At 51.3% G+C, this 69,649-nt stretch overlaps 2 protein-coding genes and 3 long non-coding RNA genes across 7 annotated transcripts; 3 read left to right on the top strand and 2 right to left on the bottom strand.

The window, feature by feature from the left end:
* The first annotated feature begins 9,258 nt into the window (after window positions 1-9,258).
* Window positions 9,259-10,684, top strand: LOC137456188 (uncharacterized). The gene is made up of 2 exons (XR_010990979.1): window positions 9,259-9,316; window positions 9,652-10,684. It is a non-coding gene; the product is annotated as an uncharacterized lncRNA (long non-coding RNA).
* Window positions 10,685-15,425: 4,741 nt separating this feature from the next.
* On the bottom strand, window positions 15,426-35,787 carry LOC137456197 (feather keratin 2-like). Of its 3 annotated transcripts, none has more exons than XM_068167503.1 (2): window positions 35,771-35,787; window positions 15,426-16,160 (listed from the first exon to the last, which is right to left on the bottom strand). In XM_068167503.1, the coding sequence occupies exon 2, from the start codon at window positions 16,138-16,140 to the stop codon at window positions 15,850-15,852; it is 291 nt and encodes a 96-aa protein (XP_068023604.1). In that variant the 5' UTR covers window positions 16,141-16,160; window positions 35,771-35,787; the 3' UTR covers window positions 15,426-15,849. The 3 variants fall into 3 exon arrangements, with proteins under 3 accessions (XP_068023604.1, XP_068023603.1, XP_068023602.1); XM_068167502.1 differs by lacking the exon at window positions 35,771-35,787 and adding an exon at window positions 16,508-16,525; XM_068167501.1 differs by lacking the exon at window positions 15,426-16,160 and adding an exon at window positions 34,426-35,451 and having other exon boundaries at window positions 35,771-35,786.
* Window positions 24,509-28,857, top strand: LOC137456255 (feather beta keratin-like). Its single transcript, XM_068167554.1, has 3 exons — window positions 24,509-24,512; window positions 24,677-24,769; window positions 28,538-28,857. Exons 1-3 carry the CDS (start codon window positions 24,509-24,511, stop codon window positions 28,855-28,857), a joined length of 417 nt encoding a protein of 138 aa, XP_068023655.1.
* A 1,558-nt stretch (window positions 35,788-37,345) lies between the features above and the next one.
* Window positions 37,346-53,991, top strand: LOC137456218 (uncharacterized). Its single transcript, XR_010990992.1, has 3 exons — window positions 37,346-37,370; window positions 53,075-53,208; window positions 53,533-53,991. It is a non-coding gene; the product is annotated as an uncharacterized lncRNA (long non-coding RNA).
* On the bottom strand, window positions 50,316-51,494 carry LOC137456216 (uncharacterized). The gene is made up of 2 exons (XR_010990990.1): window positions 51,364-51,494; window positions 50,316-51,051 (listed from the first exon to the last, which is right to left on the bottom strand). It is a non-coding gene; the product is annotated as an uncharacterized lncRNA (long non-coding RNA).
* Window positions 53,992-69,649: the final 15,658 nt, after the last annotated feature.

Here is a 69,649-nt window from a genome sequence, read left to right as displayed (position 1 = left end):
TGTTCTTTGCTCAGGCATGTGTCCTTTTGCTGGACACTGGTGGGATGGTGCCTCTCCTACAAAAGAGCCACTATTCCCAACCATTTCATGTCATCTGTGGTTCCAGCAGTTCTGAGCAGAGGAGAGGAATCACCTCCTGCCCCCTGAGAGCAGCTTTCTTCCTAATGCAGCCCAGGATGCTATCAGATGCTGTTGCTACAAGGGCGTGGGATGGTGTCCACCAGGACTTACATCCTAGGCTCCAAAGCTCTATTGCCACTCACTGACCACCACCTGTAATGGTGCAGGAGGTTCATCCTCCCCTCTGCAGAACTTTGCATAAAGAGCTTTGTGCATTTCCCTTGCCTGAAACCACTGAAATGATTGTCTCCACACTCTCCACATGTCCCTGAGCAGCAGGACAGCTCTGCTCCCTCAGCATCGTCCTCCCCTCTGTGGTTTGTCATTGGCAAACTTGCTGAGGGTTCTATCCTTCCAACCCTACAGGTGGTTAAAAAAGGCTTAAACAACACTGACCCTACTCTGGATCCCTGCAGTGCACCAAGAGTGACTGACCTGGACTTCATGGCACACATCAGCACCTTTGGAGAGCAATATTTGCTGAGCTTCCCTCACACACCAGGCTCAGGCAGGCAGCACAAAGACCTCACGGTCTTTCTCCTCCATAGATCCATGCTGACCTCTCACAGTCACCTTCTTGTCCCTTCACATTGGGAAATGGCTTCCAGGTTATTTGTTCCACCACCATTGCAGGGATCAAGGTGAGGCTGATGTGGCTCTTTCCTCAGCTCCCCATCTGTACCTGCTTGAAAGCAGGACGTCCACTGGCTTTCTTTGAAGCCTCAGATGTGTTCCCTGATGGCAGTGACATTCAAAGGGGGTTGGGAGTGGCCATGGCAGTCAGTGCATAGCCATGGAGACACCACGGCAGTCCAGTCGGTTTAATGTGTTCCCACACCTGATCCTCCTTCACTGTAGGCCTTCCTTACTCCAGATGTTCCAAGGGATGTGAAGAGCTCAATTTCTTGGCAGAAAATGCTGCCAATAAAGAGAAAGACCAACATCTCTCAGAGTATCTCCACCTTTCCTGTATCCCCTGAGCTCAGGCAAGCTGCCACATTCAACACGGGGATTGCACACTACAGTAAGCTGAGAGACAGGGAGGAGAGAATCATGTGGCAGGTCCTTCAAAAGAGAAGTTAGGGTGCTCTGCTTCTGTGTGTGGTGTGGGGCAGAGATGGGATCTGCCTGCAAAGGGAGTTACAAAACCCTCACTCTTGTCTTCCCCATGCCTGCACTGGGCCCCTCTGTTACAGTTTTAGGGATATGCTTAACTGTAAATAAGATTTTCCAGAGGATTTGACTCTAGGAGCTGGACAGGATAATGGCAGATAAGTTTCTCTCATCCAATTGGTCTGCAGAATTTCTTATCTTTTGCAGCACAAGCTGCTTTGCTCTCTGAGCTCTGCCCTGCATGGCTTCCTGCTTCTCTGTCTCTGACTTTGACCTGGCTTGATTGGCTGGCTGCTTTCTGTTTGGGTTTGGTAAGATACAGTGAAGGTTAGAGATAACTTAGCTACATACAGCCCTCTGGACTTTCATGTACAGAGGGCTATGGCTCTGTACAGGGGGGAAGAGAGAGAGATGGATTGTTTGGATTATTTGGGTGTTGCTCAACTGTAAATATATCTTGTATCTGTTTATTGCCTTTTCACTTTCCTATTTAGCATGTTTTTGTAAATATAAATTAATTTTAGTCCCAAATTCTGAGGAAGTATGGTAAATATACTCCTTGGGGTAAATATACTCCTGGGGGTAAATATAATCCTTGGGGTGAATTTCCAAATTGTTGTGTGGTGCAATACGAACTACACCTCCTGCACATGGGGCTCCTTTGCTGGACTCATGCCTCAGATGACCTTTGGTCTCTTGCACTGGCAAATGAAAGGAGCTGGCCTGGCCAAGCAGGCTTCTGGGACATGAGGGAGTGAAGTGGCAGCATGGAGGAAGCCAAAGGCCAGGCTGTGCCATGGACTGGGAGGTTTGCCTTTGGAGCTGAGTCTGCTGGAAAATTACTGCCCAGGTGCAGTGTCTGTGGGCCTGGGGTGGTGCAGGAGCAGTATAAAAGGGACTCCTCCTGCTCACTCTCTCATCCACTCCTCTGGTCTCCATCTCCTTGGAACAAGGTGAGTTTGGAACCCTTTGTTCTCTTTCTTGTCCTCTTCCAGAATTTTGAAGTGCATAGCCTGTTTTAGACTGGGTTGTTGGCACACCCGGAATGGGAGAGGGAAAAAGACAAGAGGTGTGGAGACTCAGAAGTTTGGCTGAGCAGAGTTCAGGGCCAGGTAGAAAACTCCCTGGGATTGCAGGGAGCTCTTTAGGGCTCTTTAGGATTGACAGAGCTCCTTAGGGCTGAAGCAAAGGAGAAAATCTTGAATCTCTTTACAACGACTCTAAATCTTTTCTCTGTTTTGTGGCTTGGTTGCATCAAAATGGGACAAGAAATTGCTCCTCATCTACCCCTTGTGTTCTCTTTCCCCCTGTTCTCTCTCCTAGGTTCCTCTCCAGCCCCAGCCATGTCCTGCTACAGACCCTGCCAGCCCTGCCAGCCCTGCGGCCCAACCCCACTGGCCAACAGCTGCAATGAGCCCTGCTGTGTGAGGTACCAGGACTCCACCGTTGCCATCCAGCCCTCCCTGTGGTGGTGACCCTGCCCGGCCCCATCCTCAGCTCCATTCTACAGGGCACCGCCGTGGGCTCCTGACCTCCGCTGCCGTTGGCAGCATCCTCAGCTCTCAGGGGGTGCCCATCAGCTCCGGGGGCTTTGGCCTCTCTGGCCTCTCTGCCTTGGGCAGGAGCTGCCTGCCCTCCTAGAGCCGCTTCCCAGGGCGCTGGGCAAGGCCCCCAGGGCCCCACCTGATGCTTCTGCCCTGTGATCATAAGGAAGAACCAGAGAAGGCCATGTAGGATGCTCCTGCCTCTTCCTTCCACAGCAGAATGGAACTGGCTGCATGGGGTGTTCCTCGCAGCTAAGGAGCTGGGATGTGGGGACAAGGGCAGAGAGAGATTTTCTTCCAAATGTCAGGAAGAGGAGGATGTTGAGTTACCATCTGAGCTGAGTTAACAACCCCCCCACTCCCCATCTCCTCTCTCTCCCCATCACAGGATAACAGAATGGTAGAAGTTGGAAGGGACCTCTGGAGATTGTTGAGTCCAACCCCACTACTAATGCAGCTACACCTAGATCAGGCTGCAGCAGAACTCATCCAGGTGGGTTTTGGAAGTCTCCAGAGGACAGTCCACAGCATTTCTGTGCAGCCTGGTCCACTGCTCTGGCACCCTCAAAGTTCTCCTTAAGTTCAAGTGGTATCACATGTTCTTGTTTGTACCCATTGCCCCTTTTCCTATCCCTGTCCACCACTGAAAGGAGTCTCATGACCTCATGACCTTCCCCTTTCAGATATTTACATACATTTCTAGATTGCCATCTCAGCCTTCTCTTTTTGAGTCTAAATGCCCCAGGAGTCTCAGTCTTTTCGCATGAGATGGATGTCCAGTCCCCTTTTTTTTACAAAAAGGCCTTCTTATTTTGTTAAACTTTTTACTTCCAAATCGATTCAAGTCTGTTTCTTTTGTAGTTTTGCCTCTCTTTTCTCTTGATTAATTTGCTTTTTGCTCCTGTGAAAAAAGGGAGGGGGGAGGCGATCTAAATCTGTTCCATTTGAGTTTTTGGACTCTGCTAAAGCTTAAACCACAACACACAGCCCTGTGCCTCTCTGACCCCACTGCTGTGTGTGTGCCTAGAGGGCTCGTGGTAGGCAGCCTGTAGTGCTGGCCCCACACTACTCCGTTCCCACTCTGCCTGCATCCTGGAGCACAGCCACATGGCGCAGCCTCGCTTCATGCTGCCTGCAGCCTGGAGAAGACCAAGTGGCACAGCCCTGCGCTGCCACTGCTCCTGGCAGTGTGTGCCTGCTGCCAAGGCACTTGGAGCATCTCCTGCGACAATGCCACAGTTTCAGGTCAGAGAAAGGGTGATATCTCTTCCCTTAAGCACATGTATTTCCCACTGCTTTTCCTCTGCCCCAGCCCAGTAGAATGAACTCACTTCATTACCGTTTGGCATCGTTTCACCTTTGAAAATGCCAAGGAATTGTCTGAACATTAGCATGACCCCACCCACGCCCCCATCCAACCAGGGTTGGGAATGGGAATACCAAATTGTGACACACATCTGCATACCATGTGTTGGTTTATGGTATGGAATGTCCATTTGATGAGCCTGGGCCAAGTATCCTTGCTGTGTTCTCTCCCAAACATTCCCCATCACCAGACATCTGGCCTTTTAGAGATGGAGCGGGAGACACAGCCTGGTTGCTCTGCAAACACTGCCCAGCAATCCCCAGAACACTGCTGTGTTCTCAAAGCCATTCCAGCTACAAGGAGGAAAAAACAGTAAGAGGGTTCAGGTGGTTAAGCTCAGCTCCATCTCAGAAAGACCCTGCCCAGTGCTGTTCACAGTCACTGCACATTCAAGACCAACAATGCCTGCCAAGATTCAAATCTGAGCAAAACCTTTCTCACAAATGATCGTGGGGAAGGATCAGCAAGGAAAAGGATCACTCAGAGACATGGGTTACAATGCAGAAGAACTTTAATGAGCTAATAAGGAGAGATTAGGAGTGGGGATATCAATGCAGGGAGCAGCAAAGAGAGACAGTAAGCTGTGTTCCACAGAGGTGTTGAAGTTGGTGACAGTGCTCACCTGCCTGCCCCACAGAAGGAACAGGGCCAGCAGCTCTTCCCTAGCCTGGCCTTGTGCTGCTGCTGCCAGGACAGGGCAGCAGAAGAGAAAAAGTCCACAGGAGGGCCAGGAGAGAGTGCCAGAAGGCACAGGCAGGCATGGGCAGTGCTGTGCCAGAGTCCAGGCTGGCCCTGTCCTTTGGCAAGGGCTGCTGGGCTTGCTCAGCCCCTCGGAAAGCAGCAAGAGGATGCTGTGTGCCCAGGGCAGAAGCATCAGGTGGGGCACTGGGGGCCTTGCCCAGGGCCCTGGGCAGCAGCTCTAGCAGGGCAGGCAGCTCCTGCCACAGGAGCCACGGCCCAAGGCAGAGAGGCCAGAGAGGCCAAAGCCCCCGGAGCTGATGGGCACCCCCTGAGAGCTGAGGATGCTGCCAACAGCAGCAGAGGTGGAGGAGCCCACGGCGGTGTTCTGTGGGAAGGAGCTGAGGATGGGGCCTGGCAGGGTCACCACCACGGGGGAGGGCTGGATGGCAACAGTGGAGTCCTGGCATTTCACACAGCAGGGCTCATTGCAGCTGTTGGCCAGCGGGGTTGGACCGCAGGGCTGGCAGGGTCTGTAGCAGGACATGGCTGGGGCTGGAGCTGAACCTAGGAGAGAGGACAGGGGGAAAGCAGAGAATTTGAGGGAAGGGTGAGCAGCAATTTGTTACCCCACGGTGAGATACTCAAGGAGGGAGCTGGAGTCAAGAGGTGGTGATGGAGTCGAGAGGTTCACAGGCTTCCTGTTTCCCTCAGCCCAAAAGAGCTCTGCCAAAAGCAACTGAGCCCAAAGGAATCCCTGCCTGGCCCCAGACCAGCAGACACCCCAATCAAATCCCCAACTTTCTTCTATGCATCACTTCTACTCCCTTCCCTCTCCCGTCACAAGCAGCTACTTGTCACAGCTTCGGGAAAAAGGTGAAGGAAAACAAGCAGCAGGAGGAGGAGGAGGAGCAGAAAGGTTTGCAGACTCACCTTGTTCCAAGGAGATGGAGGCCAGAGGAGTGAATGAGAGAGTGAGCAGAAGGAGTCCCTTTTATACTGCTCCTGCACCGCCCCAGGCCCACAGGCACTGCACCTGGGCAGTAATTTTCCAGCAGACTCAGCTCCAAAGCCAAACCTCCCAGCCCATGGCACTGCCTGGCCTTTGGCTTCCTCCACGCTGCCATTTCACTTCCTCATTGCTGAGGGGACCACTGGGCCACAGAGGATCCTTTGAAGTGCCAGCATGAGACATCCAAGGATTTAGATTGCAGGAATGCATCACTGCAGGCAGAAGCTGTGCTCCAAGTGCTGGAGGGCTGTGTGCAGGCAGGGGACATGGGTGTGGGCAAATCTGGGGAGCTTGTTTGCCATCCCTGTTAAGGCCACACAGATCCCCTGTCAGGGAGGATCATCCTGGGCACATAAATGCTCCCAGGCCTGATGGCACCACGCATCCTGCCCCCTTTCTCCTTTCCTGCTTGAGTGCACAAAGTCATCCCCTCTGGTGCCAGTCTCTGGGGGTCTCCAATGGCTGCCTTCAGGAGGCTGAAGAGGCAGCACTTCTCAATTCCTCAAGCAGCCTGGTGGAGTCAGGTCCCTCCTCCCCACAGGAGAGCGGTGCTGGGGCTCAGCTCACCCTCCTCACACCCCCATGTGCTTTGGTCACACACTTTGGCCCCTGGCCAGGAGCAGAGACTTTTTCAACAGATGAGAGCCAGCCTGCAAGGCCATTGGGTTGTGGGAACTCTTACAAGGAGGTCATGCCAAGGGCAAAAGCCATTTGGGCTGCCTCAAGTTGTGTACTCAGGTACAGGCCAGAGCCTGGAGAAGTTTTCCTGGGTTATGGGTGGAGCTGCCCTGGCCACAGGGGATCCAGCCCTGCGTAGGACAGGGACCTGCAGACAGCTCACTGAGAGTGGGAGTGGCCATGGAGGGGGAGAGAGAGGCTGTCCCTGAAGCTTGGCTGCTGGAGGCATTCCCTTGGCCTCCTGGGACTCCTGCCAGCTGCCTCCATGCCTGCAGGGCAGGGAAGTGAATCTCCTCCTTGATGTGCTCTGAGACTTCTTGTTCCATGGTGCTCCTGAGCACGTCACCTCCCTCAGCATCCCCAGGCATGTGCAACCCCAAGATCCTGAGCTCTCTCATTTACTGGGGAGTTCCCTGCTTCCCTAATGCTTCTGCTTTGTGCTGCAGGCTGAGGAGGGCTCTGTGGCCTTGGCATGATGAAGCCCTAATGCCAGGAGAATACCTACCAGATGAGCCCCAGGGATGGGTCCCAGCCAGTGGCTTTCCAACCTTTTCCATCACTCCATGGAGCATCCAGGAGAGCTCCTCAGCATGGCCTGGACTCTCTGGCTAGGAAGATGAGGCCTGTGGATTTTGACCCTCCAAATGCCCAAGGTTCTCCCCAAGGCTCAGCCCCCTCTCATCAGAGAGGAGAGCTGAGGCCTCTAAGATTGCAGATTAATGCAGTCTCCAGTCCTTCCTGACACAAAAGGTTCTTCCTTGCCCAGTCAAACACTCATCTACTCTCCTTTGTCACACCAGAATCCTCCTGGGGGACAGACTATTAGCTCTAAGCATTCTTACAGCAGATAGCACCAAAATCTTTGCTTACATGAGAGGCACAACATTTGCTGAGCTTCCCTCACCTATCGGACTCAGGCAGGCAGCACAAAGCCCATGAGGTTGCTCCCGCTCTCCCCTCCATAGATCCATGCTGACCTCTCACACTCACCTTCTTGTCCCTTCATGTTGGGAAATGGCTTCCGGGATGATATACTTCATCCTGTTTGAAGAGGCCAAGGTGAGGCTGATGCTCCTGGCATTCTCCCCCTTCTCCTTCATGTCCTCCATGAAGGTAGGAGCCCCACTGGATTTCTTCCAGGCCTCAGATGCATTCCCTGACTCTGGAGATTTTCAAAGGGCATTGAAAGTGACACTGCAGGGACAGCAGATAACTCTCCTGAGGACATGGTGTCAGATCTCACACACTCCTGTCTGTACCATCTGTATCAAGGATCCCACACCTGCCTGTCCTCTGCTCCAGGTTAGCCTTTATCTCGGTCTGGAGAGGGAAAGAGACTCAGTTCTTACGAATATTCCCGTGTTTTGAAATTCGAGGCACAAACGAGGCCAAAATATCAACAGCTAGACTATTTATTGCATAAATAATGTGGACATAAGAAGGGGAGAGGGAGAAAATAGAGAGGGAGAGAGAGAAGAGAGAGAGAAGAGGAAAGGAATTACATTACCACACCCCTCACCCCCCCCAAGACAGTTTGAGTCTGTGGAGGAAAGGTGCTGCAGGAGATGTTGGGCTGGTACAGGAACGGTGCTGAGGCTTTTGCTGGAGAAGAGCTGTGGTCCTCTGGGCAGCCTCTTTTACAGCAGGCAGAACTTTTCCTCCTCAGTGTCATGGTCCTTCTCCTGTGTTTTCCTTCATCTACCTTTTTCTTCTAAAGTAGCCAGTAGTGGCTCCAGTCTTTTATACAGTTTTTAGTCCTTAGGTATGTGTCCAAGTATTGTCCCTCAGGAATTCCAGGGCCAGGAAATCATCCTTAGGTAAATGTCCAGGTATCGTTCACCCAGAAATCTGTCTGTGTATTTCTGTGTGTTTGGGCAAGGTTCTGGATGGAGATGGGGGGACCTCCGCCTCCTCCATCTCCATCCAGACAAGCCCCCACACTCCTTACACATCAGGCAACAGGTGGTGAATCCATTGTGTCACCCTTCCCAAGGTACTTGATGGGTGGAGATTATCTTGGTCTCATGCATATTCCCGAAGGTGGCCTCGGTCCATTGTTGTCAGGCCAGCTGTGTCCCAGTGAGCCATGTTATCTTTGCACTTTCCAAGAGTCCTTCCAGTGGCTCTGCCCAACACATATCAGCAATTGTCTGGGCAAGCAGCAAGTGATTTTATCTTTGTTGAGTCACACCAAGAGAGACAAACATTTAGTCTCTCACAGCCTTTCCTATGCTGAACTTCCCAGAGAATGTCCAGATCCTGATCCCTTCACATCCCATTATGCCAGTACAAACCAAGGCCAAAACTCCTTGGAGTACCTCCACCTTTCCTGCATCTTCTCTCCCCAGTACAGCTTCTTTCTTCAGCTTTTGTTGTCAACATGCATGGAAGAAGAAAGTCTGAGATCTCCATGCCAGCAGGGCACTCACAGACCAGGTGTGCTTTCCCTTTCCTAATCCCAGATCTGCACACTCAGCCTTGCAAACATTCTCCCCAGAGCAAAGGGGAACAGACCAGAAACCATAGGCACAGCCAGTCCCTTGGCCTCTCAAGCAAGCACATGAAAGGAGCTGGCCTGGCTGAGCAGGCATCTGAGAAATGAGGAAGTGAAATGGCAGCATGGAGGAAGCCAGAGGCCAGGCTGTGCCCTGGGCTGGGAGGTTTGGCTTTGGAGCTGAGTCTGCTGGAAAATTGCTTCTCAGGTGCAGTGCCTGTGGGCCTGGGGCGGTGCAGGAGCAGTATAAAAGGGACTCCTTCTGCTCACTCTCACATCCACTCCTCTGGCCTCCCTCTCCTTGGAACAAGGTGAGTAGAAGTCCTTTCTCTTCCTGCTCCTTCTTCTATTCTTCTTCCTTTGGGATGGCTCAGCCCACACCTGTTCCTATGTCCCATGGGAGTTTTTGGAGGTGCTTTGCACTGGAAGGGGGAAGGTGCAAAAGTTGTGCCAGTTCAGAGCAAAGCCTAGGTTTGGTGACTCCCAGCAGGGCTCTTTTAGGCTGAGGGAAGGTGAGACAGGTGGGACTCCCTACACAGCCTCCAGCACTCTACTCCAGCTCACAACTTTCCTTCCCTTCAGTGAGCATTCAGGCTTGTCCTCTGCGAGCTCTCACTCTCTGCTTTCCCCCTGTCCTCTCTCCTAGGTTCATCTCCAGCCCCAGCCATGTCCTGCTACAGACCCTGCCAGCCCTGCCAGCCCTGCGGCCCAACCCCGCTGGCCAACAGCTGCAATGAGCCCTGTGTCAGGCAGTGCCAGGACTCCACTGTTGTCATTGAGCCTCCTGCTGTGCTGGTGACCCTGCCTGGCCCCATCCTCAGCTCCTTCCCACAGAGCACCGCCGTGGGCTCCTCCACCTCTGCTGCTGTTGGCAGCATCCTCAGCTCTCAGGGGGTGCCCATCAGCTCCGGGGGCTTTGGCCTCTCTGGCCTCTCTGCCTTGGGCAGGAGCTGCCTGCCCTGCTAGAGCTGCTGCCCCGGACCCTGGGCAAGGCCCCCAGTGCCCCACCTGATGCTTCTGCCCTGGGCACACAGCATCCTCTTGCTGTTTTCCGGGAGGCTGAGCAAGCCCAGCAACCCTTGCCAAAGGACAGGGCCTGCCTGTGCTCTCTGACACTCTCTCCTGACCCTCCCGTGGCCTCCTTCTCTTCTGCTGCCCTGGCATGGCAGCAGCAGCAGGAAACCAGGCTAGGGAGGACCTGCTGGCCCTGCGCCCTCTTGTGGGCAGGAGCTGCCTATCCAGCTAGAGCTGCTTCCCAGGGCCCTGGTCAAGACCTCCAGGGCCCCATCTGATGCTTCTGCCCTGGGCACACAGCATCCTCTTGCTGCTTTCTGAGGGGCTGAGCAAGCCCAGCAGCCCTTGCCAAAGGAGAGTGCCCTCCTGGGCTCTGACACAACACTGCGCATGCCTGCCTTTGCCCTCTGACACTCTCTCCTGGCCGTCCTGGACCCTCCTTCTCTTCTGCTGCCCCAGCCTGGCAGCAGCAGCAGCAGCAGAAAACCAGCCTAGGGAGGGCCTCTGGCCCTGCTCCCTCTGTGGGGCAGGCAGATGGACAGCTGCTGGGAACTTCACGACAGATGTGGAACTGAATGTCTCCTTTGTGCACCCTACTCCTCTTTTCCACTCTGACTGATCTTGACTCTGCTTATCTGACTCAATAAAATTTTGCTGCATTCCAACCCTTTCTTCTGTGTCATCTTTCTCCCTGCAGACCTTTTCCCAATTGCTTAGGGAGAAAGATTTTGCTCAGAGGAGATTCTGCGAGTGGTTTGCAGAGTTTGAGCGTGAAGGGACTGAGAGCAGCACTGGGCAGGTTCGTCCTCAGGTGGAACTGACCTTGAACATATTATTACTTCTATTTGTTCTTTGACATTGTACCTGAAAAGGCTTTGAGGGCACAGAAATATTCTGGATGAGAATCTGAGGGACATTCCTGGTTAAGGCATTTGTCTTGCAAAGCAACCACTAAGTGTCCTGAGGTTCTGCTTGCCAGGAGTGGCTGTGCAGCACCTGATAGAATAGAATATAATAGAATAGAATAGACCAGGTTGGAAGAGACCTTCAAGATCATTGCGTCCAACCTATCACCCAACACCACCTAATCAACTAACCCATGTAACCAAGCACCCTGTCAAGTCTCCTCCTGAACACATCCAGTGACGGCGACTCCACCAACTCCCCGGGCAGTCCATTCTAATGGGCAATCACTCTCTCAGTGTAAAACTTCCTCCTGACCTCCAGCCTGAACTTCCCCTGGTGCAGCTTGAGACTGTGTCCTCTGAGACTGTGTGCTCTTGATGGTGGCAGGAAGAGAAGAAATCTTTTCACTTTGCTTCTGCATCTTTTTGCTCTTCTTCCTGAAACTGCCTTTGCTTGACCCACCAGAACTGCATTTTATTTTCTCTTCCCTTTCCAGTTGAGGAGAGGAAGTGACAGAGTGTGGTGGTGGGCACCTGGCCACCAGACGAGGTAAGGCCCCCACAGCCTTCTTGGTGTTTTATGGGGGGCTGGAGCCAGTGTCAGCCTGAGCTGCTCATGTCCAGCTGCACCAGTCCCTGGCTGGCAGGCTGTGGTGTAGCTCAGGCAGCCTGCTGGCTGCACTGCTCAGCTCTGCATCTGACTGAGCCTGGCAACAGGCTCATAGAGCCAAAGACTTTGCCCTGGCATTGAGGCCCTGCTGTGCTGGGGGAGCTGTGGAGTGGAGAGGAGGAGGGAAGACAGCTCCCGCTTCCCTTCTGGGCCTGCTGGGGCTGGTTTTGTTGTGCAGGCTCCTGAGGTCCTTGCTCTCCCTTGCATGAGCTGTTCAGTGCTGTTGATGAACACTCTTTTGCTACTTTTGAGCGAGGCAAGTGTGAATCATGCCCTGAGTGGTGCAGTCCCTCAGTGTCTGCTTCTAGTATGATCCTGGGGCTTGAGCTGTCTTCCTGGAGCCACAATTCAGTACTGTCAGAGGAATCTCTGTAAAACAGGGACTTAAAACACCCCTGTGAATGCCATGATTGATCCAGGGATCCACACTGGAGTGGAGAATACTGTACTTGAGGCAGAGCCCCAAACCCATCTGAGAGCACCCTGCTTCAGCTGGCACTCAAACACCACCCACAGGAATGGCCACAGGAGTGAAAAAGAAATAAGGGTCAGGAGGCAAGAGACAGCTCTGACTTGCAAGGCACAGGAGTAATGGCAGTAGTTGAAAAGCTGCTGTAGGCTCCATTTCAGGGAGGTCACCAAAGTGAAGGGTTCCAGAGCAGAGCATCATGGCAGAGGAACCTTCCCAAAGCAGCAAAAGCACAGCCAAAGAGTGAAGCTAAAACATCAGGAGAGAGAGAGGCTGTCCCCAGCCCTCACTTAGAGCAGGAAGAGTGTGAGGTCCTGGCAAGAGGCAGCTATGGCTGAGTGGTGTGGGGGGACAAAAGGGTGTCTGTAGGGAACAGCCTCTAGGGGAGGAGCACAGCCCGGGAGTGCATTGAATGGGAAACAGGGTGTGGCACATAGAAGAGTGTGGCAAAAAGGAGGGTGTGGCACATAGAAGAGTGTGGCAAAAAGGAGGGTGTGGCACATAGAAGGGCAGGACATGGCAGCTGGCACTGTGGAAGGTCACTTGGCCTTCCTGTTTTGCACCACAGCTGTCTGGGCAACCAGCTACACAAGGACTTGTGAGTCACAGAGTGTTTTGGAGGTTTCGTGGCTTGCTCCTGAGATTGCAGCAGCGTGCTGCTCACTGATACCTTGTGACTGAGCATCTGCCTCAGGCCTTGAGGGTTCTAGTGCCTGCTAAGCAGGCATAGAACTGCTAGATCATTGACCCTGAGGAGGGTCTTGTGTGATGTGACCCCCGAAGAAGCCCTCTTGACACACTGAGCCTGTGCCAAAGTGGACCAGGCCAGCCATCACCTGACACCATGCCCACCATGCATATGGAACTGGGTGGGGATCTGGGGACTCAGGCTTTTATAAAATGTTACCATTGGAGGATAAAAAGGAGAAGAATTCTCTCCCCAGAGCTCTTCCCCACCACCAAGAACAGTGGGGGCAAATTCTCCCACACTGTCATAAAACTGAAGCTGAGAGCCCCCTCCCCCCACATGCCTGTCCATACCAATGTGATGTGCTGCACGTCTTCACATGGCAGCCTGTGACAGTTTCAAGCTAAGTGCCTTAGCTTAGTGTCCTAACTATAAATACAAATAGGAACTGTGATAAAATTTGCCATTGGATACAACAGAAAAACAATGATATGGTCTCTCTAATGCCATTGGTTTGCTACTGAGGATAAAAGTTAGCTGCAGAAACATTTCTCTCTCTTTTTGCTGCTTCTCTCTGTGATCTCTGCTTTTGCCTTGCTCCCTTAGCTCTTTCCTGACCTTCTGCCAGCTTAGATTGTGCCTGTGAGGTATCAGGAAAGGGAGGGAGGGGAAGAAGGGAAGTTGTAAGCAGCCCCCTGGACTGTCCAGAGGGGTGTGGCAACAGGTCAAGGGGGGGCTTGTGTTGTTTCTAAATTGTAAATATCTGTGTATATATTTTGTACATTTTCATTGCATTTGATATTTCTAGATTTTTGCTTGCTTTGTAAAGGCAGCTTCATTCTGCTTGCAAACCTTCTGAGCTAGGCTGGGCATTTATGCTGGGGGTAAACCTCCAGTTTGTTGGGAGGTAATCTCAACCTCAATCACACAGCCCCTGAAGGATGTAGGAGGGCCGAGAACATTGTGATGTGTGGTGTCCCTAGGCAATGAGTGATGGCCATGGAGCAGTCAAGAAGAGTATATAAAGAAGTCAGCATCCATCACCCACTGACACCTGAAGAAGAGGAGGATGCCTTGGACAGCTGCAGGTCCCAAGTGCCAACACCTGAACACCTCCAGAACAGGAGACTTGGAGAACAGGACATGGATGCTACAGACAGCTGCAGGTCCAGGAGACCTTGAACTGCCAAGGGGTGGTGGTGGTGACTGAAGCAGCTCTGTGCTGACTGTTTGCTTGATTTCTAACTTTTCAGCCCATGCTATCCTGTTGCTCTTATTTTCTCTTTTACTTGCAGCAATAACACCCTCCAGAATCTGACCTTGTTTGTGTCTTAATCTCACTCTGAGGATCATAGCAAAACCTCTCCAGACACTGAATCAGGGCAGGTGAAGCCATTGGCAGAGGGAGGACATGCAGGGCAGGCAGCTCTACCAGGGGGCATCACCCTCACAGAAAAGGACCCAGCTGTGGTTTTCACTTGCTCAAGACCCATTTCCAGAAGGAATGTGGTGGCCCAACTGGAGCTCCCCCACAAGCCTTCACCTGTCAAGAGACCTAGAAGCCAGCAGAGACAGCACCTGTGTGGTGTGTCTAAGGGAATGATCTGCTGAGCATAGTGGCAGAGCTGAAAGAGGAGACAAAAAGGCTAAAGACCTTCAGGGAGGTTAACAAGAGGCAGACTGATGGAGCCAGGCTTTGTCCTCCTGGAAACAGAAATGGCAGCCCCCATCAGAAAGTCCCCAGGGTCCAGAGGCATTGGTGAAGCTACAAGGCAAGAAGGACCTTCACAGGCAGCTCAAGCAGGGACAGAGTGTGGGAAGAGTACAGGGATGATGCAGCATTGTATAGGGACAGGGTCGGGAAGGCCTGGTTATGGCTGGAGCTGAACTTGGAAGGGATGTGAAGAATAACAAGAAGGTTCTACTGGTGTTTCAACAGCAAAGGAAAGGTAATGAAAACCCACACCTGATGAGCAAGACTGGTGAGCTGGTAACAACAGATGAGGAGAAGGCTGACCAGAATGACAATGAGGTCTTCAAAGGTATAATCAGTGCCCTGCATGCAGAGGGCATGTCAAGGGGGCTGTCCAAAATACAGCAGTGCCACAGCCTAACAGCTTGGCAGCAGCTATTAGCACACCAGATGTGCAGAGAACATCCTTCTCTTTCTGACATCTGGAGGAAAATCTGCGACCTTGTCCCCAAAGGCCAGCTCCTCAGCTGTGAGGAGCACGCTACACAACCAGTCCCATCCAACTGTGCCCACCAGGAAAGGAAGATTCAGAGCATCCCATGTGGCCTTCTCTGGTTCTTCCTTGTGGCCGTGGGCAGTGGGATAAATAAGGTACCAAGGACTATCCTCACCAATGTGGCAGCAGAACAGCACCATGGGCCACCCCTGCATGGTCCTTCCCTCTGCAGACACTGCAGCAGCAACAGTGAGCAGTTTGTTGCCCTGGAGAAGCTGGCAGGAAGTGGGAGACATGGAGAGGCTTCACCACAACCAGAGGCAGGGCAGGGAGAACTGATGCATGACTGCAAATACTTCATGCAAGCTTGTGTCACTGCACAGCCAGGCTGAAGAACTTCCTGACTCACAGCCCTGAGTAAGGTTGCTCCTGCTGCAATTCCTGGAGAGCATTTGCAGGAGAAAGGATGAGACAGAAATCTGGGATGGGATGCAGCAGAAGTTTAATGAGTCAAATGTGGGAAACATGGTGGAGAAGGGTGGGAGTTCCAAAGCAGGGGCAGCAGGGGCTCTGTGTTCCATGGCTGTAGTGGAACTCGCAGCAGCAGTCCATCTGCCTGCCCCACAGAGGGAGCAAGGCCAGCAGGTCCTCCCTAGTCTGCCTTTGTGCTGCTTCTGCCAGGACAGGGCAGCAGAAGTGAAGGAGGCCACGGGAGAGTCAGGAGAGAGTGTCAGAGGGCACAGGCAGGCATGGGCAGTGCTGTGCCAGAGCCCAGGCTAGCCCTGTCCTTTGGCAAGGGCTGCTGGGCTTGCTCAGCCCCTCGGAAAGCAGCAAGAGGATGCTGTGTGCCCAGGGCAGAAGCATCAGGTGGGGCCCTGGGGGCCTTGCCCAGGGCCCTGGGCAGCAGCTCTAGCAGGGCAGGCAGCTCCTGCCCAAGGCAGAGAGGCCAGAGAGGCCAAAGCCCCCGGAGCTGATGGGCACCCCCTGAGAGCTGAGGATGCTGCCAACGGCAGCGGAGGTGGAGGAGCCCACGGCGGTGCTCTGTGGGAAGGAGCTGAGGATGGGGCCGGGCAGGGTCACCACCACGGGGGAGGGCTGGATGGCAACGGTGGAGTCCTGGCACCTCACATAGCAGGGCTCATTGCAGCTGTTGGCCAGCGGGGTTGGGCCGCAGGGCTGGCAGGGTCTGTAGCAGGACATGGCTGGGGCTGGAGATGAACCTAGGAGAGAGGACAGGGGGAAAGCAGAGAATTTGAGGGAAGGGTGAGCAGCAATTTGTTACACCACGGTAAGAGAGTCAAGGAGGGAACTGGAGTCAAGAGATGGCGATGGTGTCAGGAGGTTCACAGGCTTCATGTTTTTCTCAGCATAAAAAAGCTCTGAAGGAATCCCTGCCTGGCCCCAGACCAGCAGACACCCCAGTCAAATCCCCAACTTCCTTCCATACATCACTTCTACTCCCTTCCCTCTCCCGTGACAAGCAGCTACTTGTCACAGCTTGGGGAAAAAGGTGAAGGAAAACAAGCAGCACGAGGAGGAGGAGGAGCAGAAAGGTTTGCAGACTCACCTTGTTCCAAGGAGATGGAGGCCAGAGGCGTGGATGAGAGAGTGAGCAGAAGGAGTCTCTTTTATACTGCTCCTGCACCGCCCCAGGCCCACAGGCACTGCACCTGGGCAGTAATTTTCTAGCAGACTCAGCTCCAAAGCCAAACCTCCCAGCCCATGGCACTGCCTGGCCTTTGGCTTCCTCCGCGCTGCCATTTCACTTCCTCATTGCTGAGGGGACCACTGGGCCACAGAGAATCCTTTGAAGTGCCAGCATGAGACATCCAAGGATTTCGACTGCAGGAATGCATCACTGCAGGCAGAAGCTGTGCTCCAAGTGCTGGAGGGCTGTGTGCAGGCAGGGGACATGGGTGTGGGCAAATCTGGGGAGCTTGTCTGCCATCCCTGTTAAGGCCGCAAAGATCCCCTGTCAGGGAGGATCATCCTGGGCACACAAATGCTCCCAGGCCTGATGGCACCATGCATCCTGCCCCCTTTCTCCTTTCCTGCTTGAGTGGACAAAGTCATCCCCTCTGGTGCCAGTCTCTGGGGGTCTCCAATGGCTGCCTTCAGGAGGCTGAAGAGGCAGCACTTCTCAATTCCTCAGCCAGCCTGGTGGAGTCAGGTCCCTCCTCCCCACAGGAGAGCGGTGCTGGGGCTCAGGTCACCCTCCTCACACCCCCATGTGCTTTGGCCACACACTTTGGCCCCTGGCCAGGAGCAGAGACTTTTTCAACAGATGAGAACCAGCCTGCATGGCCATTGGGTTGTGGGAACTCTTACAAGGAGATCATGCAAGGGCACCTGGGGGTGCTGGTTGATGGTAGGCTGAACATGAGCCTGCAGTGTGCCCAGGCAGCCAAGAAGGCCAATGGCATCCTGGCCTGCATCAAGAACAGTGTGGCCAGCAGGAGCAGGGAGGTCATTCTGCCCCTGTACACTGCACTGGTTAGGCCACACCTCGAGTACTGTGTCCAGTTCTGGGTCCCTCAGTTCAGGAAGGATGTTGACTTGCTGGAACGAGTCCAGAGAAGAGCAACAAAGTTGGTGAGGGGTTTGGAACACAAGCCCTATGAGGAGAGGCTGAGGGAGCTGGGGCTGCTTAGTCTGGAGAGGAGGAGACTCAGGGGTGACCTTATTATTCTCTACAACTACATGAAGGGAGGTTGTAGACAGGCTGATGATGGTCTCTTCTCCCAGGCACCCAGTACCAGAACAAGAGGACACAGTCTCAGGCTGCGCCAGGGGAGGTTCAGGTTGGATGTTAGGAAGAAGTTCTATACAGAAAGAGTGATTGCGCTATGGAATGGGTTGCCCGGGGAGGTGGTGGAGTCGCTGTCATTGAAGGTGTTCAGAAGGAGACTTGATGGGGTACTTGGTGCCATGGGTTAGCTGTTTGGGTGGGTTGGATTGGTTGATGGGTTGGACACGATGATCTTGAAGGTCTCTTCCAACCTGGTTTGGTTTATTCTAATAAAGTTTATTCTAGCAAAAGCCATTTGGGCTGCCTCAAGTTGTGTACTCAGGTACAGGCCAGAGCCTGGAGCAGTTTTCCTGGGTTATGGATGGAGCTGCCCTGGCCACAGGGGATCCAGCCCTGTGTAGGACAGGGACCTGCTGACAACTCACTGAGAGTGGGAGTGGCCATGGAAGAGGCTGTCCCTGAAGCTTGGCTGCTGGAGGCATTCCCTTGGCCTCCTGGGACTCCTGCCAGCTGCCTCCATGCCTGCAGGGCAGGGAAGTGTATCTGCTCCACGGGCTGGGAGGTCTGGCTTTGGAGCTGAGTCTGCTGGAAAATTGCTGCCCAGGTGCAGTGCCTGTGGGCCTGGGGCAGTGCAGGAGGAGTATAAAAGAGAGTCCTTCTGCTCACTCTCACATCCACTCCTCTGGCCTGCCTCTCCTAGGAACAAGGTGAGTCTGAAATCTTTCTTCAATTCCCTCTTCTTCTACTCTGCTTCCCTTGGGATTTATCAGTCCGTTCCTGCTCCTTTGTCCTATTTGACTTCTTGTACCTGCTTCGCATGAGAAGGAGAAGGTGATGAACACTGTGCATGGCTGAGTCCACCGTTGGCATCCAGCCCTCCCCCGTGGTGGTGACCCTGCCCGGCCCCATCCTCAGCTCCTTCCCACAGAGCACCACCGTGGGCTCCTCCACCTCCGCTGCCGTTGGCAGCATCCTCAGCTCTCAGGGGGTGCCCATCAGCGCCGGGGTCTTTGGCCTCTCTGGCCTCTCTGCCTTGGGCCGTGGCTCCTGTGGCAGGAGCTGCCTGCCCTGCTAGAGCTGCTGCCCAGGGCCCTGGGCAAGGCCCCCAGGGCCCCACCTGATGCTTCTGCCTTGGGCACGCAGCATCCTCTTGCTGTTTTCCGAGGGGCTGAGCAAGCCCAGCAGCCCTTGCCAAAGGACAGGGCTAGCCTGGGCTCTGGCACAGCACTGCCCATGCCTGCCTGTGCCCTCTGACACTCTCTCCTGGCCCTCCTGTGGCCTCCTTCTCTTCTGCTGCCCTGGCCTGGCAGAAGCAGCATAAAACCAGGCTAGGGAGGACCTGCTGGCCCTGCTCCCTCTGTGGGGCAGGCAGATGGACAGCTGCTGGGAGTTCCACTACAGCCATGGAACACAGAGCCCCTGCTGCCCCTGCTTTGGAGCTCCCACCCTTCTCCACCATGTTTCCCACATTTGACTCATTAAAGTTCTGCTGCATCCCACCCCAGATTTCTGTCTCATCCTTTCTCCTGCAAATGCTCTCCAGGAATTGCAGGAGGAGCCACCTTACTCAGGGCTGTGAGCCAAGATTTGGCAACATCCACCCTGTCTTTTTGCTTTCACAGAATGCATGTCCTGTGCAGGTCCTTTGACCTTGCTCCTTTTATGTCCAATCCACCTTTTGGAAGAACTGGAATTATTCTGTTGCCCTCCTCAAATACTTCTCCTGCTTGCTTGTCCCACAGGATGAGGAAACTGAACCCTAAGCCCTCTTGCAGAGCCCCTTTTCAGTAGCTGCCTCCCCCACTCCATTCACCTACACAGGCTTCCAGTTTCAAGCTGGGTTCACCATCCTAGTGCCTGTGATCAGGAGGAAGAACCAGAGAAGACCATGTAGGATGCTCCTGCCTCTTCCTTCCACAGCAGAATGGAACTGGCTGCATGGGGTGTTCCTCGCAGCTAAGGAGCTGGGATGTGGGGACAAGGGCAGAGAGAGATTTTCTTCCAAATGTCAGGAAGAGGAGGATGTTGAGTTACCATCTGAGCTGAGTTAACGACCCCCCCACTCCCCATCTCCTCTCTCTCCCCATCACAGGATAACAGAATGGTAGAAGTTGGAAGGGACCTCTGGAGATCATTGAGTCCAACCCCACTACTAATGCAGCTACACCTAGATCAGGCTGCAGCAGAACTCATCCAGGTGGATTTTGGAAGTCTCCAGAGGACATTCCACAGCATTTCTGTGCAGCCTGGTCCACTGCTCTGGCACCCTCAAAGTTTTCCTTAAGTTCAAGTGGTATCACATGTTCTTGTTTGTACCCATTGCTCCTTTTCCTATCCATGTCCACCACTGAAAGGAGTCTCATGACCTCATGACCTTCCCCTTTCAGATATTTGCATACATTTCTAGATTGCCATCTCAGTCTTCTGTTTTTGAGTGTAAATGCCCCAGGAGTCTCAGTCTTTTCGCATGAGATGGATGTCCAGTCCCCTCAGCACCATCACAGCCCTTGGTGGTAGGGGTCCCCAGGTCAAAGTCTATTCCACTCCCACTTTGTGTCCCCAAAGCCTTTTTCAGGGGAGCCATTGTCTATCTCTCTCTCTCTTCTCCTGCTCTCACCTGCCCGAGACCCTCCTCCTGATGCTCCTGCTGCTGGTGTAACCACGTGGTGAGACCTATTCCATGCTGCTCCAGAGTCTGAAGGAATGCATCTCAAGAGAATCCATCTTGCCTCCAGAGAATCCTTTGCCAGCTGCTTTCGTATCTATTTTTATTTACCTTTTTTCCTTATACCTTTGTAACCTTCCTTTTACACATAGGATTTTATATTTTATTAAACTTAACTTTTTACTTCCAAATCGATTCAAGTCTGTTTCTTTTGTAGTTTTGCCTCTCTTTTCTCTTAACTAATTTGCTTTTTGCTCCTGTGAAAAAAGGGAGGGGGGAGGCGAGCTAAATCTGTTCCATTTGAGCTTTTGGACTCTGGGAAAGCTTAAACCACAACACACAGCCCTGTGCCTCTCTGACCCCACTGCTGTGTGTGTGCCTAGAGGGCTCGTGGTAGGCAGCCTGTAGTGCTGGCCCCACACTACTCCGTTCCCACTCTGCCTGCATCCTGGAGCACAGCCACATGGCGCAGCCTCGCTTCACGCTGCCTGCAGCCTGGAGAAGACCAAGTGGCACAGCCCTGCACTGCCACTGCTCCTGGCAGTGTGTGCCTGCTGCCAAGGCACTTGGGGCAGCTCCTGCGACAATGCCACAGTTTCAGGCCAGGGAAAGGGTGATATCTCTTCCCTTAAGCACATGTATTTCCCACTGCTTTCCCTATGCCCCAGCCCAGTAGAATGAACTCACTTCATTACCGTTTGGCATCGTTTCACCTTTGAAAATGCCAAGGAATTATCTGAACCTTTATTTAGAATAAAACCTTTATTTAGAATAAACAAAACCAGGTTGGAAGAGACCTTCAAGATCATCGTGTCCAACCCATCAACCAATCCAACCCACCCAAACAGCTAACCCATGGCACCAAGTACCCCATCAAGTCTCCTCCTGAACACCTCCAATGACGGCGACCCCACCACCTCCCCAGGCAGCATATTCCAATGGGCAATCACTCTTTCTGTATAGAACTTCTTCCTGATATCCAACCTCAACCTCCCCTGGCACAGCCTGAGACTGTGTCCTCCTGTTCTGGTACTGGCTGCCTGGGAGAAGAGACCATCATTCGCCTGTCTACAACCTCCCTTCAGGTAGTTGTAGAGAGTGATAAGATCACCCCTGAGCCTCCTCTTCTCCAGGCTGAGCAACCCCAGCTCCCTCAGTCTTTCCTCATAGGGCTTGTGTTCCAAACCCCTCACCAACTTTGTTGCTCTTCTCTGGACTCGTTCCAGCAAGTCAACATCCTTCCTAAACTGAGGGACCCAGAACTGGACACAGGACTCGAGGTGTGGCCTAACCAGTGCAGTATACAGGGACAGAATGACATGTTCAGCGTGCCATCGACCAGTACCCCCAGGTCCCTCTCTGCCTGGCTGCTCTCCAGCCACTCTGACCCCAGCCTGTAGCACTGCATGGGATTGTTGTGGCCAATGTGCAGAACCCAGCACTTGGATGCGTTAAATCTCATGCCGTTGGATTCTGCCCATCTGTCCAGCCTGTCGAGGTCCCTCTGCAGAGCCTCTCTACCCTCCAGCAGATCAACTCCTGCCCCCAGCTTGGTGTTGTCAGCAAATTTACTGATGATGGACTCAATGCCCTCATCCAGATCATCAATAAAGATGTTAAAGAGCACAGGGCCCAGCACTGATCCTTGGGGCACACCACTAGTGACTGGCTGCCAGCTGGATGTGTCACCACTCACCACCACTCTCAGGGCTCAGCCCTCCAGCCAGTTCCTAGCCCAATGCAGTGTGCTCCCGTCCAAGCCATGGGCTGACAGCTTGGCCAGGAGTTTGCTATGGGGGATGGTGTCAAAGGCCTTGCTGAGGTCCAGGTAGGCTACATCCACAGGCCTCCCCACATCCACCAGGCGAGTCACCTGATCATAGAAGGAGATCAGGTTGGTCAGGCAGGACCTGGCCTTCATAAATCCATGCAGGTTAGGCCTGATCCCTTGGCCATCCTGTAAGTGCTGTGTGATTGCACTCAGGATGACCTGTTCCATAATCTTGCCTGGCACTGAGGTCAGGCTGACAGGCCTATAATTCCCTGGCCATAATCTTGCCTGGCACTGAGGTCAGGCTGACAGGCCTATAATTCCCTGGCTCATCCAACTGGCCCTTCTTGTGGATGGGCACCATGTTGGCCAGCTTCCAGTCCTCTGGGACCTCTCCAGTGATCCAGGACTGATGAAAAATGATGGAGTGTGGCTTAGCCAGCTCATCTGCCAGCTCTCTCAGCACCCTAGGATGGATCCCATCTGGCCCCATGGACATGTGGGGCTCCAAGTGGCTGAGGAGAGTTCCAACCACCTCCTCATGGAACATAGGGAAACTGTGCAGCTCCCTGGCTCCTTCTGCCAGCTCTGTAGGCCAGCTGTCAGGAAGGCGTTCTGCCCTTCTAGTAAAAATTGAGGCAAAGAAGGTATTAAGTATCTCTGCCTTTTCCTCATCCCTTGATACAACATTTCCCTCCATGTCAATCAAGGAATGGAGGTTGTCCTTGCCCTTCCTCTTGCTATTAATGTATTTATAGAAGGACTTTTTGTTGTCCTTCACAGTAGAGGCCAGGCTAAGCTCCAAATGTGCTTTTGCCTCCCTAATTTTCTTCCTAGAAGACCTAGCAACATCCTTAAACATTCCATGGGTTGCCTCACCTTTCTTCCAAAGATGGTGCACCCTCTTTTTTTCACTTAGTTCCATTAAAATTTCATTAACCATCCAGGCTGGCCGTCTGCCCCGGCGGCTCATCTTCCAGCACATTGGCACAGCCTGTCCCTGAGCCTTCAACAATTCTTCCTTGAAGTAGGTCCAGCTCTCCTGGACCCCTTTATTATTAAGGGCTTTATCCCAAGGAGCCCTCTGAATTAGTTCCTTGAGTAACCTGAAGTCTGCACTCCAGAAGTCCAGAGTGGAGGTCTTCTTGCTGCCCCTCTTAGCTTGACCAAAACCCGAGAATTCAATTATCTCGTGGTCACTGGACCCCAAACACCCTCCAACCACCACATCACCCACCAGCCCTTCCCAGCTGGTGAAGAGGAGGTCAAGCATAGCCTTGCCCCTGATAGGCTCTCGCAGCACCTGGGATAAGAAGCTGTCCTCCATGCATTCTAAGAACCTCCTAGACTGTCTGCTCTCTGCTGTGTTGAGATCCTAGCAGATGTCAGGCAGGTTGAAGTTGCCCATGAGAACAAGGTCCGGAGATCTTGAGACAGCCTTAAGCTCCCTATAGAATGCTTCATCAACATCTTCCTCCTGGTTGGGTGGTCTATAACAGACTCCAACCAGGGTGTCTGGCCTGCTGGTCTTCCCTCTAATTCTTACCCACAGGCATTCAACCCGATCGTCCCTAATCTCCATCTCAATGGCATCTAGTGCCTCCCTGATGTACAGGGCCACCCCTCCACTCGTTCTTCCTTGCCTGTCTCTCCTGAAGAGCTTATAACCATCAGTTGCAGTGCTCCAGTCATGTGAGTCATCCCACCACGTCCCTGTGACGGCAACTACATCATAACTTTCCTGCTGCATCAAGGCTTCCAGCTCCTCTTGTTTGTTACCCATGCTTTGTGCATTAGTGTACATGCACTTCAGCTGGGCTGCTGGTTTCACCTCTGACTCTATCTTATCACCCACAGACTCTTGTCTGAGGGGACTAGTTTCAGCCCCTTCCCCCTTCGAAAGCAGTTTAAAGCCCTGTTGATGAGACCTGCCAATTCCCTTCCCAGGATCTTTTTACCTTTGGGGACAGGCCGTTCTCATATACAGTGACCTTTCCCCTTCTCTGGGACAGATCTACTCTATCTGTTGCCAGCTGGCCTGGTGCAGTAGAAAGTTTCCCAATATCAAAAAAATCAAAATTCTTTTGACTACACCAGCCTCTAAGCCACTTGTTAACTATAGCTGCTGACCTGTTTCTTACAGTATTCCCTCCTGCAGTTAAGGGTATTGATGAAAAAATTATTTGTGCCCCTGACCCCTCAACCAGATCTCCCAGGGCCCTGAAGTCATCTTTGATAGCCCTGGGAGTTCTGGTTGCAACATCATCATTCCCTAACTGCATAACTAGTAAGGGATAGTAGTCAGAGGGCTGCACCAGTCTAGGCAGCCTACTGGTAACATCATTAACTTGGGCTCCTGGCAGACAACAGAGTTCCCCATGAGATGGGTCAGGCCGACATATAGTGCCCTCTGTACCCCTCAGAAGGGAATCACCAATAACAATTACCCTCCTCTTTTTTTTGAGGAAACAGGTCCTGATGCCAGGGGAAGGCTGTTTAACTTTAGGCGGCTTTGCCTTAGGCTGTTTAACCTTAGGCTGTTTAACCTCAGGGAGAACCCCAGATGGTGTGTCCTCCGTCATCAGGACCACCTCACCCTCGATCTCCAGTGCTCCATATGAGTTTTCCAAGAGCAGCAGGGAAGGTGAGTGGAGGCAAGTAGGTTTAACTTTGCGTCTTTTGAGAGGAACCTGCGTCCATTCCCCTCTGCTTTTTGAATAACCAGCCTCAGCTGGGGGAGCCTGAATGTTAGCATGACCCCACCCACGCCCCCATCCAACCAGGGTTGGGAATGGGAATACCAAATTGTGACATACATCTGCATACCATGTGTTGGTTTATGGTATGGAATGTCCATTTGATGAGCCTGGGCCAACTATCCTTGCTGTGTTCTCTCCCAGACACTCCCCCATGGCCAGACATCCGGCCTTTTAGAGATGGAGCGGGAGACACAGCCTGGCTGCTCTGCAAGTGCTGCCCAGCAGTCCCCAGAACACTACTGTATTCTCAAAGCCATTTCAGCTACGAGGAAGAAAAAACAGTAAGAGGGTTCAGGTGGTGAAGCTCAGCTCCATCTCAGAAAGAACCTGCCCAGTGCTGCTCTCAGTCACTGCACATTCAAGACCAGCAATGCCTGCCAAGATTCAACTCTGAGCAAAACGTTTCTCTCAAAGCATCTTGGGAATGGATAGCAAGGAAAAGGATCACACAGAGGCATGGGGTAGAATGCAGAAGAACTTTAATGAGCTAAAAAAGAGAGATTAGGTCAATCTGAGTGGGGATATCAGTGCAGGGAGCAGCAAGGAGAGATAATAAGCTGTGCTCCACAGAGGTGTTGAAGTTGGCGACAGTGCTCACCCGCCTGCCCCACAGAAGGAACAGGGCCAGCAGCTCTTCCCTAGCCTAGCCTTGTGCTGCTGCTGCCAGGCCAGAGCAGCAGAAGAGAAGGAGGCCACAGGAGGGCCAGGAGAGAGTGTCAGAGGGCACATGCAGGCATGGGCAGTGCAGTGCCAGAGCCCAGGCTGGCCCTGTCCTTTGGCAAGGGCTGCTGGGCTTGCTCAGCCCCTCGGAAAGCAGCAAGAGGATGCTGTATGACCAGGGCAGAAGCATCAGGTGGGGCCCTGGGGGCCTTTCCCAGAGCCTGGGCAGCAGCTCTAGCAGGGCAGGCAGCTCCTGCCACAGGAGCCACGGCCCAAGGCAGAGAGGCCAGAGAGGCCAAAGCCCCCGGAGCTGATGGGCACCCCCTGAGAGCTGAGGATGCTGCCAACGGCAGCGGAGGTGGAGGAGCCCACGGCAGTGCTCTGTGGGAAGGAGCTGAGGATGGGGCCAGGCAGGGTCACCACCACGGGGGAGGGCTGGATGGCAACAGTGGAGTCCTGGCACCTCACACAGCAGGGCTCATTGCAGCTGTTGGCCAGCGGGGTTGGACCGCAGGGCTGGCAGGGCTGGCAGGGTCTGTAGCAGGACATGGCTGGGGCTGGAGCTGAACCTAGGAGAGAGGACAGGGGGAAAGCAGAGAATTTAAGGGAAGGGTGAGCAGCAATTTGTTACCCCACGGTGAGAGAGTCAAGGAGGGAGCTGGAGTCAAGAGGTGGTGATGGAGTCGAGAGGTTCACAGGCTTCCTGTTTCCCTCAGCCCAAAAGAGCTCTGCCAAAAGCCCAAAGGAATCCCTGCCTGGCCACAGCCCAGCAGACACCCCAATCAAATCCCCAACTTTCTTCCATGCATCATTTCTACTCTCTTCCCTCTCCCGTCACAAGCAGCTACTTGTCACACCTTGGGGAAAAAGGTGAAGGAAAACAAGCAGCAGGAGGAGGAGGAGCAGAAAGGTTTGCAGACTCACCTTGTTCCAAGGAGATGGAGGCCAGAGGAGTGGATGAGAGAGTGAGCAGAAGGAGTCTCTTTTATACTGCTCCTGCACCGCCCCAGGCCCACAGGCACTGCACCTGGGCAGTAATTTTCCAGCAGACTCAGCTCCAAAGCCAAACCTCCCAGCCCATAGCACGGCCTGGCCGTCGGCTTCCTCCACGCTGCCATTTCACTTCCTCGTTGCTGAGGGGACCACTGGGCCACAGAGGATCCTTTGAAGTGCCAGCATGAGACATCCAAGGATTTCGACTGCAGGAATGCATCACTGCAGGCAGAAGCTGTGCTCCAAGCGCTGGAGGGCTGTGTGCAGGCAGGGTACATGGGTATGGGCAAATCTGGGGAGCTGATTTGCCATCCCTGTTAAGGCCACACAGATCCCCTGTCAGGGAGAATCATCCTGGGCACACAAATGCTCCCAGGCCTGATGGCACCATGCATCCTGCCCCCTTTCTCCTTTCCTGCTTGAGTGGACAAAGTCATCCCCTCTGGTGCCAGTCTCTGGGGGTCTCCAATGGCTGCCTTCAGGAGGCTGAAGAGGCAGCACTTCTCAATTGCTCAGCCAGCCTGGTGGAGTCAGGTCCCTCCTCCCCACAGGAGAGCGGTGCTGGGGCTCAGCTCAAACTTCTCACACCCCCATGTGCTTTGGCCACACACTTTGGCCCCTGGCCAGGAGCAGAGACTTTTTCAACACATGAGAACCAGCCTGCAAGGCCATTGGGTTGTGGGAACTCTTACAAGGAGGTCATGCCAACGGCAAAAGCCATTTGGGCTGCCTCAAGTTGTGTACTCAGGTACAGGTCAGAGCCTGGAGAAGTTTTCCTGGGTTATGGATGGAGCTGCCCTGGCCACAGGGGATCCAGCCCTGTCTAGGACAGGGACCTACAGACAGCTCACTGAGAGTGGGAGTGGCCGTGGAGGGGGAGAGGCTGTCCCTGAAGCTTGGCTGCTGGAGGCATTCCCTTGGCCTCCTGGGACTCCTGCCAGCTGCCTCCATGCCTGCAGGGCAGGGAAGTGAATCTCCTCCTTGATGTGCTCTGAGACTTCTTGTTCCATGGTGCTCCTGAGCACGTCACCTCCCTCAGCATCCCCAGGCATGTGCAACCCCAAGGTCCTGAGCTCTCTCATTTACTGGGGAGTTCCCTGCTTCCCTAATGCTTCTGCTTTGTGCTGCAGGCTGAGGAGGGCTCTGTGGCCTTGGCATGATGAAGCCCTAATGCCAGGAGAATACCTACCAGATGAGCCCCAGGGATGGGTCCCAGCCAGTGGCTTTCCAACCTTTTCCATCACTCCATGGAGCATCCAGGAGAGCTCCTCAGCATGGCCTGGACTCTCTGGCTAGGAAGATGAGATGACTATGGAAATTTTGAAAGGGCAGTGAAAGTGACACTGCAGGGACAACTGATTCTCCACAGAGCAAAGGGGAACAGACTAGAAAAAATTGGCACAGCCAGTCCCTTGGCCCCTCAAGCAACACATGAAAGGATCTGGCCTGTCTGAGCAGGCATCTGAGAAATGAGGAAGTGAAATGGCAGCATGGAGGAAGCCAGAGTCCAGGCTGTGCCCTGGGCTGGGAGGTTTGGCTTTGGAGCTGAGTCTGCTGCCCAGGTGCAGTTCCTGTGGGCCTGGGGCGGTGCAGGAGCAGTATAAAAGAGACTCCTTCTGCTCACTCTCACATCCACTCCTCTGGCCTCCCTCTCCTTGGAACAAGGTGAGTAGAAGTCCTTTCTCTTCCTGCTCCTTCTTCTACACTTCTTCCTTTGGGACAGCTAAGCTCACACCTGATCCTATGTCCTATGGGAGTTTTTGGAGATGCTTTGCATTGGTACGGGGAAGGTGCAAAAGTTGTGGCAGATCTAAGCAAACCCTTGATTTGGTGACTCCCAGCAGGGCTCTTTTAGGCTGAGGGAAGGTGAGACAGGTGGGACTCCCTACACAGCCTCCAGCACTCTCCTCCAGCTCACAACTTTCCTTCCCTTCAGTGAGCATTCAGGCTTGTCCTTTGCGAGCTCTCATTCTCTGCTTTCCCCCTGTCCTCTCCACCAGGTTCTTCTGTAGCCCCAGCCATGTCCTGCTACAGACCCTGCCAGCCCTGCCAGCCCTGCGGCCCAACCCCGCTGGCCAACAGCTGCAATGAGCCCTGTGTCAGGCAGTGCCAGGACTCCACTGTTGTCATTGAGCCTCCTGCTGTGCTGGTGACCCTGCCTGGCCCCATCCTCAGCTCCTTCCCACAGAGCACCGCCGTGGGCTCCTCCACCTCTGCTGCTGTTGGCAGCATCCTCAGCTCTCAGGGGGTGCCCATCAGCTCCGGGGGCTTTGGCCTCTCTGGCCTCTCTGCCTTGGGCAGGAGCTGCCTGCCCTGCTAGAGCTGCTGCCCAGGGCCCTGAGCAAGGCCCCCAGGGCCCCACCTGATGCTTCTGCCCTGGTCATACAGCATCCTCTTGCTGCTTTCCGAGGGGCTGAGCAAGCCCAGCAGCCCTTGCCAAAGGACAGGGCCAGCCTGGGCTCTGGCACTGCACTGCCCATGCCTGCATGTGCCCTCTGACACTCTCTCCTGACCCTCCCGTGGCCTCCTTCTCTTCTGCTGCACTGGCCTGGCAGCAGCAGCAGGAAACCAGGCTAGGGAGGACCTGCTGGCCCTGCTTCCTCTGTGGGGCAGGCAGATGGACAGCTGCTGGGAGTTCCACTACAGCCATGGAACACAGAAGCCCTGCTGTCCCTGCTTTGGAGCTCCCACCCTTCTCCACCATGTTTCCCACATTTGACTCATTAAACTTCTGCTGCATCCCACCCCAGATTTCTGTCTCATCCTTTCTCCTGCAAATGCTCTCCAGGAATTGCAGGAGGAGCAACCTTACTCAGGGCTGTGAGTCAGGAAGTTCTTCAGCCTGGCTGTGCAGTGACATAAGCTTGCATTAAATATTTGCAGTCATGCATCAGTTCACCCTGCTCTGCCTCTGGTTGTGGTGAAGCCTCTCCATGTCTCCCACTCCCTGCCAGCTTCTCCAGGGCAACAAAGTGCTCACTGTTGCTGCTGCAGTGTCTGCAGAGGGAGGGACCATGTGGGGGTGGTTCATGGTGGGGTAACACATTCCTGCTGCCACATTGGTGAGGACAGTCCTTGGTACCTTATAGATCCTATCCACAGGGACCTGGCAATGTCTACTCTGTCTTTTTCTTTCCAAGAAATGCTTCTCCTGCCAGGTCCTTTCACCTTGCTCCATTTATGTCCAATCCACCTTTCAGTAGAACTAGAATTATTTTGTTGTCCTCCTTAAATACTGATACTCCTGATTGTTCATCTCAGAGAATGGGGGAACTCAGTTCAGAAAGTCCCTTTTCAGCAGCTTCCTTCCCCCTCCAATCTCCTACACAGGCTCCCAGTCTCAGGCTGGGCTCACCATTGCTCTGACCATGGTCAGAAGTAAGTCCAAGAGGAACACATAGGATGGCTCTTCCTTTCATGGTGACCACAGCAGGATGGGACTGACTCCATGGGGTGCTCCTCACAGCTGAGGAGCTGGGCTTTGGGGACAAGGCCTGAGAGATATCCAAAAGGATACTGGTGGCCATTTGGTAGCAGTGCCTTAGAGAGAGTGGAACAGTTTCCTGCCTTGTGTGGTCTTTCGAAAGACTCCTTCGTGATGTGATTTTTAGATGTTAAATACCAAGTCCTGCAGGGTGCTCCAAACCCCACTTCTCCCATCTCCATCTTTGGATGTTTGAATGGTGGAAGACAAAGGCACAAAATTCCTTCCACTCCCCCTGGGGCTTAAGCAGGGAAATATTAAAATGGAGCCTTTCTTCCTGCTGTAGTCCCTGCACTTGTATACCCTGGGGTCCTGCTCCCTGCCCTGTGCTGGAGATCCCTAACTGCTGGAAACCGAAGCCGTTGGATGGAAACAGGCCAGTAGTGCAGCTTCTCTTGCCTTGTTTTGACAGCACTGTCCCATGAGATTTGCCTCATGGGACCTGTGTCTGAGGACACTTTATCTTTGGCAGGTCCTTCTTCCTTTGGATTTATGCCATGTTATCCACAAATTGCGTTATAAAGCTTGCAGTTCTGGAGGCTGTCATCAAGGAGAGATCCAGGGCCCATCTCCAAATTCCTACTCTGCCCTCATGAATACAACCTGCACTCTTGGCTTTTCCCTAGGGTCCTGGCTTGCCTTGGATTTTACCAGAGTGGTAAAATCAGAGTGGTAAAAGGCGTAGCCTTTTCCATTTTCTGAAGTCTCTAATCGGTACTAAAGTTGCTCATAAGCATCCTTGCAGAATTCGCTACAAAATTGAACCTGTCAATAAAATTGAATCAGTTTTGTGCATAATTTTGGGGCAGGGGTTCCGGGAAAATAAAGATAGCTATATTTTTTCAATTCCCTCCTCAGTAATTTGTTCTAAATCAAAACACCAACAAATACCAAATGCCACTGCAACAGTGCACCAGAGACAGTACTGCACCAACCAGGACTCTGTGATCCTCATCTATAGACTAATTTGACAACTGCAGAGACAAAAGGTGATCTCTAAGACTCACTCAGCCTTCAGCATCTCTACATGGCCAGTAAGGAAATCTAATGGTGAATGGAGACTGACAGTGAACTACCCTGCTCTGAATGATGCCACACCAGTGATGAGGGCTGCTGTGCCAAACATGCTGGTGCTCCAGTACCAGCTGCAGCCTTAGGCAGCCAAATTGTATGCCTCAGCTGACATTGCTAATGCATTCTTCTCCATTCCCACAGTACCAAAATACAGGCCACAGTTTGCCTTTGCATGGAGAGGTGGCCAATATACCTGGAATCAACTGTCCCAGGGTTGAAAACACAGCCCCACCATTTGTCATGGGCTGATCCAAACTGCACTGGAATGGCGTGGAGCTCCAGAACGCTTGCCGTGCATTGATGACATCATTGTGTCAGGTGACACAGCAGAGGAAGTTTGTGAGAAAGGGAAGAAAATAACCCAGATTCTTCTGAAGGCCAGGTTCACCATAAACCAAAGTAAGGTCAAGGGACCTGCAAGAAAGATCCAGTTTTTAGGGAGAAAATGGCAGGACAGGTATCACCAAATCCCAATGTATGTCATCCACAAGATCACAGCTATGTCTCCACCCACAAATACAAGCACAGCCAGGCTTCCTTAGGTGTTGTGGGTTTGTGGAGAATGCACATCCCAAAGTACAGTTTGATTGTAAGTGCTCCCTACCAAGCAAATTGGAAGAAGGATGATTTCCAACAAAGCCCTAAGCAGGAACAAGCTTTTGAACAAATCAAACAGGAGATTGTGCATGCAGGAGCCCTTGGACCAGTTCAGACAGGACAAGAGGTTACAAATGTGCTCTATACTGCAGCTGGGGAGAACTGTCCCTCCTGGCCCAGGATCTACCTGGTAGGTAGTGCAGGAAGATGGAAAAGTTTATTGTGTGCCGCAGAACAATACACTCTAGGTGAGAATGCACAGTAAATTGTATATAGATTATCATGTTAACTGCTGTTGAGCATGATACAGAATAGTGTGGAATAAAGTGTGGAGAATGTAGGGATCAAACCACATAATATTCTCCACTATCAGGATCATGAATTTATGACCACAGCATTTATAGCTGTGCAGAGTTATGACTTGAAAAACAAAAGAGAATCTCAGCCTGGCTCTTGCCTTTCTGCTGCTTGAGCAGGCAACTGCTTTTTGCTTGTTACAGGATTGGAACAGGTATTCACTTCACTTTTCCTTCTGTCCTCTATATATGCTGATGTAATCTGATAACTTTGAAGCAAAGGAGTAAATTATTCTGTGTAAAGGAACTGAAAACTCTCCCTCTGCCTTTCATTCCCTTTGCTTTCCTATCTCCTGGTGAAGGGAGAGAGGAGAGAGAAAGGGGAGTGGGGGGAGTGGGGGAGTTCAGCCCTTGCACTAAGCCATTACAAGCACTCTGGTGCAGTCTCTGGAGCAAACCAGGAAACCTCTAAAACACTCACATAAACACAAACACATAAATCTTGCTGTAGCTGGTTGCCCAGATAGCTCTGGTGCAAAAAGGGAAATCCAAAGGGCCTTCTACAGCAGCAACTGCCATGTCCTTCCCTTCTACGTGCCACCCCCTGTTGCCCATTCCATGTGCTCCCTGGCTGCTGCTCTTCTACTAGAGGCTGTTTGCCACAGTCACACTTTTGTCACCGCACACCGCTGAGCCAGAGCTGCCTCTTGCCAGGAGCTCACACGCCTCCTGCTCTGAGTGAGGGCTGGGGACAGCGTCTGTCCCTCCTGAGATTTGGCCTTCACTCTTTGGCTGTGGATTTGCTGCTTGGGCAAGGTTCCTCTGCTCTGCTCTGTAGCCCTTGGGACACCTGAAATGGAGGCTACAGCAGATTTTCAGCTGCTGCATCACTCCTTTGCCCTGCAAGCTGTCAGAGGAAGCTCTGTAAAACAGGGACCTAAACCACCCCTCTGAATGCCATGATTTACCCAGGGATTCACACCATTGTGGAGAACAATGCAGTTGAAGCAGAGACCCACACCCATCTGAGAGCATCCTGGTTCAGCTGGGCTCCTAAACACCACTGACAGTAAGGGCCCCAGAAGTGAATAAGAAATAAGGGTCAGGAGGCAAGAGACAGCTCTGACTTGCAGGGCACAGGAGCGATGGCAGCACTTGAAAACTTTCTGTAATCTCCATTTCAGGGAGGTTACCAAAGTGAAGGGTTCCAGAGCAGAGCATCATGGCAGAGGAAAATTCCCAGAGCTGCAAAAGCACAGCCAAAGAGTGAAGCTAAAACATCAGGAGAGAGAGAGGCTGTCCCCAGCCCTCACTTAGCGCAGGAAGAGTGTGAGGTCCTGGCAAGAGGCAGCTATGCCTCATCATGGCTGGGCACAAGGGTGACGGTGGGCAAGGCCCTCACATACAAGAGCAGCAGCCAAGGAGCACAGTGAATGGGAAACAGGGGAGTGGCAGAGAGAAGGCAGTGGCAGAGAGAAGGGAGTGGCAGAGAGAAGGGAGTGGCAGAGAGAAGGGAGTGGCACAGGAAGGGCAGGCCGTGGCAGCGGGCACTGTAGAAGTCCTTTTGTACTTTCAATTTGGGACCAGAGCTGTCTGGGCAACCAGCGACAAAAGGACTTGTGAGTCAAAGAGCATTTGGGAGGTTTCCTAGTTTGCTCCAGAGATTGCACCATGTGTTCCTGACCAACAATTGCAGACCTCTGAAAGGTAGATTGGACACAAGCAGACCAAAGTCAAAGGATTTCACATGAGATACATTTTGTGGAACAAAAAAGACAGAGTGGATGTTGTCAGCTGCTGACTCACACTGATAAGGGAGGTTACTCCTCTTGCAGACCTTGAAGAGCATCTCCAGGAGAAAGGATGACAAACAACTATGGGATGGGATGCAGCAAAGCTTTAATGAGGCAGATGTTGTAAACAGCCTGGATATGGGTGAAGGTCACAAAGAAAGGGCAGGAGGGACTGTCCCTTGGCTGTGGTGAAGCTCCCAGAAGCTGTCCATCTGCCTGCCCCACAGAGGGAGCAGAGCCAGCAGGTTCTCCTAGGCTGGCTTTCTGCTGCTGTTGCCATTTGATGAGCCTGGGCCAACTATCCTTGCTGTGTTCTCTCCCAGACACTCCCCCATGGCCAGACATCCGGCCTTTTAGAGATGGAGCGGGAGACACAGCCTGGCTGCTCTGCAAGTGCTGCCCAGCAGTCCCCAGAACACTACTGTATTCTCAAAGCCATTTCAGCTACGAGGAAGAAAAAACAGTAAGAGGGTTCAGGTGGTGAAGCTCAGCTCCATCTCAGAAAGAACCTGCCCAGTGCTGTTCTCAGTCACTGCACATTCAAGACCAGCAATGCCTGCCAAGATTCAACTCTGAGCAAAACGTTTCTCTCAAAGCATCTTGGGAATGGATAGCAAGGAAAAGGATCACACAGAGGCATGGGGTAGAATGCAGAAGAACTTTAATGAGCTAAAAAAGAGAGATTAGGTCAATCTGAGTGGGGATATCAGTGCAGGGAGCAGCAAGGAGAGATAATAAGCTGTGCTCCACAGAGGTGTTGAAGTTGGCGACAGTGCTCACCCGCCTGCCCCACAGAAGGAACAGGGCCAGCAGCTCTTCCCTAGCCTAGCCTTGTGCTGCTGCTGCCAGGCCAGAGCAGCAGAAGAGAAGGAGGCCACAGGAGGGCCAGGAGAGAGTGTCAGAGGGCACATGCAGGCATGGGCAGTGCAGTGCCAGAGCCCAGGCTGGCCCTGTCCTTTGGCATGGGCTGCTGGGCTTGCTAGGGGGAATGGAATGAAGCTGGAGGTGGGGAGATTCAGGCTGGATGTGAGGAGGAGGTTCTTCACCATGAGAGTGGTGAAACCCTGGAATGGGTTGTCCAGGGAGGTGGTCGAGGCCCCGTCCCTGGGGGTGTTTAAGAGCAGGCTGGATGAGGCTCTGTCCAGCCTGATCTAGTGTGGGGTGTCCCTGCCCATGGCAGGGGGGTTGGAACTAGATGATCCTTGTGGTCCCTTCCAACCCTGAATGAAACTATGAAACTATGAAACTATGAAAGCAGCAAGAGGATGCTGTATGACCAGGGCAGAAGCATCAGGTGGGGCCCTGGGGGCCTTGCCCAGGGCCTGGGCAGCAGCTCTAGCAGGGCAGGCAGCTCCTGCCACAGGAGCCACGGCCCAAGGCAGAGAGGCCAGAGAGGCCAAAGCCCCCGGAGCTGATGGGCACCCCCTGAGAGCTGAGGATGCTGCCAACGGCAGCGGAGGTGGAGGAGCCCACGGCGGTGCTCTGTGGGAAGGAGCTGAGGATGGGGCCGGGCAGGGTCACCACCACGGGGGAGGGCTGGATGACAACGGTGGAGTCCTGGCACTTCACACAGCAGGGCTCATTGCAGCTGTTGGCCAGTGGGGTTGGGCCAGAGGGCTGGCAGGGCTGGCAGGGTCTGTAGCAGGACATGGCTGGGGCTGGAGATGAACCTAGGAGAGAGGACAGGGGGAAACGGAGTGTGAGGGCTTGCTGAGGAGAATTTTGAGCGTCAACAAAGAGGAAAAGAGTCATGAGCTGGAGGAGAGTGCTGGAGGCTGTGTAGGGAGTCCCACCAGTCTTGCCCTCTCATCAGCCTAACAGAGCCCTGCTGAGACGTGAGTCAGCCATGCACAGTGTTCATCACCTTCTCCTTCTCATGCAAAGCAGGTACAAGAAGTCAAATGGGACAAAGGAGCAGGAATGGACTGATAAATCCCAAAGGAAGCAGAGTAGAAGAAGAGGGAATTGGAGAAAGATCTTCAGACTCACCTTGTTCCAAGGAGAGGGAGGCCAGAGGAGTGGATGAGAGAGTGAGCAGAAGGAGTCTCTTTTATACTGCTCCTGCACTGCCCCAGGCCCACAGGCACTGCACCTGAGAAGCAATTTTCCAGCAGACTCAGCTCCAAAGCCAAACCTCCCAGCCCATGGCACAGCCTGACCTCTGGCTTCCTCCATGCTGCCATTTCACTTCCTCATTTCTCAGATGCCTGCTCAGCCAGGCCAGCTCCTTTCATGTGCTTGCTTGAGAGGCCTAGGGATTGGCTGTGCCAGTGGTTTCCAGTCTGTTCCCCTTTGCTCTGGGGAGAATGTTTGCCAGGCTGAGTGTGCAGATCTGGGATTAGGAAAGTCAGAGCACACCAGCTATGTGACTGCTCTATGTACTTAGGGGTAGAGAACTTCTGCTTCCATGGAGATTGACAGGAAACATCTCACTGGGCAATCTGTTGCAGTGTTCAACTGCCTTCATGGTGTAGAACTTTTTCCCAATCTGAATCTGGTCTGCTCCCGTTTAAAGCCATTGCCCCTGGTCCTGTCACTGCCAGCCTTTGTAAGCAATCTCTCTGCAGCCTTCCTGTAGTCCCATTCAGGTACTGGATGGTCATTATTAGGTCTCCCGGGAGCGTGCTCTCCAGGTTGAACAACCCCAACTGCTTCATCTTCTCTTTGTAGCAGAAGTGTTCCTACCACCTGATCATGTTCATGGTTTGCACCTGCTCTATCAGGTCCATGTCCTTCCTGTGTTGAGGGCTCCAGAGCTGGATGCTGTACTTCAGGTGAGGTCTCACTAGAGCAGAGGAGAGTGGCACAATCACCTCTCTTGATCATCTCGCAACACATCATATGATGAAGCCCAGGCTGCCATTAGCCTTCTGTGCTGCAAGCTCACATTGCCTGCTCCTGTCCAGCTTCTCATCCAACAGCTTTCCCAATTCCTCTTCCTCAGGGCTGCTTTCTATCACTTCCTCCCCTAGTCTGCATTGATAGTAAAGTATTTTCCAACCCAGGTGCAGGACCCTGCACTTGCTCTTGTAGAACCTCATGAGGTTCACCTGGGCCACCTCTCCAGCCTGTATGATATTCCATCTATCTGACATATCAACTGGAGCTGCTGTGGTAGGTATTCTCCTGGCATTAGGGCTTCATCATGCCAAGGTCACAGAGCCCTCCTCAGCCTGCAGCACAAAGCAGAAGCATTAGGGAAGCAAGGAACTCCCCAGTAAATGAGAGAGCTCAGGATCTTGGGGTTGCACATGCCTGGGGATGCTGAGGGAGGTGACGTGCTCAGGAGCACCATGGAACAAGAAGAAGTCTCAGAGCACATCAAGGAGGAGATTCACTTCCCTGCCCTGCAGGCATGGAGGCAGCTGGCAGGAGTCCCAGGAGGCCAAGGGAATGCCTCCAGCAGCCAAGCTTCAGGGACAGCCTCTCCCCCTCCATGGCTACTCCCACTCTCAGTGATCTGTCTGATGGAAAATTACTACCCAGGTGCAGTGCCTGTGGGCCTGGGGCAGTGCAGGAGCAGTATAAAAGGAACTCCTTCTGATCACTCTCTCATCCACTCTTCTGGCCTCCATTTCCTTGGAAAAAGGTGAGTCTGAAGACCTTTCTCCAATTCTTTCTTCTTGTACTCTGTTTCCTTTGGGATTTCTGAGACCCTATCTGCTCCTTTGTCTCATGTGAGGACTTGCAGCTGATTTGTGTTGGAGATGGAAGGTGCAAAATTTGTGTCGTGGCTGAATCTTGGTTAAGAAGTCTCCCGAGTTAAGGGCTAGGCTTGGGTCTCCTTGGGCTTGGTCACCACTGGCAGGGCTCTTTTAGGCTGAGGGAAGGTGAGACAGGTGGGACTCCCTGCACAGCCTCCCGCACTCTCCTCCAGCTCACAACTTTCCTTCCTTTTGCTGGCATACAGAATTATTGTCAGCAAGCTGTCAGTCTCTGCTTTCCTCTGTCCTCTGCCAGGGTCATCTCCAGCCCCAGCCATGTCCTGCTACAGGCCCTGCCAGCCCTGCCAGCCCTGCGGCCCAACCCCACTGGCCAACAGCTGCAATGAGCCCTGCTGTGTGAGGTGCCAGGATTCCACTGTTGTCATTGAGCCTCCTGCTGTGCTGGTGACCCTGCCCGGCCCCATCCTCAGCTCCTTCCCACAGAGCACTGCCGTGGGCTCCTCCACCTCTGCTGCCGTTGGCAGCATCCTCAGCTCTCAGGGGGTGCCCATCAGCTCCGGGGGCTTTGGCCTCTCTGGCCTCTCTGCCTTGGGCAGGAGCTGCCTGCCCTGCTAGAGCTGCTGCCCAGGGCCCTGGGCAAGGCCCCCAGGGCCCTACCTGATGCTTCTGCCCTGGGCACACAGCATCCTCTTGCTGCTTTCCGAGGGGCTGAGCAAGCCCAGCAACCCTTGCCAAAGGACAGGTCCAGCCTGGGCTCTGGCACTGCACTGCCCATGCCTGCATGTGCCCTCTGACACTCTCTCCTGGTCCTCCTGTGGCCTCCCTCTCTTCTGCTGCCCTCGCCTGGCAGTACCACAGAGCAAGGCTAGGGAGGACTTGCAGCAGAGTGACACCTGCTGGGAGTTCCACTACAGCCATGGGAAGCAGGTCCCTTTTGCTCTCTGGTGCTCCCTAAATTTGGGCCACTGCTTAGACTGCCCTAATTTTTCATCTTTATATTCATTAAAGTTCTGCTGCATCTCAGTCTGTTCCTCTGTGTCATCATTTCCCCTGCAGATGCTCTCACAAAATCCCTAATGAGAGAACTGGTGCTGAAGGTTGCTTTTGGAAGCAATGTTTGGCCATGGTTCTGCATTGCCATGGGATTGCAGAGAGTTCCTTTAGTCATGCCCTGGGTTAGTCTCTCCTTTCTGAGCTTTGACACAATCCTTAGGCTGGCATTACTGACATTATTCCATCTGCAAAATGGATTTTTCTCTGAATGTCAGCCATCACCAACCTTAAATTGTGGGAGGGCAAAGTGCACACAGAGCAGTGCTGTTTCTCTAGTGCAACAACCCTGGCAATCCTTCACATGTCATGAGATTTCCACTCTTTCATGGCTTGAGGATGCATTTACCATGGAAGCTGGGCTTTTGGGTTTGGAGGAGTCTTTTCCATTTCCTTTCATCCTTTGCATTCATGCAGTGAGACCAGGTCTCAATAACCCTAAGTAGTCTGCAGGCTATGTGGTCCTGACCTGGGATGTGGAGAGGGAAAATTTCCACCGCAGAGGCTTTCTCACTGCTTGGTCCAGCCTCTGAAGAGAAGCCATTCTCAGAAAGAGCTTGTTGACTGGTGATGCCTCAATCTGGAGGTGAAAGAGCACAGCCAGGGCAGAGGTGTCTCCAGAGCTCAGCCTTGCACAGGAACATCCCTTCCCTTCCCCAGGCTTTTGCCTAGCCAAGGAAGCTCCTAGCACCTGGGTGTCAGGGAAAGCACAGAAGCCCAAACTGGCATCAGAGACCTCAAATTCCTCCATCCATCAGCTTCTGTAGGATGACCTGGTAGGTCTACGGTGCTGCTGCTCCAGGTTCTTGGTCTACTGCTGCTCACAGCCCCAGGGAACAGCTTGTAATGCCTGGCCCTTGTGGGCTGGGACCAGGACACCTCCAGTAGGGTGAGAGAGTTGGGAGCTGCTGTGGACATTACAGCCATTCTCTGTTACTTTGGGTTTCACCTGGCTCCCTGAGTGCTCAGAAAGTAGAGCTAGAAGGGAGGGAATAGTACATGCAGGTGAGAGCCACAAGAGAGTTTGGGCTATCCTAGCACTGCTAACAGGAAAAGGATTTCAGCTTCCTGCTGTCTCTGCAAAGGATTGATGTCCCTGTGGTGTAAATGGAGAAATTCACATCTGCAGGACCACAGAGAGCTCCCACATTGCTACACATCTGTAGTGGGTTAAACTTGTCTGGCTACCAGTTACACAGTATCACAGTATCACTAAGGTTGGAAGAGACCTCGAGGATCATGGAGTCCAACCTGTCACCACAGACTTCATGACTAGACCATGGCACCAAGTGCTACATCCAATCTCCTCTTGAAAACCTCCAGGGATGGTGACTCCACCACCTTCCCCGGGCAGCACATCCCAGTGATGAATGACTCTCTCAGTGAAGAACTTTCTCCTCACCTCAAGCCTAAACTTCCCTTGGCACAGCTTAAGACTGTGTCCCCTTGTTCTGGTGCTGGTTGCCTGGGAGAAGAGACCAACCCCTTCCTGGCTACAACCTCCCTTCAGGTAGTTGTAGAGGGCAATGAGGTCAACCCTGAGCCTCCTCTTCTCCAGGCTAAACAATCCCAGCTCCCTCAGCCTCTCCTCATAGGGCTTGTGTTCAAGACCTCTCACCAGCCTTGTTGCCCTTCTCTGGACACATTCAAATGTCTCAATGTCCTTCCTAAACTGAGGGGCCCAGAACTAGACAAAGGACTCAAGGTGTGGCCTAACCAATGCAGAGTACAGGGGCACAATGACTTCCCTGCTCCTGCTGGCCACACTATTCCTAATGCAGGCCAGGATGCCATTGGCTTTCTTGGCCACGTGGGCACACTGCTGGCTCATGTTTAGGCGGCTGTCAATCAGCACCCCCAGGTCCCTCTCTGTTTGGGAGCTCTCAGCCACTCTGACCCCAGCCTGTAGCTCTGCATGGGGTTGCCGTGGCCAAAGTGCAGCTCCTGGCACTTGGACTTGTTAAATGCCATCCCATTGGACTCTGCCCATCTGTCCAGTTGGTCGAGGTCCCCCTGCAGAGCCCTTCCACCCTCTAACTGACTAACATCTGCTCCTAACTTGGTGTCATCTGCAAATTTGCTGATGGCTGACTCGACCCCCTCATCCAGATCATCAATGAAGATGTTAAAGAGCACAGGGCACAACACTGATCCCTGGGGGACACCACTGGTGACTGGCCTCCAGCTGGATGTGGCACCATTCACCACCACTCTCTGGGCTCAGCCTTCAGCCAGTTCCTAACCCAGCACAGAGTGTTGCAGTCCAAGCCACGGGCTGACAGCTTAGCCAGCAGTTTGCTGTGGGGGACGGTATCAAAGGCCTTGCTGAAGTCCAAGTAGACCACATCCACAGGCCTCCCCACATCCACCAGTTGGGTCACCTGATCATAGAAGGAAATCAGGTTGGAGAGGCAGGACCTGCCCCTCCTAAATCCATGTTGGCTGGACCTGAGACTTTCGCCATCCTTCAGGTGCGCAGTTATTGCCGCCAGGATAATCTGCTCCATCATTTTCCCTGGCACTGAGGTCAGGCTGACTGGCCTGGAGTTTCCAGGCTCCTCCATGAGACCCTTCTTTTGGATGGGGACCACATTGGCCAGTTTCCAGTCATCTGGGACCTCTCCAGTGAGCCAGGACTGGAGGAAAATGATGGAGAGCAGCTTGGCCAGCTCATCTGCCAGTACCCACCAAGCTGCTCTGTCATTCCCTCTACTCAACAGAATGGAGTGTGAAAACATGATGAAAAAGTTCACCGGATGAGATCAGGCCAGGGAAATCAATTACCAATTACTGTCATGGTCAAAACAGACTCATCTTGGAGAAAATAATGGATTTAAGCTGGAAGAGGGGAGATTCAGATGTGATATTAGGGAGAAAGTCTGCTCAGCGAGGGTGGTGAGACACTGGAACATGTTGCCCAGGGAAGTTGTGGATGTCCCCTCCCTGGAGGTGCTCAAAACCAGGCTGGACAAAGCCTTGAGCACCCTGAGCTGGTGGGAGGTGTCCCTGCCCATGTCAGGGGGTTTGGAACTGGATGATTGGTAAAGGTCCCTTCCAACCCAAACCATTCTGTGATTCTATGAAACCAATTTAAAAATTAAGAGTAAGCTAATAAGAAATAAACCAAATCTTAACCCACTTCCCCCTCCCCCTCTTCTCAAATTCAAGTTGTGCAAGCTCAACACAGCTTGCTTCCCTCTAACACAGAAGTGAGGGAAAGTAGCACACAAAACCCCTTCAGGCTGGGATGAAAGACTTGAGATAAAAGACTTCAATAGAAATGAGGGGTTTAATATTTTTATTTTTAATTTTATTATAAAATAAAGACTTCAATACAATTTAAATACCTCAGCCTGTTTGCAGAAAATCTCAGCAAAATGCAGAAGCAGAGCAGAAGTCAGCAACCTAGCCCCCCCAGTCCCCTGCCAGCAGCCAGCCCAGTGGAAAAGACCAACACCCCAAAGCTGCAAATAGAAAGCAACTGGAAGATGAAACCTCTCATGGTACAATGTGAACTTCAAACTCCATGACCCTTTGCTCCAGCCAGAAGTTTCTTTTGAAGCTGTCTGGACAGCCACATGGCATTGAATATCAACCGTAGATGCAACTGAAGATATGAAACAACTCCGCTCCTGACTCTTTTTCCTTCTCCTTTACTACCCTGACCTGTGCAAGGGGGAAGGGAATGGTTGTGGTCATGTCATAACTCTTCAACTCTGGTCCTTCTTCCTTCTCATGCTGTTCATGTGCTCCAGGACAGGGTCTGACCCATAGGAAAGTCTTCCATGAACTTCTTAAGTGTGGGTCTGTGGAAGCTGTGTTGTCATACAACTTTGTCTCACATAGCAGCTTCTCTGCTCCCCATTCTTTCTATTCAAGCACCTATTCTGCTCCTGGACCAGGACTTGTGGCACAGACACTGATTGGGTGCCCACAGCCTGTGCCAACCCAAGGCAGTTGCTGCCACACTCTCAGCTGATCCTTTGCAAAGGAAGGTGAAGCAGGAGTCACCCAGAGTACTGGGGGTGCTCGCTGTTCTGTAGCCACCACATCCATGCACAGGTGCCCCATGAATGACTCAGCTAAACTGAGGTCTCAATGCACCTGTACCATTGTGTGGTGCATGACCCACCCTGCTACAGGACAGCCTCTGCCAACCACCCATAGGTGGGGAATGAAGGGGAATTCAGAAATAAAGACATCAACCACATGGGACACCGCTGGGACTCAGAGTGGTGATACTTTTCTCCTGTTAAATCTGGCCTTGTCAATTCTCTCTCCACTCTTCTCTCTCTGGCACATACAAGGGGTCGAAGTGGCTGGAGAGCTGCCAGATAGAGAGGGACCTGGGGGTGCTGATTGACAGCCACCTAAACATGAGCCAGCAGTGTGCCCAGGTGGCCAGGAAGGCCAATGGCATCCTGGCCTGCATTAGGAATAGTGTGGCCAGCAGGAGCAGGGAAATTATTGTGCCCCTGTACTCTGCATTGGTTAGGCCACACCTTGAGTCCTTTGTCCAGTTCTGGGCCCCTCAGTTTAGGAAGGACATTGAGACACCTGAATGTGTCCAGAGAAGGGCAACAAGGCTGGGGAGAGGCCTTGAGCACAGCCCTGTGAGGAGAGGCTGAGGGAGCTGGGGTTGCTTAGCCTGGAGAAGAGGAGGCTCAGGGGAGACCTCATTGCTCTCTACAACTACCTGAAAGGTGGTTGTAGCCAGGAAGGGGTTGGTCTCTTCTCCCAGGCAACCAGCACCAGAACAAGGGGACACAGTCTTAAGCTGTACCAGGGGAAGTTTAGGCTCGAGGTGAGGAGAAAGTTCTTCACTGAAAGAGTCATTCGTCACTGGGATGTGCTGCCCGGGGAGGTGGTGGAGTCACCATCCCTGGAGGTGTTCAAGAGGGGATTGGACGTGGCACTTGGTGCCATGGTCTAGTCATGAGGTCTGTGGTGACAGGTTGGACTTGATGATCTTTGAGGTCTCTTCCAACCTTGGTGATACTGTGATACTGTGAACCACCTCTCCTGATGCATAAACACGTAATCAATAAATCTGTAACCATTCAGCCATTTTGGTGTGTGTTTGCCATGTCTTACTCCTTCGGTATCCTTAAAGAGCCTCCCATGGATCCTTCCTCTGAGGTCAGGTCATAACACTTAATGGGAGTCTTGGATAGGATACCTTGAGTTATGAAGTGGTCAAGAAACTTTCTGGCCATACCTGGCATTGTTTGAGCCCTTTGAAGGTAAATGGCTAGCCAGAAAACTGAAGCCTGGGAGTGCACACAGGGGACTGTCTCCTTCTTCTGAAATTATAGAGCTCTGATGGTCATCCTTCAGCACCAGGAATGTGTTGGGCTGAAACTATTGTCCTGAGCCTCAGGCTGTGGCAGATTGTGACAGTTTTAGGCTATGCCTTTAAAAAAGGGACAGCTATGGAGACACTCTAGCTGAATGTTTTGGTGTAAAAAGGGAAAACAAAGATAGTTATAAATGAATTTCATTAGTAGATCAGTGGGAATGTAACTTTAAGTTTTAGTTTTATCTGTTTGTGTCTCAGTCTGTTTCAGTCTGCCTGGGCAGCTGCTGTCTTTCTGTGCTTGGCGTTGACCTTGGACTAATGAGATAAGAAACTAATTCTTTTTCTTCCCTTAGCATACACTTTGAACTAACAGAATTCCCCCTGTAATAATTACTTTCTCTCTCTAAAAAGGATGAAGGGGGAAAAGGGGTTTTTGGGGGGGACCCTCCTCCAGCGAGGAGGGGCATGTTTTCTGTGTTACGTTCTTTGCTGTACATTTTTGTATATACTGTAAATACTGCATATTGTGCATTTCATCCTGCTTGTAAAATATAGCTTTTCCATCTGCTCCTCTGACTGAGTTAGCCGTGGTTTTATGTGTGTGTGTGAGAACTGAACTTCTTTCACCACCACACAGATCAAATTACTCTGATAATTTAGGAATGAAAACTGAAGGCAAGGTGAAGATCTGGAGCTGCATGGGCATTGGTGACTCACCCAGGTGCTGGTGTTGCAAAACCTTGGTGTCTGGAGAGGATGGTAAGCAGGTACCCAGTACCTGTAGTTAGGAAGAGGGGTGGTGACTTTTTCCCAGACCATAAATGGCAGAGCATGATGGGACCTTTGTTTTGTCTCTGAGACCTTGTGCTCTTGAACCCCTATTTTGAGCTTAGTGGTGACTTCAGGAATTCTGTTTTGAACCCAAGGGACTATGGATGCCTGAGCGGTGTCCATGCTGCAATTACTACCTTGAGTTGAGGAAGAAAGCTGAGATTCCTTTTTATTCAAGACTAACAAAGAAGAACATGGAAATACTGCCAAACACAGGGGAGCCAAATCACAGAGCCCCTGGGAAACTGCTGTCGAAAGGAGCCAGCTGTAGGCTGGTTTGAATTGGTGGAGAAGCAGGGGCTCATGGGACCCTGGGGGGCCAAACTGGCAGTGAGGATCGCTGCTTCTTGCAGCTGCTTCTCTGTTTCTGTCAGCCTGGCTCCAACAAAATGTGAAGTGATGATCCTGATGACCACAGCCCTTCACCTAACCCCAGTGAGCAGATCTTCTGAAATCCCAAAGGACTGCAAAGCTCAGCTCCTATGGTTGGTTACTGGGTGGTCATCCAGAGTGCTGCCACTTGGGAGGTTGTTGGTTTGGTTTGTGGGTACTGAATTGTTGATTCAGCCACAGAAATTACTCTGAACAGCCAAGTTCAGATTCAGAGTGTTAATGTCTCATGGTATTTCCTGGGATTTACCAGATTCTGAACACACCGTGTGACCCAAGGGCTCAATCTGTGTTTCCTGGATGAGCTGGGTGACTTTCTGTCTAGAGGGACTCTTCACCATACTGCCTACAAAGCCTGTGGTACTTGAAAGCATTCCCCTGTCCTTCCTCCTGAAGTTCCACCTCTCCTGTTCTTTCCCACTGTTGTCAGACTCCAGTGCTACAGTGGAGAGCTTAATGGTTCTCATACCATCAGGCATACTTGGACAGCTGCACATGAGGAGGAGTTTCCTTCCACAAGAAGTCACATCACTGCAGACATTCCTTCTGCTGTAGAGTCTTGGGATGAGCTAAAGGTCCTAGTTAAATATAGTAACCAGTAAAGTAAGCACTGGGCAAAAGCACTTTCCACACCTGTGGAATTGGTCAGATGCATCCATATCTTGGAGATTTCCTGGGAAAGGACCTTGAGATGATAGGGAATGTAAACCTCAGCCACAGGGAGAAGGGCCTTCAGAAGCAAGAGCTTCTGAAGAGAGCTCCCAGCTGTGGCTGGATGCAGAAGCAGCTCACGATGCTATCAAAACCCACCAGTACAGCTGGGAAGATGGACTCTTTGCTTGAGCACTGCTCTGGTTCCCAATCATCTGCAGCATGTTCTTGAAGGCTGTGTGGTGAAAGTACATTATGCCCAGATATTGAATCTTGTCCCAGCATGTGGACAAGCTTCCCCTCCTTCAGGAGGAAGACAAAAGCCAAGGCATTAGCCAGGCCAGCACTCACCCAGCGCATGCAATGCTCGTGCAAATACCAAGTATGGCATAATTCTAGCTTCACCCTTTCTATAGGCTGAAGCCAGTTGTCTATGAGAGTGCCCATTGGTCAAACCCAGCCTCAAAGAATCTATAAGTATCACCCCAGTTGGTAAACAAGTTGCCCCCTCTTTCACTTGGTCTCTACTTGCTCGAGAGAACAACTCTCAAGCCCTAGCCTCTGCCATTGAGCTCATTGTTGTTAGCTTCTATCATACATGCACGTATACTGAAAGCCTCTGCATCGTGAGAAGCAATTGTGAGGATCATCTCCAGAGGGAGGACCTTGACTGAGCCCGAGAAGCCAGCATCGTTACAGCCAGTCATACCGACCGGAAGAGCCCACCATGCCACCAGAGGACTGGACCAACCCCCGAGGGTAAGATCTGCCCAGTTACTGGGGAGAAAGGACTTGATTGAGACCGAGTCCACATATGCCTAGCCCCGCCGTAGCGAGAGAGGAGCCACCGCGTGTGCCACTCTGAGCCCTGTAAACCTCAGTGAAGACTAAAGCACTGTTCGTGCCTATACTGCACCAAACCCGGGACCACTCTGAGTATCCCACCATTCCTTTAAGCCAAGTAAACGAGAAGCCACCACTTGACGCAGCCGCATTCTGTCTCTGAAGCTGTTTACATCAGTCCTGAGAATTGCTGTAGCTGGGCCGACCCTGCAGCCATGTCTACTGTCATCTGATAGGAAGCATCCAAGACGCCTATTGGCAACCGTCACCCTGCCCTGCCGTGCAAGCCGACACTGAAGGCTGACCTCACAGGCCGACCCCGACCAGGACCGATCCCTATTGTCTGGAGGGAATGAGCCAAGTCCTGAAGGGAACCTGCTTACGAGCTAAGCCCAGGTTCCATTATTCCCTCTCCACTGCTGCAGAGAGAGGACACAGCCACCCAGAACCACTGAATAAATTGACTAGGAACCAGTCCAGTGACAGCAGTCTGCCGGACCTCCACCTTGCTACAAACAACAGCTACAGAGTATTTCCCACGTGCTTTCCATCCACTAGCACTCAGTTCAAAGTATCCGTGTCTAGCAATCGCTGATGCATAGAAAGATTATAATACTGCTGTATATAGCCAGAAGCTGCCCACGTCCCGTTGAGTCACCATCTAGTGCCCAAGCGGCAGAACTGCAGCCTTTGATATATAAATATAGATGAAAGTCTGTAGATAGTTCAATTAAGTTCTAATTGTAACACTAATCCACTTATGGAATGTATTTCATGAACATGCACTAGAATGTGTACATAAGTTAGTGATCCATTGGTTATTAATAATTAATAAAAATAATATTTTCATAAGTCATATTTCACATTCATAAATGTAATAACCTCTTCATCATAGGCTGACAATATAGAATATAGAATATAGAAAATAGAATATAGAATACACGAGGTTGAAAGAGACCTTCAAGATCATCACATCCAACCCTTCAACCAATCCATCACACCTTAACAACTACCCCATGGCACCAAGCACACCATCAAGTCTCCTCCTGAAAACCTCCAATGAAGGCGACTCCACCACCTCCCCAGGCAGCCCATTCCAATGGGCAATAACTCTCTCTGTATACAACTTCTTCCTAACATCCAACCTAAACCTCCCCTGGTGCAGCCTGAGACTGTGTCCTCTTGTTCTGGTACTGGCTGCCTGGGAGAAGAGACCATCATCCGCCTGTCTACAACCTCCCTTCAGGTAGTGGTAGAGAATAATAAGGTCACCCCTGAGTCTCCTCTTCTCCAGGCTAAGCAATCCCAGCTCCCTCAGTCTTTCCTCATAGGGCTTGTGTTCCAAACCCCTCACCAACTTTGTTGCTCTTCTCTGGACTCGTTCCAGCAAGTCAACCTCCTTCCTAAACTGAGGGGCCCAGAACTGGACACAGGACTCGAGGTGTGGCCTAACCAGTGCAGTATACAGGGGCAGAATGACCTCCCTGCTCCTGCTAGCCACACTGTTCCTGCTGCAGGCCAGGATGCCATTGGCCCTCTTGGTTGCCTGGGCACACTGCAGGCTCATGTTCAGCCTACCATCGACCAGTACCCCCAGGGCCCTCTTCACCTGGCTCCTCTCCAGCCACTCTGACCCCAGCCTGTAGCTCTGCATGGGGTTGTTGTGGCTAATGTGCAGAACCCGGCACTTGGATGTGTTCAATCTCATGCTGTTGGATTCTGTCCATCTGTCCAGCCTGTCAAGGTCCCTCTGCAGAGCCTCTCTATCCTCCAGCAGATCAACTCCTGCCCCCAGCTTGGTGTCGTCAGCAAATTTACTGATGATGGACTCAATGCCCTCATCCAGATCATCAATGAAGATGTTAAAGAGCACAGGGCCCAGCACTGATCCTTGGGGCACACCACTAGTGACTGGCTACCAGCTGGATGAGGCACCATTCACCACCACTCTCTGGGCTCGGCCATCCGGCTAGTTCCTAACCCAATGCAGTGTGCTCCCGTCCAAGCCACGGGCTGACAGCTTGGCCAGGAGTTTGCTATGGGGGATGGTGTCAAAGGCCTTGCTGAGGTCCAGGTAGACTACATCCACAGGCCTCCCCACATCCACCAGGCGAGTCACCTGATCATTGAAGGAGATCAGGTTGGTCAGGCAGGACCTGCCCTTCCTAAATCCATGTTGGCTGGGCCTAATCCCTTGGCCATCCTGTAAGTGCTGTGTGATTGCACTCAAGATGACCTGTTCCATAATCTTGCCTGGCACTGAGGTCAGGCTAGCAGGCCTATAATTCCCTGCCTCATCCAACCAGCCCTTCTTATGGATGGGCACCATATTGGCCAGATTCCAGTCTTCTGGGACCTCTCCAGTGATCCAGGACTGATGAAAAATGATGGAGTGTGGCTTGGCCAGCTCATCTCCTAGCTCTCTCACCACCCTAGGTGGATCTCATCTGGTCCCATGGACATGTGGGGATCCAAGTGGCTGAGGAGAGTTCCAACCACCTCCTCATGGAACATAGGGAAACTGTGCAGCTCCCTGGCTCCTTCTGCCAGCTCTGCAGGCCAGCTGTCAGGAAGATGTTCTGTCCTTCTAGTAAAAATTGAGGCAAAGAAGGTGTTAAGTACCTCTGCCTTTTCCTGATCCCTTGATACAACATTTCCCTCCATGTCAACCAAGGAGTGGAGGTTGTCCTTGCCCTTCCTCTTGCTATTAATGTATTTATAGAAGGACTTTTTGTTGTCCTTCACAGTAGAGGCCAGTTTAAGCTCCAATTGTGCTTTTGCCTCCCTAGTTTTCTTCCTCCATGATTTGGCAACATACTTAAACATTCCATGCGTTGCCTCACCTTTCTTCCAAAGGTGATACACCCCCCTTTTTTCCCTTAGTTCTATTGAAAGTTCATTACCCATTGAGGCTGGCTGTCTGCCCCGGCGGCTCATCTTCCAGCACATTGTCAAAGCCTGTACCTGCGTCTTCAACAAATCTTCCTTGAAGCAGGTCCAGCCTTCTTGGACCCCTTCACTTTTAAGGGCTTTATCCCAAGGAGCCCTCTGAATTAGTTCCTTGAGTAACCTGAAGTCTGCACTCCAGAAGTCCAGAGTGAAGGTCTTCTTGCTGCCCCTCTTAGCTACACCGAATACCAAAAATTCAATTATCTCGTGGTCACTGGACCCCAAACACCCTCCAACCACCACATCACCCACCAGCCCTTCCCAGTTGGTGAAGAGAAGGTCAAGCATAGCCTTGCCCCTGATAGGCTCTCGCAGCACCTGGGATAAGAAGCTGTCCTCCATGCACTCTAAGAACCTCATAGACTGTCTGCCCTCTGCTGTGTTGAGATCCTAGCAGATGTCAAGCAGGTTGAAGTCGCCCATGAGAACAAGGTCAGGAGATCCTGAGATCTCACCCAATCCTGTTCCTGCTGTCCTTCAGCAAGAGGGATTTTCTTCCCTATGAGCTGTGTAGCTGCTGAACTACTCAATGATGTTATGCAAGCCCCCAGCTCCCCACCCGAGATCAGCAGATGACAGACTTCTGATCTGCTCTATGTAATCTGTGCCTGAGGAGGCATTTCTGGGCAGAGAAGCAGCAAGGCCATCCCTGCTGGCTGCTGGCACTTGAACAGCTGCCCACATTTTCCTCAGGTCCGTGGCACACTGCACAAAGCTTCCCTGTGCAGTGTGCCCCAACTCCACCTTCCTCTCACAATGGGGAAGTGTGATCTGATGTCATCTTGCTTTGACCAGAACAATGCTTTTGTCCCTGGGTGGCTTGTGAGAATGTCCTGATAGGGAAAGGCCACACAGGTTGTATTGCAGAAGAATTTTAATGATTTATAAGAAAGAAAGGAGGTGAAGCAGTGGGGGTTTGGATGCAGGAAGCAACAGTTCCTCCAAAAGCCAAGCCCTGAGGCCAAGGTGGAGTTTGGAAAAAGTCCCTAACTGCCTCCACAGCAAAGGGAGGGAGGCAGTAAATTTCTTCAGGGCTGACTTCAGAAAAACCATAGCCCTGGGGAGCAGAAAGCAACAGAGAAAAGAGAGAAAAAGGAGTGAGAAGCAGGTAAGGTTCACATGGGTCATGTTCTCAGAGTGCAGGCATGACTCTTGTTGCCTTCCTCTGCAGGGGGGGTCGTGGATGACCAGACCCTCTGAAAGTGACAACCCAATGCTCATTACTCAGATCAACATCTTCTAGCTTCCTGGGGGTCCTTCTGCCTTGATTGTCACCAGTGCATTTAGCAGGGTCTGCAGCAGTAGCGGTTGGTGATGCAAGAGAGGTCAAAGCCCCCAGAGCTGATGGGCACTCCCTGAGAGCTGAGGATGCTGCCAACGGCAGCAGAGGTGGAGGAGCCCACAGCGGTGTTCTGTGGGAAGGAGCTGAGGATGGGGCCGGGCAGGGTCACCACCACAGCAGAGGGCTGGATGGCGACAACGGAGTCCTGGCACCTCACACAGCAGGGCTCATTGCAGCTGTTGGCCAGCGGGGTTGGGCCACAGGGCTGGCAGGGTCTGCAGCAGGACATGTCTTGGGGCTGGAGCTGAACCTGGAGGAGAGGACAGGGAGGAGCATGGAGGTGAGGAGGGAGCAGCCTGTGCACCTACCAGCAGACAGCCAAGGCACGTGCTGGCTGCAGAACTGCAGTCTATGAAGGGAGGCCCAGTTGCCTCTCTGCCTGTCCTGCTGGGCAAGGAGCAGAGGGAGCCAGGCCCAGGACAGCTGTCTCCTAGTCAAGAGCCCTGCAGGACTCTCAGCCCAGACCCAGCCCCTGACCCTCTCCATACCAAGCCTTCTGCACACTTGCCCTCCCAGGACAGGCAGCCCCAAGCCCCACTCGAGGGAAGAGCTTCCAACTTACTTGCTTGCGAAGGAGTAGACAGGGAGTGAAGCGGATGGCAGAGTGAAGAGCTGGGATGGCTTTTATACTGCTCCTGCACTGCCCCAGGCCCCCAGCAAGCCTCTGTGCAGGTCATCATCTTCCGAGAAGCTCACCTGAAATGCAAAACATCCCAGCTAATGACACAGGCTGTGCTTTGGTTTCCTGGATTGCTGCCTTTTCATTTTCTCCTTTGGCCATAACCTCCTTCCTGAAGACTCCTTTCCAGTGCTTGGGTGGAAGGTCCAGGGATTCCTGTGACAGCTGTGAATCGCTGCCAACAGATGATGCGTGCCAGCTGCCTCAGGGGACACGTGCCAGCTGGAGCAATTGGCCTATGGCTAAAGTGTGCTGGTTTGCAGGAAGGGCTCTGCCACTCCAAGCACTGCCATCCTCCCCTGCATGCAAAGAGTTGCTGAGTGGGACAATTGGCCAAGTGCCTTTCCTCCCACCCTCCAAGGCCTCTCTTATCATCCCTGTCTGTTGCCTCTGCAGGTGGTAGTTGAGTGCTGCTGCTTTGGCATTCTTCCTCCTAATGCTGATGTGGGGAGGCTTTGGCGCCCCATTGGACCTTCTCACTTCCTGGGCTCTTTGAAGTTCTCTCCACCAACAGCATCACTGTGTCTGGGGCCTTCTGCCCCAGGGTGCTCCAACCCTGCCCTGCCAAGGGGCTTCCCCATGTCTCCAGTCCACAGCTGCTCACATGCACCTGGCCCATGTGTGCTTGCAGGAGCAGTGTGGTGGTGGCTGAGCTCAAGCAGTGTTTCTCAGGCATCTTCTGCAATCTCCACCCACACAGACTTTCAGAACCACACAGGACAGCATCAAGCTGCTCTGTTCAATGCTTCTTTCAGCAGGAGGCTTGGACCTGATCATCTCCAGAGGCACCTTCCAAAGTGAGCTGTTCTGAGTCTCTGGCCTCGGTGATCAGGCACTCATTGCCCTGATGCTTATGCTGTGGGTTTTGAGTGACTGAAGGACAGAGCACAGAAGTTTGTGATCAATGGATTTAGCTGGAGGCCTGTGGCTACTGGTGTTCCTCAGGGTTAATGTTGCAGCCAGTCTTGTTCAAAATCTTCCTCAATGACCTTCATGGAAGAACAAGGTGGACCCTGAGCAATTGCGCAAAGAGAATCTCATGAAGCTCAAGAAGGGCAAGTGTAGAGTCCTGTACCTGGGGAAAAACAATCCCCTGCACCAAAGCACATGAGGGATGACTTGCTAGAAAGCAGCTATGCAGAGAAGGCCCTGAAAGTGCTGCAGGACAACAAGTTCACCATCAGCCTGCAATGTGTTCTATGGCTGCCAAGGCCAGCAGTCTCGTAGGAGAAGAATGTGGCCAGCAGCTCGAGGGAAGTTTTACTCTCCCTCTACTCCACACTGAAGTGCTGGGTCTAGTTCTGCCTCCCCAGCAAGGATGGCAGTGCTGGGCCTGGCAGAGCCCTTCCTGCAAACCAGCACACTTTAGCCATAGGCCAATTGCTCCAGCTGGCACGTGTCCCCTGAGGCAGCTGGCAAGCATCATCTGTTGGCAGTGATTCAGAGCTGTCACAGGAATCCCTGGACCTTCCACCCAAGCACTGGAAAGGAGTCTTCAGGAAGGAGGTTATGGCCAAAGGAGAAAATGAAAAGGCAGCAATCCAGGAAACCAAAGCACAGCCTGTGTCATTAGCTGGGATGTTTTGCATTTCAGGTGAGCTTCTCGGAAGATGATGACCTGCACAGAGGCTTGCTGGGGGCCTGGGGCAGTGCAGGAGCAGTATAAAAGCCATCCCAGCTCTTCAGTCTCCCATCCACTTCACTCCCTGTCTGCTTCTTTGCAAGCAAGTGAGTTAGAAACTCTGCCCTCGAGTGGGGCTTGGGGCTGCCTGTCCTGGGAGGGCAAGTGTGCAGAAAGCTTGTTTCGGAGAGGGCCAGGGGCTGGGGCTGGGGCTGGGGCTGAGCTGAGAGTCCTGTAGGGCTCTTGACTAGGAGACAGCTGTCCTGGGCCTGGTTCTCTCTGCTCCTTGCCCAGCAGGACAGGCAGAGAGGCAACTGGGCCTCCCTGCACAGACTGCAGTTCTGCAGCCAGCATGTGCCTTGGCTGTCTGCTGGGGGGTGCACAGGCTGCTCCCTCCTCACCTCCATGCTCCTCCCTGTCCTCTCCTCCAGGTTCAGCTCCAGCCCCAAGACATGTCCTGCTGCAGACCCTGCCAGCCCTGTGGCCCAACCCCGCTGGCCAACAGCTGCAATGAGCCCTGCTGTGTGAGGTGCCAGGACTCCGTTGTCGCCATCCAGCCCTCTGCTGTGGTGGTGACCCTGCCCGGCCCCATCCTCAGCTCCTTCCCACAGAACACCGCTGTGGGCTCCTCCACCTCTGCTGCTGTTGGCAGCATCCTCAGCTCTCAGGGAGTGCCCATCAGCTCCGGGGGCTTTGACCTCTCTTGCATCACCAACCGCTACTGCTGCAGACCCTGCTAAATGCACTGGTGACAATCAAGGCACCTTTTCCAAACTCAACCCTGGCCTCAGGGCTTCGCTTTTCGAGGAACTGTTGCTTCCTGCATCTGAACCCCCACTGCTTCACCTCCTTTCTCTCTTTTAAACCATTAAAATTCTTCGGCAATACAACCTGTGTGGTCTTTCCCTATCAGGATGTTCTTACATGCCACCCAGGGACAAAGCATTGTTCTGGTCAAGGCAAGATGACATCAGATCACACTTCCCCATTGTGAGAGGAAGGTGGAGTTGGGGCACACTGCACTGGGAAGCTTTGTGCAGCGTGCCATGGTTCTGAGGAAAATGTGGGCAGCTGTTCAAGTGCCAGCAGCCAGCAGGGATGGCCTTGCTGCTTCTCTGCCCAGAAATGCCTCCTCAGGCACAGATTACATAGTGCAGATCAGAAGTCTGTCATCTGCTGATCTCAAGTGGGGAGCTGGGGGCTTGCAGAACGTCATTGAGTAGTTCAGCAACTACACAACTCATAGGGAAGAAAATTCCTCTTGCTGAAGGACAGCAGGAACGGGATTGGGTGAAGAGCCTCAGGAACAGCCCCCAAGCAGGAGCAGCTCTCATAGGCACCTAGAGTAGAAATGCTGGAAGTGGTGTTTCTAACACAAGGGTGCCTTAGTTGCTGCTGAGCAGGGCTTGCACAGCTTCAAGGACTTCTCTGCTTCCTCACACTGCTTCATCGTGAGCAGGCTGGAGGTGCACGAGAGGTTGGGAGGGGACACAGCAGGGACAGCTGACCAAAGCAATGTTGCAGTCCACAGGATCACAGTATCACAGGATCACAGTATCGCTTAGGTTGGAAAGGACCTCGAGGATCATCGAGTCCAACCTATCAACACAGACCCCATGACTAGACCATGGCACCAAGTGCCACGTCCAATCTCCTCTTGAACGCCTCCAGGGTCGATGACTCAACCACCTCCCTGGGCAACCCGTTCCAATGACGAATGACTCACTCGGTGAAGAACTTCCTCCTCATCTCGAGTCTAAACCTCCCCTGGTGCAGCTTGAGACTGTGTCCCCTTGTTCTGGTGCTGGTTGCCTGGGAGAAGAGGCCAACCCCTTCCTAGGCTACAACCACCTTTCAGGTAGTTGTAGAGGGCAATGAGGTCACCCCTGAGCCTCCTCTTCTCCAGGCTAAACAATCCCAGCTCCCTCAGACTCTCCTCATAGGGCTTGTGTTCAAGGCCTCTCACCAGCCTTGTTGCCCTTCTCTGGACACGCTCAAGTGTTTCGATGTCTTTCTTAAACTGAGGGGCCCAGAACTGGACACAGTACTCAAGGTGTGGCCTAACCAAAGCAGAGTACAGGGGCACTATGACCTCCCTGCTCCTGCTGGCCACACTATTCCTAATGCAGGCCAGGATGCTATTGGCCCTCCTGGGCGCCTGGGCACACTGTTGGCTCATATTCAGGTGGGTGTCGATCAGCACCCCCACGTCCCTCTCTGTTTGGGAGCTCTCCAGCCACTCTGACCCCAGCCTATAGCTCTGCATGGGATTGCTGTAGCCAAAGTGCAGCACTCGGCACTTGGACTTGTTGAATGACATCCCATTGGATTCTGCCCATCTGACCAGTTGGTCGAGGTCCCTCTGCAGAGCCCTTCCACCCTCTAACTGACTAACATCTGCCCCTAACTTTGTGTCATCTGCAAACTTGCTGATGACTGACTCTACCCCTTCATCCAGATCATCGATGAATATGTTGAAGAGTACAGGGCCCAGCACTGATCCCGGGGGGATACCACTAGTGACTGGCCACCAGTTGGATGTGGCACCGTTCACTACCACTCTCTGGACCCGGCCCTCCAGCCAGTTCCTAACCCAGCACAGAGTGTAATGGTCTAATCCACGGGCTGACACCTTAGCCAGCAGTTTGCTGGGGGGGACGGTGTCAAAGGCCTTGCTGAAGTCCAGGTAGACCACATCCACAGGCCTCCCCACATCCACCAGATGGGTCACCTGATCATAGAAAGAGATCAGGTTGGAGAGGCAGGATCTGCTCTTCCTGAATCCATGTTGGCTGGACCTGAGCCCTTGGCCATCCTTCAGGTGCGCAGTTATTGCCTCCAGGATAATCTGCTCCATCAATTTCCCTGGCACTGAGGTCAGGTTGACTGGCCTGTAGTTTCCAGGTTCCTCCATCCGACCCTTCTTGTGGATGGGGACCATGTTGGCCAGTTTCCAGTCATCTGGGACCTCACCTGTGAGCCAGGACTGGAGGAAAATGATGGAGAGTGGGCTAGCTAGCACATCCGCCAGCTCTCTCAGCACCCTAGGATGGATCCCATCCGGTCCCATGGACTTGTGAGTGTCCAAGTGGCTCAGCAGGTCTCGAACTAATTCCTCATGGATTTCCGGGGCATTACACTGCTCCCCGACCCCATCACCCAGCTCCGGAGGCCACTCATCCTGAACAACTCCTGCCTTGCTGTTAAAAATTGAGGCAAAGAAGGTGTTCAGGACCTCAGCCTTCTCCTCGTCTTCAGTCACCATGTTCCCCTCCAGGTCCACTAGGGAGTGCAGGTTCTTCCTGCCCTTCTTATTGTTAATATATTTATGAAAATGCTTTTTATTATCTTTGACTGAGGTGGCCAGCTTCAGTTCCAGCTGGGCCTTTGCCTCCCTAATTTTATTCCTACATAATCTAACAGCTTCCTTGAACATACCTCGAGAAGCCTTCCCCTCCTTCCAAAGATGATACAGCCTCCTCTTCCCCCTCAAATCCTCCAGGAGCTGCTTTCTCATCCAGGCCGGTCACCTTCCCCGCCGGCTTGCCTTCCGGCACGTGGGAACTGCCAGTTCCTGTGCCTTCAAGAGCTCCTGTTTAAAGTAGGTCCAACCCTCCTGAACCCCTTGGTTCATGAGGGGTGGTACCCAGGGGACTTTGCAGACAAGTTTCTTAAACAGGCTGAAGTTTGCCCTCCTGCAGTCCAAGGTGAAGGTTCTGTTGGTGCTCCTCCCTAGCTCCCTGCATATTGAAAACTTCACTATCTCGTGGTCACTGCACCCTAGGCAGCCTCCCACGATCACGTCTCCCACCAGCCCTTCCCTATTGCAGAACAGCAGGTCAAGCAGAGCCTGTCCCCTGGTAGGCTCGCTTAACAGCTGTCTCAGGAAGCAGTCCTCCATTCGCTCCAGGAATCTTCTGGACTGCCTCCTCCCTGCTGAATGAAGCTCCCAACAGATATCTGGGAGGTTGAAGTCACCAACAAGGACAAGATCTGATGATCTTGAGACGGCCTCCAGCTGCTTGTAGAATACTTCATCAGCCTCCTCATCCTGGTTGGGTGGTCTGTAACAGATTCCAACCAGGATGTCAGACTAGTTAGGTTGTCCTCTGATTTTGACCCACAGGCTCTCAACTACCTCATCTTCCACCTCAAGTTGTGTGGCAGAGAGTGACTCTCTAATATACAGAGCCACCCCTCCTCCTCTTCTCCCTCACCTGTCTCTCCTAAAGAGCCTGTAACCCCCCCATTGTAGCACTCCAATCGTGGGTGCTGTCCCACCAAGTTTCTGAGATGGCGCCTATATCATAGTTGCCCTGATGGATTAGGACCTCCAACTCCTCTTGCTTATTGCCCAGGCTGTGTGCATTGGTGTACATGCATCGCAGCTGGGTTCCTGACTTCTCAACTGACCCTACCTTGTGCCCTACTCTTACCTCTGCAGAGGGACCGATTGCCTCACCCACCCCCTTCAGACCTAGTTTAAAGCCCTCCTAATGAGTCCTGCCAAATCCAGTTCCAGGACTCTCTTACCCCTTCTAGATAGATGCATCCCATCAGGACCCAGCAGGTCAGGTGCAGTGAAAGTTGTCCCATGCTCACAGAACCCAAAGTTCTGCCTCTGGCACCATCCCCTGAGCCAATTGTTGATGGTGTGGGTTCTCCCATTCCTCTCAGTGTACACCCCTGACACTGAGGGAACTGAGCAGAACACCACTTGAGCTCCTGCCCCATCCATCAATTGTCCAAGGGCCCAAGGATGTAATGATCAGCAATAAAACCAGGGGAAGGAGAATGAAGGGAGGAACATTGGGAGTGATGGTGATTGTCACAGATGCACAGATTGAACTGGGTTTGAAAGGACCCTCAAAGGTCATCTTGTCCAAGCCCCCCTGCAGTGAGCATGGTCAGCTTCAATTAGATCAGGCTGGCCAGGACCACATCAAGTCTGATCTTGAATGTCTCCAGGGACAGGGACTTGTCTTCCCCAGTAACTGTCATGTGGTGGAGCTCATCTTCCCTGGAGATGCTGAACACCTCCCTGCCGATGGGAAGTGGTGAATGAATTCTTTGCTTTGCTTTCTTAGTCTGTGCAGCATTTGTTCTACATGTGTTAAAGTGCCTCTACCTCATCCCATCACTTTTCTCTCTCGTGCTTCTGATTTTCTCCTCTATCCCACCAGCAGGAAGGAGTGAGTGAGTGGCTGCAAGGTTACACCACAATAGGCTGCCAGAAGAAGGCTGCATTCCAACCTTAGTCTGAGTCATAGCAAGATCTGTAGAGGGAGAGTGTGGATCATGCTTCAGTCCTGGTGCTGTCCTACAACACTGTGAGGAAGAAAAACTGCTGCATGGTTGGACTCAATGATCTTTTCCAACTAAGACAATTCTGTGATGCTACTTTTCACTTAAATGCCCTTCTGTGTTCAGCTCCTACAGAGCTGGGGCAAATCTATGCAGATCGTCGCAGACTTAAGCAAACAGACAGAGGATCTCCTTCTTGATTTCCGGGCTTTGGTTTCCACAGAAGCAGCATGCCTTAGATTCTTCAGGCATGACCTATCTGGGCAGATCCTTTGATCTATTCAAGAAGACTCCTCAGTTCTCCTCTATTCTGCATGAGAGAAGGATGTGTAGCTGGAGATCTCTGGGTGAATATGGAAATAACACAACCAGGGGAGATCTGAGAGCCACTTCCTTGGAGCTCAGCCTTCCAGAGACACTTTCTCCCTCAGATTTTTGCACAGCTAAGGAAGCTCCCACAGCAGAATGTGATGCATAAGACAGAGGTAGGAGAAGACCTTGACTTGGTCTAGCAAAGGAGGCTGAATGTCACTGTGGTGCCTGGCAATGCGGTGAATGGACTGCTCTCCTTGGAGCTGGTTGCTGCTTGATATGCTAACAACTGGGAGGAACTTGCCCTCCCTTCCTTTGCTATCAAATCATTGGATGACATTTTGGTGGAAGGGCAAAATATGACCAAAATAAACATGTCTTTTATGTGTTTTGCTCAAAACCCCTTTTCCCCCTCCCTTCTGCAGTGGGGGAGGGTTTTGGCATGAAATGCACCTGGTGTCAGCAGGGCTAAGTAAACAGCCTGCCCAGGCCTGTCTCTTACCTTGTGGCAAACAACTTTCACAGGCCTGGCTCACAAAATGCTTGTGGGGTGCTTATGCATGGCGCCTGCATAGACTCTACTTGGCGAAGTGCCACCTTTTTGATTAATTACCAAGTTTTAACATTTGCCAAGCATTGTTTTCAGCAGACGCTAAGCTGGGGCTGTGCTGCTAAGCAAGGTCTCGCTTCCTCCACGCTCCGCGTCATCAGAAAGCCTTCTTTGCCCGTGATTCACTTGTCTTGAGATTTAATCCAGGGTGCGGACAACTTCTGTGCACTGCCGTGCCGCCCGCAGCCACAAGCCCAGGTGCCGCACACCTTTGCCCAGCTATGAGCACTGCTCTTACCGAGTTGCAGCCTCCACAGACCACCTTTGGTGAATCAAAACCTGAGCCCAGCTGTTGCAGGAGCTTGACGGCAAAAAGGGAGCTGTGGTAGCCTCATGTGTACCACTCACCCCAGTCTGCCACAGGTCATGAGACAGGACATGAGCTTGTCCAGCTAGCAGCCATTCCACCCGTACCCTGTAAGCCACGGAGAGAGTCATGAACACTAATGCACGAAGCATGGGTAACAAACAAGAGGAGCTGGAAGCCTTGATGCAGCAGGAAAGTTATGATGTAGTTGCCATCACAGAGACGTGGTGGGACGACTCACATGACTGGAGCACTGCATTTGATGGTTACAAGCTCTTCAGGAGAGACAGGCAAGGAAGAACGGGTGGAGGGGTGGCCCTGTACATCAGGGAGGCACTAGATGCCATTGAGATGGAGATTAGGGACGAGCGGGTTGAGTGTTTGTGGGCAAGAATTACAGGGAAGACTGGCAGGGGAGACATCCTGGTTGGAGTCTGTTATAGACTACCCAACCAGGAGGAAGATGTTGATGAAGCATTCTATAGGCAGCTTAAGGCTGTCTCAGGATTGCCTGACCTTGTTCTCATGGGTGACTTCAACCTTCTTGACATCTGCTAGGATTTCAACACAGCAGAGAGCAGAGGGAAATGTTGTATCAAAGGATGAGGAAAAGGCAGAGGTACTTAACACCTTCTTTGCCTCAATTTTTACTAGCAGGACAGAATGTCTTCCAGACAGCTGGCCTGCAGAGCTGGCAGAACGAGACAGGGAGCAGCATAGTTACCTGATGTTCCATGAGGAGGTGGTTGGAACTCTCCTCAGCCACTTGGATCCCCTCAAGTCCATGGGACCAGATGGGATCCATCCTAGGGTGCTGAGAGAGCTGGCAGATGAGCTGGCTAAGCCACACTCCATCATTTTTCATCAGTCCTGGCTCACTGGAGAGGTCCCAGAGGACTGGAAGCTGGCCAACATGGTGCCCATCCACAAGAAGGGCCAGTTGGATGAGCCAGGGAATTATAGGCCTGCTAGCCTGACCTCAGTGCCAGGCAAGATTATGGAACAGGTCATCCTGAGTGCAATCACACAGCACTTACAGGATGGCCAAGGGATCAGGCCTAACCTGCATGGATTCAGGAAGCGCAGGTCCTGCCTGACCAACCTGATCTCCTTCTATGATCAGGTGACTCACCTGGTGGATGTGGGGAGGCCTGTGGATGTAGTCTACTTGGACCTCAGCAAGGCCTTTGAAACTGTCCCCCATAGCAAATTCCTGGCCAAGCTGTCAGCCCATGGCTTGGACAGGAGCACACTGCATTGGGTTAGGAACTGGCTGGATGGCCGAGCCCAGAGAGTGGTGGTGAATGGTGCCACATCCAGCTGGCAGCCAGTCACTAGTGGTGTGCCCCAAGGATCAGTGCTGGGCCCTGTGCTCTTTAACATCTTTATTGATGATCTGGATGAGGGCATTGAGTCCATCATCAGTAAATTTGCTGACGACACCAAGCTGGGGGCAGGAGTTGATCTGCTGGAGGATAGAGAGACTCTGCAGAGGGACCTGGACAGGCTGGACAGATGGGCAGAATCCAACGGCATGAGATGGAACACATCCAAGTGCCAGGTTCTGCACACTGGCCACAACAATGCCATGCAGAGCTACAGGCTGGAGTCAGAGTGGCTGGAGAGGAGCCAGGTGAAGAGGGACGTGGGGTACTGGTTGATGGCAGGCTGAACATGAGCCTGCAGTGTGCCCAGGCAGCCAGGAGGGCCAATGGCATCCTGGCCTGCATCAAGAACAGCCTTGCTGAGGAGCCATCTGGCCGTGCCCTGCAAGCGCTTGGCGGCTGAGTGGGAAGCCCTTTCTCTGGCACTGTGCCCCACGAGCCAAACTGCAAATGTTTCTGAAGAGTTTTCCCCAGAAGGCATTAGGAACTTTTACTCTGGCAAGGACAGCGACTGTGCAGCACAGTGCTCCACGTGGTCATCACCTTTTTGTTTTGTTTCTTACAGCACATCCATCCTGCAATTTCTGGATTATAAAGAAAGAAAGAAAGATTCCAGAAAATCCTAAGTTTGTGAGTAAGCCAAAGATTTTCTTGTAAAGGTTCCTGCAAAGGTTCATGCCGGCCACCTTGCTCTGCAGAGCAGCCACCTCCCAGTTCTCTCTTCCCCAGCTAAGTGCTGTTCCTAAATGTGCTAACTTGTCTAAGCTGTATCAATGCCTTGGCCCTTTTCTGAGTGACAACGGTCTGCCCCATGGCACCTGGAAGAAAGTGAAAGACGGCAACAGTGTGAGGAAGGACTCCAGGAAGCAAAACTACATTTGCAATGCTAGTGCTGGTGGAAGAAGCCTTCCTGTCCCTTGCTCTTCAGCAAGAACACAGGAGCTGGGGCCAGAAAGCTTCCTGACTCAGTGTAGTCCTACAGCATAATTATGACCACCGCCTCATGCTAGGATGCTGCTAGGATGCCCCAAGAGGACAACTGTATTGCCCCACTCCCAGATTCCTGCTCTCCTGTTGCTCAAAATCCCCAGGGGCAGGAGACAGGGGACCTCAGCAGAGCTGTACAAGTGACTACAGCTCAATTCCTTGTGCATGTCAGCTGAAGAGAGGAGGTCAGCCTGCTAGTGGAGGATGAGAGTATGGGACGGAGGTTGGAGTCAATACATCTGACCAATATGATCGAGTATTGTTCCTTTACTGTTCCAGTATTTTAGGCCTATGGGGGGAGTATAGCACAGTAAAGTAAAGCAAAGAGGAAGAAGGGAAAGGCAGAAGTGTGTATCAAGGGAACTTCTACAACTTATGTAAGCTCGGAGAGCCTCATTGGCATAGCTTCATTGTTTCCCTCTGAGTGGCCAGACATCACACTATTATAGATTATTGGTCCAACTACTAATGACTTGCAAGTTTTGTTGATGCAGGTGCATGTCCTGCTGTCCCAAGGTAACTTTCTGTGTTCACAGCTACCAGTGTCCTTTTTTTATTTACATGCTGCAGGCACAGCACTGTTTTGCTATACTGCTAGCTGGCTCTGCACTTACGCTGAGCATGGCCTACCACCATGTCTGGCTCTAGGCCTACACTGCCAGATTGCTCACACTGCTCGTCGCTGGTATTGCCACAAATCCCCCTTTTTGTTTTTGTGAGCAATTTGGTCATGGGAGTTGTTCTCATCCCATACAAGATACTATTTGCAAACACAGACGCAAGCAAGATAAAGCTAAGCTGTATAGCAAAAGCAAGAGCTCTGTAGTGCAGCATGTCTAACAGACTAATGTAACCCATACAAGGCACGAAGCTTAAGTTGAACTAGTTAGAATATTCTAACAGAGCTGGCATAATACATGGTCAAAGATAACAGACATTGTAAAGAGGAACTTAGATATTAATAGTTCTGATCTTTACATTTCACTCCTCTTATTGACAGAGAAGACTTGATTATGCCTGAACACATTGCACACAGATATGAAGACACAAATGCAATCCTTAGCACTGTCTTTTACAATCAGCTTTAGGGTTATTTTGCATCTATATTTTTCTCTAGGATGGTAAAAAATCATAAATTCTTTAATGGTAGCAAGATTTCTTTAATCTGTAAAGGTAGTTATGGCCAGGCTCTAGCTTCACAGACAGAAAATTTGCAGGTAAACAGCAAGAGCAAAAGAGCTTCATTGCTGTGAGAAATGAACTCACTGCTGAAATTTATAACAAGTTTATTATAAAATAAAGGCAACACAGCTCTCGGCGCAGAGCGACTTTGCTAGAAGCGCATCCTAACAACATGAGTTGAACTTATATAGACGGCAAACATACATATTCATATATTAAAACATACATATTCATATATTCCCCAACTCGCTCCAACCCCTCTCCATCAGGACTGAGACAAAACCTGCACTTTTGACCTGGCCAGTCTTTAGACCTGTTGGCGCCTCTCCTTTCTCTCCCAATACCCCACACAATACAGACCATAACCAACCAATCAGCCCAACAATCCAGCTCAATGATCCAGCCCCACAGTCCCCAGTACTTCCCCTTGTGAAAGCCAAATATTATAAGCAGTTTCTCACAATGCCTCCCCTTCTTTCTACTACATTTGGCTTGAGCCATAATAACCTAACTTGGCAACAATTCTACAACAAGCAAAAGGATTCCAGTTTAAACTTCCCGGTAGAAGGAATGGGATAACAACTGATGTTTCTTGACTGGAAATATTTCCTCTTTAATAGGCACCATACATGGTGAGTGGGTATGGTATATATACCAATGACTGGGTGACAACTTTCTCCCTCCGAGTGGTTAATCCTGGGAATTAGGAGTCCAGTTTGACTTGCAACTCCACTCACATGGCCTATGGGGTTGCTACCCACAGCCATTCTTCTAGATCTTCTTCATGGCAATTACAGAGGTCTACCCAGTCTTGCCTCCTTCAATCCCCACCAATGCTCTGCTCAGACCACGTCTCCTTCCCTTGTCCAGGGAGGTTGTACCAATTTCAAACCCCGACCTGTTTCTAGTTTGTGATGTTTTCAGGCAAGGACCATTACCACTCCTATTCTGATACTAGAACTCATATCATGACGATCTTTTTGTCCTCCATTTGGGGTATCACAGTCCATTCAGTGGATGGATCCACCAGTCCTTTAACTCTGGTTGCATGTTGGCTGTCTGTATTACAGTCTCTGTGGTCCCACTAGCTGCACACAGTTTTTGGTACTTTAACACAAAGAACATAGATGAATCCTCTGTCTTAATCACTTCAAATTATAACCACATAGATCAATGTTACAATTGTTCCAACAAGCCAATTTACATTTGATAATCAAGAAGTTAAAGTTTTTGAACCCACAGGAAACTTAATTACGTAACTACAATAGCATACATTTATAACCACACACACTCTCAGCACATCATTATAGTACAGCAGAAAAATTTACCATCACTTTTCTAAGTTTTAGTAGGCCTAATTACTAGTTCAACCTGTTTACCATTACTAGTGTTGGAGGAGAATTTATCCACACCTGGTGACATGGTCTTAGATTTTGGTTAGACTCTGTTCAGTCAGGATAAAACACTCCTCGATTATAACAAATACCATTTCTTACAACATTTACGCTTTACCCATCCCCAACGACATCAAGTCCCAGGATGTTTTATACACAGAATGAAATGGGGGCTTTCCTTGATATTTTCTTGCAATGAAGATTTGATGTCAGATGTTTCAAAAGGTGGGTTTGTCTCGCTAGTTCCAGAGCCTTCAGACTGAGGTGTTCCTGAAGTGGTCCTTTTACTCACGAAACATGTGTCCACCCTTGTTTTGTTTTGCAGTACAGACAGCTGGATCTGTTGTTAACAAAACAAGAAAAGGTCCTTCCCATGGGGAAATTAGTGACTCTCCTTTCCAAGTTTTTATTAACACTTTACCTCCAGCTTTAATTTTATATACATCAGGAATCCCAAAGGTGGGAGACCAGAACAAAATACAAAGTTGCTTTCTGGGCCTCCTCTACTAATAAGGGCTGCTGATAAGCAAATTGGCCCTCACCTACTTACAGAATCTAATAACTTGAAACAATGCCCAACAGGATTTTTACTTCCAGTCCAGTCCTGGGTCAACACCCCATATGCTGTTTGGTTACATGTACAAAAAGACCAAATAATTTATCCATGTCAGGAAAATTTTAAAACAGGGCATCAATCAACATTCTTTTTATTTATCCAATCACTCATCATCTTCTGGACTGCATTTAATATTACTATTGAGGGCTAATTTATCATATAAGAATTTTACCTTTTTTTTCCCCTCTCTATCCATAATCAACAGTACCCCAGAAATCCGAGCAGCTGCCTGATTTCTGACCTTCCCTTACAGCCGTTACCAACATTCTAGGTTTTGCATTCTATTTCTCTTCATCCCTCCTTACAAACACCTTCTGAGCCTCACATAGTAATTCCTCTAAATCTCTGTCTTGCCAATTCTCGATCTTTTCCAATTTCTAATATGTGCCCATGGTTTTGCCAAAAACCGCATCCTGAGAAGTATCACCCCAGCTGCAGAACTGGAATCTATTAGAACTGCACACTTCTCTTTAATCTTATCATCCACTCCATAGGAGGCTTCCTCTGATGCTCACTAGAGGCTTTATCAAAATTTCTGGGCACAGCTTCTTTAATTCCTTGTTTTACCTCCCATGTTCTGTCTCCCTTGAAGCTGTTGATGGTCCCACTGAGGATCTTGATTAGGCCACTTCTGATTTCCTGGTGCCCCCTCCCCCCCCTCTGATTTTACCTCTCCCATATTCTCATGCCAGCCTGTCTGCCTTTTCGTTGTCTTTGTCTTTATTCTCAGTTGTTAATGTAAATATGGGAACACGGGTAGGGCGTGAAGCCCTAATCCAAACAGCAGCATATTCCCTACTAAAACACTTTTTAGAATTCACATGATGGTTAAATCCAAGAGAAACCATTTTTTTATTTGATTTTCCTTTTCTCAACTTGCCATCATCCCAATACTGTAATATGATCCCTAACGTGCTCTCTGGGATGGGAATGGGAGGAAGTTCTGATGACTTGCTTTTGTCCCATTCTCCTGATCACTAATCATTGCCTGGGGATCAAAACCCAGTGGCAGCGCTTGGAAGCGCCTGCTCGGAGCCACTAGCCAGCTCCCTGCGAACGACCCCCCCCCCCCCCCCCCCCTTCACTTGCAAAGACAACCTGCAAAAAAACCCTGACCTGCCGTAGCCCAGGTCCCTGCCCTCCTGTGGAAGCCTGAAACCACGGAAAAATAAAACTTCCCGAAGCAGGTCCCTCAAACCGAGGTCCCCACCTGGAAACCAGGATGTCAAACCCGCGAGCGTAATCACGCCACATGCCCCCACAGTTCAAGCCCCCTTAAGGAACCGACCGCTGGATACAAAAAACTCCTGAACCTGGGTCCCCTACCGCCGGAACACCAGAAACCAGGACGTCAAACCCGCGACCGCCACCGCGACGTGGGCCCCCACGGCCCAGGCCCCTCTACAAACTGGACCACAGGATACCAAAACCTCTGAAACCAGCTCCCTCACCAATGGGACACCGGACACCGGGACGCAGCACTGCTCGCCCGATCCCTGCGGACGACCAGTCTCCACAGCCCCTAGACCGTAGAAACAACGCTGCCCCTTCACAGCCCGAATTCTCCAGGGCTGTGAAGACCACCTGACTACCATCCAGAATCCTGGAATCCCCACCCACAGTGAAATTCCAGGACTCCGTAGCCAGGACCCCTACCCAGGCAAAAGTCACCGAACGGCCTGGCTCCTATGCATCCTGATTGACACAAATTATTACTCCATACATCACACCCACAGATTCTTCAGAAAAAAAACTACTATCCACAATCCAAACAATCCTTGCCTTGGGGCTTGAAGCCTTCCAACCCCAACTGCCCCTTCTCCCGAGATCAACAGGTTATCTACACCTAACCCCCTCTATTTTCTTCTGACCGTCATCTACCCCTCTTTCAGAACTACACTTATGTCCAACTGAACTATCTCTCCCTAGTAAATTACATCTTGCACTTGTTACTACACTAAGATATACCCTATCCCAGTTCTAGCTTCAGTCTCCAATTTAACATCCTTAGATACCGGGACTTTAAACCTTTCCCCTTTTGCCCCTAAAACTTGCTCTCCACACCCCCTCTAGGAACCTTGGTAACACAAGTAACCCTCCTTCTCCGACCTGAGCCTGGCCACCTCCTGGGTTTGATTCTTTACCAGTCCCTGGTGGGTATGGCTCAGCCACTATAGCTCTCCCCGCAACAGCTCCTGCTCCGCCTGCATCTGTGCCAGCACCTCGCCTGCCGCACTACTGCAGGTGCTGGTGTAAACACTGACACTGGCCTTGCAGCTCCAGCTGCTCTACGCGCAGCCCCTGCCCTAATGGCCCCAGCTCCAGGCCCGCCCGGAGCCTATCCAACTGAGCTTAAAAAAGAATTTAAGATCTCTCTTCTCCTTGGGCACTCTCGTTTCAAATGCCCAACCTTCCCACAATCTACTTTTCTCTCTAGGCACTTCCTCTATTATCCTTTTTGCCTGTGACCGTTTCAGGCTGTGCCTTTAAGAAAGGGACAGTGCTGGGACACTCTGGCCGAATGTTTTGGTGAAGAGAATGAAAACATCGATATTCTAAACGAATTTCATTGGTAGATTGGTAAAATGCAGTTTTAAGTTTTAGAGCAGCTGGAGATTTTTCCTCAGTTCGTCCCTTTCCTTCTCCCTTCCAGCTTGTCTGTTTCTGGACTCCCTGCCAGAGCAACCTTGAACAGATAAGCAACTAATTCGCACGAGGCCTACTAGAATTCTGCTTTCTTAATAACTGCCTTTTTCTCTCTTTCTAGCCCTCTTTGGGAATAAAGGGAGGTAGGAGGAGAGAAGGGGGTACAGGGGGGGGAACCCTCCTCTGTCCAGAGGAGGGAATTTCGTTCCTGTATTCTTGTTTTTTTACTTTGTTGTGTATTTCTGTATATATATTGTAAATACTGTATATTGTGTACATATCTTGCATTTTCCACATTGCTTGTAAAATATTCCTTCTGCTTCTCCGGCTGAGTTAGCTGTGGGTTTTTTTTTCCTCTTTGTGGGGGAGAGAAAGCTAGGCCTTCTCTCTCAACCCACCACATTGCCTTATCCTTATCCTGCGTATTGTGCCTCCAATACGCTACCCCAGAGGACTGTCCAGGGGTATATCCCTGGGTACCCTTGTTGCTCCCATGTTTCCTGGGGCTGGTCTACACCTGACCCTTGCCCCATTTCCCAGGGTCCACACTTTCCCTCACTAACCGCTTTGTCCCTTCAGTGGCCAAGACCCTCGCGGGATATTGGAAACGCAGTTAGAAGGACTCCTCACTTGCTTCGTGGATCCGGACTGTATAATTCCACATATTTTTTAATTAATTATTTTTGTTTGTTTTATATGTAATCCATTATTAACTTTGTAATAATTTCTTTTGTTTCAGTTTTTAAATATTTTTTAAACCTATTTTTAATAAACCTGTTTAATTTTGTTTTGATTTTATTATATATATTATTTTTTTCCTAAGTTTAATTTTAATGTTTTTTCCATTATTTTTCCATGTTTTTAATTGTTTTTGTTTAATTTTTCAATTTCTTTTTGCTTCAATTTTGTTTCTTATATACTTTTTTCCATTGCATGCTATTTTTTCAGTATACTTTTTAATTATTTTTTGTTAATTTTTTGTTAAGTTTAATCTAATTTTGATATATTTTTTAATTAGTTTTTTGTTATTTTTGTATTTAATTTTAATTTTTTTGTTCTTTAAATTTTTATTTTTAACTTGCTTTTGTCATTTTTTAATTTATTTGTGTTTTTAATCTTTATTATTATGTTGTTATTGCAATTTTTTAATTTTTATTTTACTTTTTTATTCTAATAATTTTTTATTTTACTTTTAATCTAGTATTTAATACTTTTTACTTTATATTTTGTATTTTAATTAATTTTTTATTTTTTATTTTGCATGTTCATTTTATTTAATTTATTTTCTATTTTGATTTTGATTTGTGCTTTTTATTATTTTTTAACCTTCTTTTCTATTAATTCTTTTTAGCGTTTTTTTTTCATTTTAATTTTCTTGAATTTTTCTTTTATAGGGTCTTTTTTTGTTTGTTTTAATCCTTATTTTTATTTTTTGCTAACAATTCTTATATTTTTTATCAATAGCTCTTTTTTATTAGTAATCCTTATGATTTTTTAGTTTGTCATGTTTTGTTTTTATTATTTTATTTTTATCGTTGCTCTTCTTTCTTATTATTATTCTGTTATTTAGTATTCTATTTTTTGTATCTAGAGTTTATGTACTTTTTGTTATATATTTGTATGTTTAATTTTTTTCTTTGTACTTGTTACCTTTTTACTATATTTTTTTTAGTATTTGTATTTTTTCTAGTCTATATCTAAGAAGGAAATATAAAGATGTTACATTAGCTAAGGAATACTTTTTAAAAATGACTACTTATTTACTACAAACCTTAACTATATTACATGGAGATCCTTTGAAATGC

This window comes from Melanerpes formicivorus, unplaced genomic scaffold (assembly GCF_026170545.1).
Source record: "Melanerpes formicivorus ecotype bairdi unplaced genomic scaffold, bMelFor1.0.p_v2 SCAF_119, whole genome shotgun sequence".
Classification (NCBI taxonomy): Eukaryota; Metazoa; Chordata; class Aves; order Piciformes; family Picidae; genus Melanerpes; species Melanerpes formicivorus.
This window is presented reverse-complemented; position numbering and strand designations above follow the sequence as displayed.

What these genes read in the sequence shown, in the direction of transcription:
- LOC137456197 (XM_068167501.1), bottom strand. Translation starts at nt 35,431, where the DNA reads ATGTCCTGCTACAGACCCTGCCAGCCCTGCCAGCCCTCTGGCCCAACC.
- LOC137456255 (XM_068167554.1), top strand. An exon ending in TTCCAAGAGCAGCAGGGAAG is followed by an intron (nt 24,770 to 28,537) that starts GTGAGTGGAGGC and finishes CCTCTCCACCAG; the next exon opens with GTTCTTCTGTAGCCCCAGCC.